The following is a 71,230-nucleotide window of genomic DNA, read 5'->3' as shown; positions in this document are numbered from 1 at the left end:
GTAAATGAAACCATTTTATTTGGACAGAGAATAATACTATGAACATTTTGCAATTTGAATCACTAAATTTGGAGTTCATATGCAAAAGTTATGAAATAAACAAGTTTGGGAATTCAAAATATGAAATTAGGTCTAATTCTGTGAATATTTAAAAGTACAGGGTTAAATCTGCAAGATTACAGGGGTCTGCGCGCGAAAACCAGGGACGGCGGGTTGATTCTAAACAAACCGAGGGTCTCTGTCGGCGTTTCGAGACAGGGGGGTCCCTAAGCCGACGAGTGAGTGTGCTGCGTGCCCCAGCCCAGATGGGTCGAGCGCGTGGGCGAGCGCGAAGGGGGGAGAGGCGAGGTGGCCGGAGTCGAGCGTGAGAGAGGTGGAAGTCCTGCGGCCTTCATGTTCGTCCCGCGCCCAGGTCAGGTGCGCTTGCAGTAGGGGGGTTACAAGCGTCCACGCGGGTGAGGGAAGCGAGCGGCCCCAAGAGAGCGCCTGTCCCGTCCTCGGTCCCGCGCGGCCAACCTTCTCTAAGAAGGCCCTGGTCCTCCCTTTTATAGTCGTAAGGAGAGGATCCAGGTGTACAATGGGGGGTGTAGCAGAGTGCTACATGTCTAGCGGAGGGAGAGCTAGCGCCCTAGGTACATGCCAATGTGGCAGCCGGAGAGATCTGGGCACCCTGCTGGCGTGATGTCGTGGCTGTCGGAGGTGCGGCGGAGCCTGGCGGAGGGACAGCTGTTGGAGCGGTCGAGTCCCTGCTGACGTCGTCCTGCTTCCGTAAGAGAGCTAGGGGCCGCCGTCGTCATAGAGTTTGTGGAGCGCCATCATTGCCCCTCCGGCGGAGCTGGCCGGATGGGACGCCGGTCTTGTTCTCCGTGACCCGAGTCGATTCGGGGTAGGATGATGATGGCGCTTCCTGTTGACGTGGCGGTCTGTGCCCTAGGCAGGGCGACGTGGGGGTTCCTCCGAAGCCGAGGTTGAGTCTGTCTTCCGTTGCCGTGGCTGAGCCCGAGCCATGGGGTCGGGCGAGGCGGAAGTCGTTCGGCCGAGGCCAGGGCGGAGTCCGAGCCCTGGGGTCGGGCGAAGCGGAGTTTCGTCGTCTTCCGGGTGTTAGCCCGAGTCCGAGCCCTGGGGTCGGGCGGAGCGGAGTTCGCCGTCTTCCGGGTCTTAGCCCGAGTCCGAGCCCTGGGGTCGGGCGGAGCGGAGTTCGCCGTCTTCCGGGTCTTAGCCCGAGTCCGAGCCCTGGGGTCGGGCGGAGCGGAGTTCGCCGTCTTCCGGGTCTTAGCTCGAGTCCGAGCCCTGGGGTCGGGCGGAGCGGAGTTCGCCGTCTTCCGGGTCTTAGCCCGAGTCCGAGCCCTGGGGTCGGGCGGAACGGAGTTCGCCGTCTTCCGGGTCTTAGCCCGAGTCCGAGCCCTGGGGTCGGGCGGAGCAGAGTTCGCCGTCTTCCGGGTCTTAGCCCGAGTCCGAGCCCTGGGGTCGGGCGGAGCGGAGTTCGCCGTGGCGCCTTTGGCAAGGCCTGACTGCCTGTTAGACTCACTCTGTCGAGTGGCACTGCAGTCGGAGTGGCGCAGGCGGCGCTGTCCTTCTGTCAGACTGGCCAGTGGAGCGGTGGAGTGACGGCGGTCACTTCGGCTCTGCCGGGGGCGCGTGTCAGGATAAAGGTGTCAGGCCACCTTTGCGTTAAATGCCCCTGCAATTTGGTCAGTCGGTGTGGCGATTTAGTCAAGGTTGCTTCTGAGCGAAGCCAAGGCCTCGGGCGAGCCGGTGATGTGTCCGCCATAAAAAGGGGGCCTCGGGCGAGACGGAAGTCTCTCGAGGTCGGCTGCCCTTGGCCGAGGCTAGGCTCGGGTGAAGCGTGATCGAGTCACTCGTGTGGACTGATCCCTGACTTAATCGTACCCATCAGGCCTTTGCAGCTTTATGCTGATGGGGGTTACCAGCTGAGAATTAGGCGTCTTGAGGGTACCCCTAATTATGGTCCCCGACAGTAGCCCCCGAGCCTCGAAGGGAGTGTTAGCACTCGCTTAGAGGCTTTTGTCGCACTTTTTTGCAAGGGGACCAGCCTTTCTCGGTTGCATTTCGTTCCAGTGGGTGCGCGCGAGCGCACCCGCCGGGTGTAGCCCCCGAGGCCTCGGAGGAGTGGTTACACTCCTTCGAGGTCTTAATACCTCGCGTAACGCTTCGGCTGGTCTGGTCGTTCCCTCATGCGAACTGGCCGTAGCCCGGGTGCACGGTCGGGGCCCAAGCTCTCGGGCTGGTATGTTGACGCTGTCAACGATTTGGCCGGAGCCGGTTTTTGCGAGAGCAGCCCCCGAGCCTCTGCACAGGGCGAGAGGACGATCAGGGACAGACTCGACTTTTTACATACGCCCCTACGTCGCCTTTCCGCAAGGAGGAGGGGGGGAGTGCGCCATGTTACCCTCGATGGGCACCGAACATGGTGTCTCCGGTGAGCTGCAAGCGGGTAATCCGAGTGGACGTCCGTGCCCCGTTCGTTGGGGGTCGGCTAGGGGCCCAGAGGCACGCCCAAAAGTACCTGCGGGTGATTTGCCGGACCCGGTCCCCTGGCGACGGGGTCCGAGGGCTCGATGCCTCCCTCCGATGGGATTCCGTTACAAGATCGTTCCCGCTGGTCTCGGAAATGTCCTAGGGTACCTCGGGAGCGCAGCCCGAGCCTCGGTTATGTATCGAACGTACCCCTGGTCATCCCTCGCTCGGTGTCTGAGGCGACTGTGAACCCTTCGGGGGCCAGCCTTCGAACCCCTGATCAGTAATGGGCGCGGAGCCCGAGTAGCCTGAGGCGGCCATGGAACCCTTCGGGGGGCTGGCCTTCGAACCCCTGACCAGTAGTGGGTGTCGGGCCCACGCGATCTGAGGCGACTGTTGAACCCTTCGGAGGGCCAGCCTTCGAACCCCTGATCAGTAGTGGGGGGCTCGGAGCCCGGTTCCTTCGCGGAGAAGGATCCCTTTCGGGGTATCCCCCTTTCCCGGTCCCTGTTGCAAGAGATAGAGATAGAGGAAAACGGAAAAGGATACGAAATCGAATGACGTGGCGTACCTTTTCTGACGCGGTTATTACGGCGAAGGTGAAGCGTCGCGCGCTCCTCCTGCCAGAGGCGCCGCGTGTCCCGCCGCGGAGTTAATGCGACGGGGCGAGTGGTTGGCGGGGCGGCCGTTACGCGTGCGCGAGCCGTTTCGAGGAACGGTTGTGCCGCTTCGCGCTTTTCGAATCCTGCGTCCGGTTCAGGCGGCGTGCTGGAAACGGTTTCGCCCTGGCCTTCATATACTTGAGAGGGGGTCCGGTGACGGTTCTTCGCTCTGCTCCCTTCTTTTCCCTTTAGGTTTTCGCAACCCGGGAAACTTTAGTCGGAGGAGAGAGAAACCGCCCTCCCTGCCCCCCGCGCCGCCATCTTCTCCATCTTGGTGATGGCGGATCGAGTGACCATAATCCCCCCGCGCGATCCGTGGCCCTTCTCCACGGTGACGGCGAGTGATCTGGAGGAGCTGGTCGGCGAAGGTTTGCTCCGCCCCCTCACCGACAAGCAGCGGCCAGAGTGGATTCCTCCCGTGGGCGGAGCCGCTCCGTCCCCACCGCCGGGGTATGTCGTGAGCTTCGTCTCCTTCCATGAGCGGGGATTTGGTGTGCCGACGGGCCGCTTTATGCGGGCCATCCTATTCCACTACGGGGTGGAGTTGCACAACCTCTCCCCCAACTCCATCTCGCAGGCCGCTATTTTTGTAGCATTATGCGAAGGGTACTTGGGGATCGCTCCTCATTGGGATTTGTGGACTTACTTCTTTCTCGCCGAGCCTTTCGCCTTGTCGACGGGGGAGAGGAGGATCCGTGCAGCGGTGCGGGCCGGCGGCTGCATTCTCTTGTTGAGGCAGTCGCGGGCGTTGCAGTACATTCCTGCCATTCTTGCGTCTTCGAACAAGGGGTGGCAGCGCCGGTGGTTCTACCTCCGGAATGACGGTGAGTTGCTCCCACCGTTTTCCCAGCGAGTAGTTACGGCTGCCACCGACACCTGGCGCCACGGGACCCCGCACGAAAGGCAGAAAAATCTCGAGCCCCTTCTCCAGGCCCTGAAGGAGTTGCGGGAGGGGGGACTTACCGCTGCGGGAGTGATCGCCGCTATCCACCGTCGGAGGGTGCTCCCATTGGCGGAGCGGCGGCTGCCGCTCTGGGAGATGACCCCGGAAGCCGACTGGGAGGGCTCACGAATGTCCCCTGATCCTCTCCCCTTCAACGCCCTCCAATGGCGGGTGTCGGCCGCGATGGGGAAGCCGGACCCCCACGCATATTCCCAGCTTCGGATGCGCCCCGACCAGGGGTGCGTGACTTTGGTGAGCGTTTGCTCCTTCCTTCTTCGTATATCTGGTCGCTCCGGGTCCTTATGATCGGGTTCCTTTCTCCCCTCCTTTTAGGATGTGGGGTGTCACAAACCCTCCCTGCCACGGGTCCCGGAGGACGCGGTGGACCGTGCAGCGCGGCGGGTCGCCGCGGAGGAGAAGAAGAAAAAGAAGGACGCGGAGAAGGCCCGGGCCCGCGAGCGGAGGCGGGCTCGGGACGCCTTGGAGAAGCGCCGCCGCCAGCAGGAGAGGGACGGACTCCCGAGGGAGCCGTCGCCGGAGACGCCCGACGATGATGACGACGATGATGATGATAATGATGACGACATGGCCGCCCGTCTCGGCCTCAGCCTCGGCCTGGGGTGTGGCCAGGAGCCGTCGAGCCAGCCCCCGAGCGAGCCGACTCCGTCAGCCCCCGAAGTCGGGGCGTCGGGCTCCCGACCCGAGGCTCGGGGGCGAACCGAGAGGTCACCTGACCCCTCTGCCGGAGGAGCTGAAGTAGTTCCAGAGGTCCAGGCCAAGGCGTCTGTTCCCCAGGGGCCGCCGCTTGTGTTGGTGGCGCATGGGGTGACCCTCAGGTCGTCGCGGCCGTGCCCGGGGAATCTGCCTCCCAGGCGCCCCAAGCGCCGGCGAAGCGGACCTCGGCGGCCGTTTCGAGAGCCGGGATCCAAGAAGGCTCTCCCCAGGCGCGGTGGATCATGGCCCGGAGTGGGTGAGCACCTCGGAACGTCTTCGTCTTGGCCTCCCATTCGTATGTCTCGGTCGTGATCCCCTTTTTTTTATCCAGCAAGCGAAGTCATGGCCAGACCGACCTGGCACCCCGGAAGGCCCTCAAGACGGCGCCGAACTGTGTGGCCAGCGCCATTCAGCCGACCCTTTCGCGGGGTACTCCGACATCGGGGGCTCGAGCGTCGCCAATCTCGGAGGAGCGGGCTCCCGAGGCCGGCTCTTCAGCCGAGGCGGCGATCGTGGTTGAGGAGGCGGCTGACGCCCACGCGGCTCTGAGTTCGCCTGTCGTGCCGGTCATGCCGGCGCCTGCCACCGCCGAGGTTGCCACCGTCCCTGTCGAAGGGTGTCCAGTTGCCGCCAGCGCCGGGATGGCTGATGCGTCGGCGCCCAAGACCTCAGAAGAGGTGGGCGCGGTCGCGCAATCCGTCCAGCCGGGTGACAGCCTCATCGCCGTGCGGCGGAGCCCCGAGGCCCAGCGCCCGTTGCTCCGATTCCGGACCCGCGAGGCCTCGGACCCCGTCTTCGTTCTCGATGATGAGCAGGAGGACCAGTCCTGGGGTGAGCTCCGCGAGTGCGCAGAGGCAACGGTGGGGTCGCTCCGGTCGTCGCTGGAGGTTTTCTGCAGAGACGTCCCCAAAATCCTCCAGGTAGCGGTTTCGGGCATACCTTTTTTCCTTCTGTGAGATACTCGTTGTGACGCCTTGTTTCCTTTCCCCAGGATCTGACGGACCGGAGCGCCGCCAAGTCGTCGTTCATCCGTCGTGAGGTTGATGTCTGGGGCTCGCTGCGATCCCTGAGGTCTTCGCTCGCCGGGGCCACCACGCGCCTTTCTCAGCAGGATGCCAAGGTGGCGGACCTCCAGCTGCTCTGCGCCGACCTGAGAGCCGAGGCGGCAGCAGCGCGTGCGGAGGCGCAACAGCAGCGATCGGAGCTCGTCCAGGTCGTCGAGGAACGGAACCGACTTCAGGGCCGGGCTGCCGAGGCCAAAAGCCGAGCCGAGACCCTCGCGGCTGACTTAGCCGCGACCCAGGTCGCGGCCTCGGAGCACCGTGCCCGAGCCGGAAGTACGTCTTGGTCCTCCCTAGTTCTTTTTCTTGTCCGTTTCCCTTGCTTGTGCTTGAGGTATTTCTCCTGGCTACTTGCAGAGCTTGAGTCCACCCTTGACGAGTCCGCCAAGGCGCTTGCTGAGGCGCTTGCCGGAGCCGCCGAGCAGAGGGAGGCGGACCTCGCGGCCATGTCCGAGGCCGTCTCGGACTTTTATCGTGTCCTCGGCTCCGGCGACGTCCCTTCAGGAAGCTCCCCTCAGAGCCGCCTTCGAGCCTTAGGTGGTCACGCCCGCGGCAGAGTCCGCGAAGCGCTACACCACGGCGTCAGGCGGGCCTTCGCCGTGCTCGCTTCTCACTACGTTGTGGACCTGGAGCGGGTTAGTGAGGGGTACTGTCTTCCTGACGAAGACGATGCTGCTCTGGCGGAGGTGCAGCGGCTTGACGCGGTCGCCGCGGGTCCGAGCGCGGTGCTGGCGACCACCTTTGAGGCGGAGGTCCTTCCTCCTGCGATGCCACCGGAGGCCGAGATGGACCCCACCGATGGCGGGGGTGGAGCTGAAGGCGCGGCTCCTTCCCAAGGCGGCGCCTGATTCTCGTTTGAACAGTTTCTTGTTGAATGTGCGTCTCACCACGGTCGCTGAGGCCTGAACACTTTTGTCTTTCTTGCATGGAGTCGTACTCTCCTTTCTTTCCATCTGCATGTTCGTCCTAGCTCGTTAATAATAGGGTGGCTTCTCGAGTTGGGCCATTCTTCGTGGCAGGTGATGAGTGAGGTATCCCTAACCCGGAGGTACGGGAGTTCCTCGGCTCAATCGGCCTTGCCATTTTCATGTACCCGCGTTCGCTCCTCGAGACCCGGCTTCTGACATAGCCGGGAGAACGCAAGAGGCCCCTTTTTTGATTTAAAAAGATCTTGACGCAGAGGGGTTCCCCCTTTTTAGCCCCCGAGGGAGGGTCGGGCTCCGCCAAGGCGAGGCCGACTCTTCCTTGATGATCGAGGCGCAGAGGCTGCCTGACGGATCGGGCCCCGGCCCGAATATCCAGCGAGTGTTTGGCGACATCCCTCGGTATGGCGGGCATGTCCGAGGGACTCCACGCAAAGACGTCGGCGTTTGCGCGGAGAAAGTCGACGAGCACTGCTTCCTATTTGGGGTCGAGCCCAGAACCGATCCGGACCTGCTTGGTGGTGTCGCCACTGGGGTCGAGAGGGACGGCCTTGACCATCTCCGCTGGCTCGAAGTTGCCGGCATGGCGCTTCACGTCTGGCACCTCCTTGGAGAGGTTCTCCAGGTCGGCGATGAGGGCGTCGGACTCGGCGAGGGCCTCGGCGTACTCCACGCACTCCATGTCGCATTCGAACGCGTGTTTGTACGTGGGGCCGACGGTGATGACCCCGTTGGGGCCCGGCATCTTGAGCTTCAGGTAGGTGTAGTTGGGGACGGCCATGAACTTCGCGTAGCATGGCCTCCCTAGCACGGCGTGGTAGGTTCCTCGGAACCCGACCACTTCGAATGTCAGGGTCTCCCTTCGGAAGTTGGAGGGTGTCCCGAAGCAGACGGGGAGGTCGAGTCGCCCGAGGGGCTGGACGCGCTTCCCAGGGGTGATCCCGTGGAAGGGCGCAGCGCCTGCTCGGACGGAGGACAGATCGACGCGCAGGAGCTTGAGGGTCTCGGCGTAGATGATGTTGAGGCAGCTGCCCCCATCCATCAGGACCTTGGTGAGCCTGACATCGCCGACAACGGGGTCGACGACGAGCGGGTATTTCCCCGGGCTCGGCACATGGTCGGGGTGGTCGGCCTGGTCGAAAGTGATGGGCTTGTCGGACCAGTCTAGGTAGACTGGCGCTGCCACCTTCACCGAGCAGACCTCCCGGCGCTCTTGCTTGCGGTGCCGAGCCGAGGTATTCGCCGCATGCCCTCCATAGATCATGAAGCAGTCGCGGACCTCGGGGAACTCTCCTGCTAGGTGATCTTCGTTCTTGTCGTCGTCGCGGGCCCTGCCACCCTCGGCGGGTGGCCCGGCCCTGTGGAAGTGACGCCGAAGCATAACGCACTCCTCGAGGGTGTGCTTGACGGGCCCCTGATGGTAGGGGCACGGCTCCTTGAGCATCTTGTCGAAGAGGTTTGCACCTCCGGGGGGCTTCCGAGGGTTCTTGTACTCGGCGGCGGCGACAAGGTCCGAGTTAGCGGCGTCGCGTTTCGATTGCGACTTCTTCTTGCCTTTCTTCTTGGCGCCGCGTGGAGCAGACGCCTCGGGAGCTTCTTCCGATGGGCGGCCCTGGGGCTGCTTGTCCTTTCGGAAGATAGCCTCGACCGCCTCCTGGCCAGAGGCGAACTTGGTGGCGATGTCCATCAGCTCGCTCGCCCTGGTGGGGGTTTTGCGACCCAGCTTGCTCACCAGGTCGCGGCAAGTGGTGCCGGCGAGGAACGCGCCGATGACATCCGAGTCGGTGATGTTGGGAAGCTCGGTGCGCTGCTTCGAGAATCGCCGGATGTAGTCCCGGAGCGACTCCCCCGGCTGTTGCCGGCAGCTTCGAAGGTCCCAGGAATTCCCGGGGCGCACGTATGTGCCCTGGAAATTGCCAGCGAAGGCTTGGACCAAATCGTCCCAGTTGGAGATCTGCCCCGGAGGCAGGTGCTCCAACCAGGCGCGTGCAGTGTCGGAGAGGAACAGGGGGAGGTTACGGATGATGAGGTTGTCATCGTCCGTTCCACCCAGTTGGCAGGCAAGGCGGTAGTCCGCGAGCCACAGTTCCGGTCTCGTTTCCCCCGAGTACTTCGTGATAGTAGTCGGGGGTCGGAACCGGGTCGGGAATGGCGCCCGTCGGATGGCCCGACTGAAGGCCTGCGGACCGGGTGGTTCGGGCGAGGGACTCCGATCCTCCCCGCTGTCGTAGCGCCCTCCACGCCTGGGGTGGTAGCCTCGGCGCACCCTTTCGTCGAGGTGAGCCCGACGGTCGCGTCGATGGTGCTCGTTGCCGAGGTGGCCCGGGGCCGCAGGCGCGGTGTTGCGCGTGCGCCCGGTGTAGACCGAGGCTTCCCGCATGAATCGGGAAGTCGCGGCATGAGGTTCCGAGGGATATCCTTGCCTTCGGGAGGCAGTGCTCTCGGCCCGCCGGGCCGCAGCGCCTTCCAGGAGATTCTTGAGTTCTCCCTGGATTCGCCGACCCTCGGTGGTTGACGGCTCCGGCATCGCGCGGATGAGCATTGCTGCGGTTGCCAGGTTCTGACCAACCCCGCTGGATGTGGGCGGCGGCCTGATCCTGACATCATTGGCGACGCGGTGCGGGAGACCTTGAGGCATGTGACGTATTTCTCCGGCCAGGGGTTGGCCCACCCATGCCTGTCTGACGTCCCGACGGATCGGCTCAAGCGCTCCTGTTCCCTCGTTGAGCCTGGCCGCCGCCCCGCGGACTTGCTCGAGTTGTGGGTCGTAACCCCCCGCCGGAGCGGGGACCACAGCTAGCTCCCGTGGGATGTCGGCGCGAGGCACCGACCTAGGGAGATCACCGTCCTCCGGCATGCCAAGATGGTTGCCTTCGGAGGGATCCCCTAGCTCGATGTGGAAACATTCGCGGCTTGGGCCGCAGCTCTCGTCGCCAAGGCTGCGGCTTCCATCGGAACAGTCGGATAGGCAGTAGTCACATGCGGTCATGAAGTCCCGCACGACACTGGGGTTGCCAAGTCCGGAGAAATCCCAACCGATGCTGGGATCGTCATCTTCCTCGGACCCAGAGGGCCCGTAGGTCGAGACGTCCGCCAGTCGGTCCCAAGGCGACCGCATACGGAACCTCAGTGGGGTTGCACTCGCCTCAATGAGAGCGCCCGCCAAAACGAGGTCGTTTGGCGGGTTGAGGCCGAGTCGAAATGACGCAAGATGGGAGTTAGTCGGTACCTTTTGGTCGACGAGGAGCGACGTAGTCACATCGGGGACTGGTTGCACCGTCATCTCTGGTTCGAGGGCGACGTCCTGCAGGCTTTCCGCGAGCGCGCCGGCGTCGTCTTCTTGCTCGGGGTCAGCGTGCCGCGGGGGGACGGCGCTTGCCTCCGTCTTGAACGCGAGGTCGACGTCCGGCGTGCCTTCCGTCGAGGCGTCGGGGGCGTCGATTCGCTCGACGGCCGACGAAGCGCGGCCTCCCACCTGGCCTTGACGGCCCCGTCTCCTCCTCCGTTGGCAGGGGAGAGAACGGAGCGAGCCCGAATGTTGCCCTTCCACCACGCGGGGAAGGCGTCGTCGATTCCGCCGCCGGCGGGCGGGTTGTCGGCCGCCATTGTCGTAGTCGCGCGGCGGTGGAAGAAGTATCATGTCGTAGCTGCCGTCGAAGGACATGAACTCAAGAGTCCCGAAACGAAGCACCGTCCCGGGCCGGAGAGGTTGCTGGAGACTGCCCATCTGGAGCTTGACGGGGAGCTGTTCGTCAGCACGCAGCGTGCCCCTACCTGGCGCGCCAACTGTCGGCATTTCGAGACAGGGGGGTCCCTAAGCCGACGAGTGAGTGTGCTGCGTGCCCCAGCCCAGATGGGTCGAGCGCGTGGGCGAGCGCGAAGGGGGGAGAGGCGAGGTGGCCGGAGTCGAGCGTGAGAGAGGTGGAAGTCCTGCGGCCTTCGTGTTCGTCCCGCGCCCAGGTCAGGTGCGCTTGCAGTAGGGGGGTTACAAGCGTCCACGCGGGTGAGGGAAGCGAGCGGCCCCAAGAGAGCGCCTGTCCCGTCCTCGGTCCCGCGCGGCCAACCTTCTCTAAGAAGGCCCTGGTCCTCCCTTTTATAGTCGTAAGGAGAGGATCCAGGTGTACAATGGGGGGTGTAGCAGAGTGCTACGTGTCTAGCGGAGGGAGAGCTAGCGCCCTAGGTACATGCCAATGTGGCAGCCGGAGAGATCTGGGCACCCTGCTGGCGTGATGTCGTGGCTGTCGGAGGTGCGGCGGAGCCTGGCGGAGGGACAGCTGTTGGAGCGGTCGAGTCCCTGCTGACGTCGTCCTGCTTCCGTAAGAGAGCTGGGGGCCGCCGTCGTCATAGAGTTTGTGGAGCGCCATCATTGCCCCTCCGGCGGAGCTGGCCGGATGGGACGCCGGTCTTGTTCTCCGTGACCCGAGTCGATTCGGGGTAGGATGATGATGGCGCTTCCTGTTGACGTGGCGGTCTGTGCCCTAGGCAGGGCGACGTGGGGGTTCCTCCGAAGCCGAGGTTGAGTCTGTCTTCCGTTGCCGTGGCCGAGCCCGAGCCATGGGGTCGGGCGAGGCGGAAGTCGTTCGGCCGAGGCCAGGGCGGAGTCCGAGCCCTGGGGTCGGGCGAAGCGGAGTTTCGTCGTCTTCCGGGTGTTAGCCCGAGTCCGAGCCCTGGGGTCGGGCGGAGCGGAGTTCGCCGTCTTCCGGGTCTTAGCCCGAGTCCGAGCCCTGGGGTCGGGCGGAGCGGAGTTCGCCGTCTTCCGGGTCTTAGCCCGAGTCCGAGCCCTGGGGTCGGGCGGAGCGGAGTTCGCCGTCTTCCGGGTCTTAGCCCGAGTCCGAGCCCTGGGGTCGGGCGGAGCGGAGTTCGCCGTCTTCCGGGTCTTAGCCCGAGTCCGAGCCCTGGGGTCGGGCGGAACGGAGTTCGCCGTCTTCCGGGTCTTAGCCCGAGTTCGAGCCCTGGGGTCGGGCGGAGCAGAGTTCGCCGTCTTCCGGGTCTTAGCCCGAGTCCGAGCCCTGGGGTCGGGCGGAGCGGAGTTCGCCGTCTTCCGGGTCTTAGCCCGAGTCCGAGCCCTGGGGTCGGGCGGAGCGGAGTTCACCGTCTTCCGGGTCTTAGCCCGAGTCCGAGCCCTGGGGTCGGGCGGAGCGGAGTTCGCCGTCTTCCGGGTCTTAGCCCGAGTCCGAGCCCTGGGGTCGGGCGGAACGGAGTTCGCCGTCTTCCGGGTCTTAGCCCGAGTCCGAGCCCTGGGGTCGGGCGGAGCAGAGTTCGCCGTCTTCCGGGTCTTAGCCCGAGTCCGAGCCCTGGGGTCGGGCGGAGCGGAGTTCGCCGTGGCGCCTTTGGCAAGGCCTGACTGCCTGTCAGACTCACTCTGTCGAGTGGCACTGCAGTCGGAGTGGCGCAGGCGGCACTGTCCTTCTGTCAGACTGGCCAGTGGAGCGGTGGAGTGACGGCGGTCACTTCGGCTCTGCCGGGGGCGCGTGTCAGGATAAAGGTGTCAGGCCACCTTTGCGTTAAATGCCCCTGCAATTTGGTCAGTCGGTGTGGCGATTTAGTCAAGGTTGCTTCTGAGCGAAGCCAAGGCCTCGGGCGAGCCGGTGATGTGTCCGCCATAAAAAGGGGGCCTCGGGCGAGACGGAAGTCTCTCGAGGTCGGCTGCCCTTGGCCGAGGCTAGGCTCAGGTGAAGCGTGATCGAGTCACTCGTGTGGACTGATCCCTGACTTAATCGTACCCATCAGGCCTTTGCAGCTTTATGCTGATGGGGGTTACCAGCTGAGAATTAGGCGTCTTGAGGGTACCCCTAATTATGGTCCCCGACAGTCTCTTTAATAAAACTACCGCGCGAAGGGGTATCAGATAAATCTAACCGTCAGATCTAAAACCAACGGCTGAGATTAGATCTGCAGCCGAGGGCACGCGCGTGGGCGGGCGAGCACTGACAAGCGGGCCAGGGGCGTCAGCGGTAGAGGGGGAGAGCGCACTGACCGAGCGGTCCCAGCACCAGGGGACTTGGGCGCTGACAGGCGAGCCAGGGCGTCAGGCGCGCGTGCGCGAAGCGGTATCCTGCGATCTTGGTCGTGCGATGAAGATCGGGCGGAGGGGATCAGACCGGGGAGGGGCGAACGACTGCGGTCGGCGCTGCTCCTCTCCGCAGTGGTGAGGTCGCTGGAGTTGGGGCAGGCGTGATCTAGGGTGGCTCCGGGGTCGCTGGAGTTGGGCAGAGAGGGAGAGAGCGCCACGACGAACTCAATGGCGGGGAGGAGGCCACGAATCCGAGGGCAGAGAGCGGAGAACGGCGGAGAGAAGGTCTCGGGCGGGCCGGGGTAACTCCGGTGAGAAATCTCGGCCGCCAGAGGGGGCAATCGGCCGTGATAGGGCATGGGCTAGTTCCAGTGGAGGTGGGGGAACACCTTGGGCCAAAGCCCAGGCACTGGACGAGGTCGGGATGGCCGAACACCGTGCGGGCGCGGCGAGCAGGCGCAACCGCACGCCGGCGGCTAAAAGCAGACGCGAATAAGGTAAAACAAGCATGGGGGCAGGAGTCTCACCTCGGGGCGGAGCTCGGGGAGGCCTGGCGCGGTCTCTGGCGAGCTAGATGGCTGGGAACGTGGGCGCGGTTCTCCAGCGGCTGCTGGCGGCGTGGGCAGAGCGCGAGATAGGGCGAAGCCATGCGAAATGAGGCGGGGGCCGAGCGCGGGGCAATGGCGGGGCTCTAAGAAGGGAGCTGGGCGCATGGGCGGGCGTCGTGGCCGAGAAATCCAGTGACGTGCGCGAGTGCGCACTCGCCGGTCCACGGCGAGGGCGGGGGGGACTGACAGGGAGGGTCCACGGCGCAGAGAGAGAAAAGGAGACGCGCGGGGCAACGACTCAGCAACTGGCGAACCGGGCCCGCGAGACAGAGAGAGAGGAGGGGCGTGCGGGTGATGAAACCGGCACCGACAGGTCGGCCCCACTAGGCAGTGAGCGAGAGAGAGGGCTGCCACTGACAGGCGAGGTCCGCTTGTCAGGCGGCGCGGGCGTGCGGGCGCGCGGCCTGGCTGGGCCGAGTTGGGCCGACTGGGCTGCATTTCCTTTTTATTTTTCTCTGGATTTTCTATATCCTTTTTTATTTGTTTTCTATAGGATTTTCAATTCCAAATTCAAATTAGGTTTCAAATTCAAATAAATTCAAACATGTGCAACACTTCAAAGAATATTTTAAGCTCAACATGATGCAACATGTCATGACTCATAAATGTTTTGGCCAAAAATAAAAATTAAATCCCTCTAACCTTAAGCTATCTCTACTTAAAAAGGGAAAAGGGAGAGAGAATCTATAGAGAGATAAGACCTAGAGTGAGAGAGAGAAGAGTAACACATGAATTTGGGTGATGATTAGAAAGAAATTTTATACCCCCAAATTCAGCGTATTACAGGAGAGAGGAGAGGAGAGCTGTGGCTAGCTGAGGAGAGGAGAGAGGAGGGTGGTGTGCGTCCAGGCTGGCCAGTGGCCACCTAGAAAATGCTAAAGGCCCAAGAAAGGGTAGAACGTCCTCAGAATGTGTAAAACGCTATTAGGACACTTAAACGACGTTTAAACGCTCGAAACAGACGTTCTACGCCCTAAACCTAAAACACTTGGATGTTCCAACTTTTAATCACGTTTTCTCGCTTAAACGACGTTTAAACAATGTTTTTGTTTTAATAACAATGAATTCATCCCACATCCACCTTCATTCTTGTGTGTTGGTTGTATGGTTGAATCAATGGGTATTGAAAGCATCTAGGCCCCTAGTTGGTTTCAGTGATTAATGACAATGTATGATTATTGTGACTAACGTATTTTTGTAGATTATACAGTAAGTTAAGTCACACTGTAGGAACTTGCGCTTCAACAGAAGAAAACCCCCTGAAAGATGAACATCAACAAAATGTCTAAGGATGTGGCAAAAAGGTCATGGTGTACTAGTTTTAAGTGTTGAAGGAGTTGTTGGACACTTAGTTTAGTAATAGGACCTTTATTTTTATGTAGTTGTACTATAAAGAGGGGTTGTGGACATGTAACTTGACCTAGGCATGTCTAAAGTGCGGTGAGGTGGTTCACTTATACACAAAACTAGTGCTAGGTAACTCTTGAGAGCCCTAAAAATTTGGAGAGAAAATCCAAATCAAAAAACCTTATAAAAGTAGCCTCTAGGTGCACCGGACCATGGTCCAGTGCACATCAGACCTTGCACCCAATAGGTGTTTTGTTGACCATCCAGCAAAGGGCAACGGACCCTGGTCTGGTTGTCAATGAACCACTTTACCAAAGATTATGTCGAAGTTTGTCATGTAGCCGTTGGAGCACCGGACCTTGGAGCATCGGACCGGTTCGGTGCACATGGACCACCTGCAGTAATGGCTAGTTCAGTCAAACTAGCCGTTGGAGCTGTTAGAAAGCGGTCTGGTGCACCTATGACTGGTCTGTACAATAACAACTATATTTTGGTAGTTGGGTATTTATATCCCCTCTACCAACCATATTGAATGTCTTTCTCCCCAACCATTTGCCATTCATTTTGTAGAGCTTGCAAGACCCCTTTGCATAGTGGTGATTAGCAAATCATAATCTCGCAATTAGAGCCTCATTAGTGCAAGAGAGAGACACATAGAGCAGACATCACTCGCATTAGGCTTATCATGGTCAAGTGAAAGTATAGAGCTTGTTACTCTTGGTGATCGACATCACCTAGACGGATTGTTGGCTATTGTAGCGCGGTGATCACCTTGAAGACTTTGTTGGTGACCCGACTCGACGTTGTACGTGGTTGTGAGAGATTTACTACGCCGGAGAAGCAAAGAATCATCTCATAGTGAGTACTTAGTCTTTGCGAGGACTAAGGGTAGACTTGTTCAAACACCGGATCGGGTCGTGGACCGTTTAGCACGGCTCGTACCCGACTCGTGCTTAGTGTCAGGTCGAGTCGGGTTGGCCCGTACATCCCCGTTGGACGTGTTGGGTCGGGTTTTTTTGGGTTGGGTTGAGTTTTTTGGCTCTAGGTCAGGTTTTTTCGGGTTGGGTCAGATTTTGGATCAAAGATCATGGCCCGTACCCGACTCGTGAATTGTTGCGAGTCAAAAACTATAGCCCATCCTCACTCGTTGTGTTAGTCGGGTCGGGTTTTTTTGGGCGGGTTGGGCCAGGTTGGTCGGGTTGTGTGGCCCATGATCAGGTCTAACTAAGGGGAAGTTATACCCTTACACGGGTGCTCCAACAAGGACTAGTGGAGAGTGTCGACTTTTTGATACCTCGGGAAAAATTGGATGAGTCATCTAAACCCTTTGCTCTACATTCTGCATTTCATTTGAGACATTTACTTTCGAGCACTTACATTCCTAGCTATGGCATGATTGATTAGGATTGTTAGAGTACATAGCTTCATTTGATCTAGCTAGTTTGTTGGGTGAAGTTGGGTTTGTGATTAGGGTTTAATCTTTTGCAGGAATTTTTAGAAAAACCTAATTCGCCCCCTTGGGCATCGTGATCCTTTCAGGTATGATTGCACCTGGTACATTTTCATAATAATTAAAGTGTATAGCTTTCTTGATTACTGTGATTGGTTATGGTTTGTTAAAGTGGAATCATCCTATATTATGTTTTAGTTTAGCAAGTTGTGGTTGGAGGCAAGTTGCACTTTTAGCACCTATAATCACTAAAATCATGTCTTACCTAGATTATAAAATTATGATAATGAAGAGCTTAAATTATAATAATTAGCCCAACCTTTTATACATAATGTCACAATGTCTCACATTTTTTTGCTATAACATTGTTGTTACTATTATAATTTCAATCGAACATACTTTTCCATGGCCATATAGTTTCATAATTAGAAGCAACATAATAATATAAGAAAAATGAATTATCAAGGACTCAAGGAAAATGTACCAAATCAAAAGTATGCCTTATAAACTAGCAATAAGCGTGTCTCACAATATGGTTCTAAATAGTTTGCTATATAATTGCTATAATTTTTCATAGATATACGAAGTGATCGTGACATTTAAAAGAAAGATAAATTAGACAACTTAAAACTCTACTTCTAAAACTAAGCCTCTAATTTTCATCTTAGTCAAACATATGCAACAAATAATTTATCTAAAAATACACCAGTATTTTGCTAAGTGTGTTATTTATCTCTTTTGCAAAAGAGTTAGGCTGATTCCAACCATTCCCCCACTTATCTCCCCTATTCGTAATTTCTATTCATTTTTAAATATCTCCCCCTCTTTCATTCCTCCCTTATTTCACATCCTCTCCAACCATTCCATATTCAGCTTCCCATGTACACTTCAAATTGAGCTATTTGACTTTTATATATCAATTTTGAAGTTTAAAAAACTGTACAATATTCGTAGTACTGTAATAAACATTGTTATTAGTTAATTACACTTAAAATAGATGATTTTTTGCAATTAGATTCACTGATTAGTGAATGGAGAGATTAGAGGCCCCCTCTTCAAAGGGGGATTTATTCTCTCACTTAGAATAGAGGGAGAGAGAGGGGGTATTGGAGCGATATCCAAACCAAACACATCCTTAGTCCTTGCGTGGACCAATAGAGAGCAATATCCTTTGCACATATGCTCAAAAAAGACAGTGCTCCTTATTTTAGTTAGATGATTTCTTATGTCGCTTGTTGCCTACCTCTATTACACATCGTTGTCGACTGTAAAAGTAATTTATTTATTAGATACTAAAATATGGTGCCATCGGGCATGGCTCGATCTCTTCGAACTCATGTGCCTAGAGCTTCTCACACTGATGGAGGTGAGGACGTGACAAAGATCGGGTGACAGAGACGATGCTGGAGGGAGCCATCTGTGTTGAGGACACAGAAGGCATCGCAAACCAGGCGGTCAAAGGGCTCAGGTCAGCTTCAAGTGGGCGTTCATGAAGTTGTGGAAAGTGGAAGGGTTGTGAGCCCTACGCGGTGATGTCCTACAGTTGTGTCTGCTCGGTGTTCTCATCGCTGAGGACCTTAGATGTGACCGTCTATTTGCATGTCAGGGTTCACGATTTCGATCGAAATTTGGTGAAATTCGATTGTCATGGTTTATAGAATAGGGGGACAATAAGATTTGTGTTCGGTAGGGGTGTTAGCGCCGACTCACTCTGAATGGTGAGCTATGGGGGTACGAGGGTGGATCTGAGGCGAGTCAGTTATACTGGTTTAGGCTAGATCCCTAGTCCAGTGCAGTGTTGATCGTGGTATTGTTCGAAACGTGTTACAGCTGAGTGCTTGTGTGAAGTCGTAGAAATACGGGATGATGTTTGGATGGGGGTTGTCTTGCCCTTTTATAGTCGAAGGGTAGCGTTACAATGAGGACTAGTTGAAAGGAAAATGTATCCTTGGACCATTTCTATATTGTTTTGGTGATTAAATGCTCAACGCATTATGTTTAGACTAACATCATCTTACATGAACAATGAGCATAGGTACATAAAGCAAATTGAGCTTGAAAGAGGACATAACACAAATCTATATGGTATCAAGTGAAAAAGGTAAGCTCTAGACACTTAGTCAATTATTTTGGGTGCTAATCATATTTGTCTAAGTGCTAGGGACTTTATGAAGTCAAGCCAAAAGGAGAAAAAGAGATTTTAAATGGAAAAGAGAAAGTTGGAATTCTTTGCGTTGCACCGGACGGTCCGGTGCCACCCACTGGACAGTCCCGTGCATGGTCCGACCAAGGGGCTGTTGTAACACCCTAGTGTTACTTAGGGTTTGCCCCAGTGCCCCAACTTGTGACTATTATCATATGTGACTTCAATTGAGCAAGAGACATCATACTTAAAAAACTAAAACTTAAGTTAAGTCTCCATCATCTCATAAACCACACTCTAAGCATATCATACACCTCAGGGGAGAAAAACACCTAAAACCCTAACACCTTCCAAATGGGCCATTTAAGCACATAAAGGGAATTTGAGAAAAGACTTGGGAAACTTGCAACATTTTGATATGAACCAATTAACAAAGTCTTAGTGCACTAAGTAACCTACAAAATGTAGTAAGGAAGATTGGTCATTTGAATTTTCCAAAATCCCCAAATCAGCCCATGAACTAATGCCCTATGGGAAAATTCAGAAATCTGAATTTAGCCTCTTTCCAAAGATCTTCTGCGTTCTCTGTTTTTCAAAACTTGAATCAAATAAGTCCAAATATAAAAGTAGCGCCAAACTACCTTGAACACGCCCTGGAAAAATTTGGGAGCAAAACTCGACAGTTTGACATGATCTTGGCAGGGATTTGCCTCAGAACTCGGCCTTGTGACACTGCCACATTGATGAGGCGACAACTCTCTGCCCTTGACCCGAAATCGCTCGGCTCCACACGCAAATGACAGAGCGTAGTCAGGAGAACAAATCTTACGCAGCGATCTTGCCCAAATTCGCAAAGATCTGCGCCCTATCGGCGTTAGAACTCGGGCAGAAACAATGGCGCCACGTGTTCGATTGCGGCTGACACGTTCGGTTCACGACAGTTCACGCACCCACGCCAAGTCGTGCACGCCCGCGCGCCCATGCCGGTCTATGCCCGCCCGTGCACCGCGCCGCGTCTATAAGAGCAGGCAAGCCTCGGTCGTACTCCCTCCGCACCTCACTTAACATCTCAAGCCTAGCACTTTGCCCCGACGAGCTCTGCGCCACCCGCCAAGCCACCCGAGCGCTCGGCCGCCGTGGCCAGTCCACTCCCGGCCATCCCCACTCAATCTCGTGCCTCGGTTAGCTTCCCAGAGCCCCGTAGAGCTCCTCGAAGTAAGAAATCAGGCCCTACTGAACCGGAGAAGCCGTTCCACCCTCGCCGGAGTTGTAATCCCCGCCGGTGCACGTGGCCACGACTAACCGGTAAGCCATTTTCCAATTCCTCGCGCCTACGTCTTCCCTAGCATCCAGTGAAGCTCACTGACCAAATTGATTGACCCCTACCACCCTGGATAGGCCGGAGTCCTCGCCCGCCTGCGCGCGCGGACCGACCTACTCCGACCATCCCTGGAGACGATCCGCACATCGGCGTGACCGTCAAGACCTCCCCTACACCCTCGACCACCTCACCGGAGCAATCTCGCCGCCGGTAAGCCCCTTCGCCCTTTCCTCCGCCGCGGTTACTGTTTATTTGGGGGAAGGATCGCAGGTTGGATTTAGCAAAACCCGAGGGGGTTTTCTGCGTAGTCATAGACTCATATGAATAGTAACCCGAGGATCCGTCTGCAATGAAACTTAGAAACTTTCGCCAGGGACCCCGATGCAAAACCTTTTTCCTTTAACCATTTCTGTTTGTTCTTTTTAAATAGGCAGAGAAATTAGGAAATTCATATCTTGAGAAATATTTAACCAAACTTAGTCAAACCAATTTTACTGGATTCAGAATATTATGAACTATCGAATAAAAATGCTGAACCACATGGTTTTTGTATTGATTTTTAGAGTTTAGAATAAAATAAGGAAACTGCCCAAACCTTATTGAAATAAGGAAAAATAGTTATGCTTCTGTACTGAACTTAAGAAAATTTGTAGAGATCCAAACCCAACTTAGGCTCTGTTTAAAAATGTTAAGCACCCTAGTATACCAGATTAGCATAGAGTTATCTATTAAACACTACATCTGCCCAAAACTTAGGAAATTAGGAAAGGAAATAAAAATTAATGAACAAAGGATGTATATATTTTTCCTAGCCCACTTAAGTAATGAAGAACCTAGGAAAAATACAGAGGACCCTAGTCCAGAACAAATTCAAGGTTAATTATTTATTAGGCACTAATAAATTCAGAAAAGCCACCATTAAAAATATAAGTATCATTTCAATAAGGGTGAGAAAAATTTAGTAAACTCCTAACTACTAGAACACCCTTACAAAAATAATAAACACCCCAGCCCATCATCATAAGTGGGTTGAACAATTAAAACTTGATTTTTAGCCATGTTCCAATTAAATCATAAGAAAGCCAAAAAGTGTGCAACAATGGGCAAATAAATTTTTACCAGATTATTAATGAAGTAGACCACCACAGAAAAATGCAAAACCTATTCAAAACTACAAAATAACACCCATTGCCACTACTTATGAAAAAGACCATTTAATTCAATAAATTCCTACCACCCTTTCCCTTAAGCAAAAAGTTACCAAATTCTAAAATGATTGCTCTTGCACAAAGAAAAAGATAGGAAAATTTTGAAATATGTTGTTTGATATTTTTTAAGTATAGTGGTAGTAGAAAGCTCCCCTTTGGCTAGAAACTTTAGAAAATCATAGTAAAACAACTAATAAGTATTAGTGGCTGAAAATTTGTACAAAGTCATATTATTACACCTAAATGCCAGCAAAAATAAGTCTTAGAGAATAACCCACTGTTAAAAGGAAGTTGTAGTTCAAAACACCCCCTCTGCCCTGATATTTGATAATTTTGTGCAGAGAGAACCCCTCACTCTTTAAGCCCCAAATTTTGAGATAGAGAGTTATACACCATTGAGAAGCCACTGTAATTTTACAGAAGTTTTGGAAATTTGTAAAACTATCTTGTAGTTCAAACCCATCTTAAAGGCATAAAAGAAATGGAAAAGAAAAGATGGATTAGAAAGATTAATAAGTATCTCCCCATTAATTGCAGCTAAGAATCTTGTTAAAAATATCACTAAGACATAAAAACGAAAATCAGTGGAACACTAAAAACAATTTGACCCTTCAGTAATCAAACTTGACCCTAACTTACTAAGTATACCCCAGAAATCTCTAATAGTAAGACTTAGCTCTATTTCCTTTTAATTAATCTTTCACCATACAATTTTAGTTACTAAATTGCATATCATGCCATGCATATATCTTACTCATTGCATTCATTAGATTGCAACCTCGCTGACGGAGAGTACGTGCTCATCCCTGAGCAAGGAGCTGTCTACGAGGAAGATCAGGAGCCAGCTCCCGAGCCTGCCATCGAGGATCTCCCCGCAGCCCCAGCAATTGAAGGCAAGCCCTGGTTTTATGCATAACCAATTTATATATATGCTACTTTACTACACTTAATGTTTGTAGGCTTGTGATGTGCACTTAAGTGTAGGAGTTGCTTGAAACCCTTAGTTGCATGAATTCAGGATTCCTTTTTGAGATGGATACTAGTATGCTAGGTCAGGAATTGATTGTATTCATCTTGATAACGGATCTATGATGGTCTATGGACTTGGACCCAGGGTGGATGCCTTGTCCATGAGACGGGAAAAGGAATTAAGGATTAATGTGCGGATACTTGAGTCAAGCGTTTGAACATACTAAACACATGTCGGGAAATATGGTAACCGGTAAACCTAGTACCTGAGTGAAGCCGGGCGCAGACTTTTCTCCTCACTTGTCCTGAGACTGGGTCTCCCATGCTAGCTATGGTGGGTACAAGTGCGGTCACTGCACGGCGGCAGCCGGGGTTAGTGGAGCATTGTATGCCAAGGCGGTGAGCCCTGGCCGCGAATGGGGAATCGATGGGGACGGTTGACGTGTGTGGGGACGGAGTGCCCCTACATGTCGTGTGTTTAGGTTTATCTTGCAAGGTTAAAACTCGATTCGAATCGTCTGCTTCTCGCAGCTAATGAGACTGCTTGACCCCTTGTACTACATTGAGTAAGAAGCGAAATGAGGTTTACATCAGATAACATGTTGATTGTATTAAATGATTGTTACCATGTATGCTTAGAAGGAGCCAACTTAGCTAAAAGTAATGATTCTAGAATTGGAAAAGCTAAAATTGATCTTAGACTCAGCTAGTGCTTTTGGCAAACCAAACCCATCAGCCAAACAGCTGCATGGTCTAGAGGTAGAGGAGTAGATTCCTCACACCGGATAAGTCTAGCTGAGTATTAGTATACTTAGCCTTGCTTGTGGCATAATTTTTGCAGGTACGCTTTAGGATATGGTTGATGGTGTGACTTGGCCTACCACCCTACCACCGGGTTGGACAGTCGAGTGGGATGCTGCTCCAGCAGGAGAGGAGCAGGAGGAGTAGTGGGCTAGGCCTTGCCCTATTCCTCGCTTTCGATGATATCGATTATCCGCTGTAGTTATCTTATGAACTTATTTCAGTTGACTTGAAAAACTCCGATTTATGTAATAACTCCAGTACTTTAATTTGAGTTTTCCTATTTTATTGCATTTCTTCTGTGACTCACCTTCGAGTGAGCTTGTGGTATTTGGTCCTAGATAAGTGGCTTTATCAGACTAGATCTAAGGGACTGACGGGTTATTCCGATTTAAGTGTGTTGCGACCTTTAAGGCGTGACTTGGGCACTTAAGCTAGAATAATTCGGTTGGTTCTGCCACAGCTGGTATCGGAGCAAATACCGCCACAGAGAAAGCAATAAACCATGAATACCAACTTTCAAAAATCTAAAACTCGCTTAGAAACCAGTATTTGAACCGTCAGGACTAGAACGCTAGACCTAGGATGAAAGGCCTTAGGAGTAGTGGGAGGAATAGGTGGCTAATTAAGTAGGCCCTATGGGCCAGTCTTAGGATTTAAAGGATGCCCTAAAAAGCACCCTTCCGATTCGGAGAGGAGATGTTATGTTCAGCATGCATGCATTATAAAAACTAAAAGGATTAGAAATTAAAGAAGTAAAAATGTGATCTAACCCGCTTCTTTTCAAACCACCCAGGCTCTTTTTCCTTTCTTCCACCATAATCTTTACATTTGATACTCTTCCAGAGATGACTTCACCCACCCCCGCCAATGGAGGAGACACTCGTTTCAGTTCTGATTTCCTTTCTCACGATGGTTTTCCTTCCATCTTATGGGAAGTGCTCAACTCCACCGGTTACCCTACGCCCCCTTTGTACACGATGCAGCTGTATGAGGAGCATCGGGTGCCACGTTGCCGAGTCTGGCTGACTCTGGAGGCACATCCCCTTCAGCCGGGTTGGCGTTCCCTTGACTCCGAGACGGTTGAATTTAGGACGGACGACACCACCGAAGCGGCAGCTATGAAGACCCAGACAACTTTCTGTGGCTACCATCCCCTGGAGATGGTGATGCACCCACTGGGATTCTTCCCCGCTGAGAAGAAGGATGACCCCATGTGGTGCAACCGAGTGAGCCATGTGAAGCACGTGTGGGCTATGTATCCCGACTTGGTTGGGAGGAAAACTGTTCAGTGCATGAGCGCACTGTACCGCCTTAGGCCCTGTAGAGTGACGCTATGGCACATCTTGCTAACCTCGCTCAAACCACCAAGCTCACCCTTGACAGCCGAGAAGACTTCGTGGTCGACTTGTCCTCAGAGTTGGTGGAGAAGGACCTACAGGTGGAACGATTGAGCCAGCGCATCACCACCTTGGAGCAGCAGGTGGAGATCCGGGACAACACCATCGATGTCTTGGAAAACTAGCTCCATGATGTGTAGCAAATGCTCGAGGAAGCTAATGACCACCTGGACATGCACCACCTGGAGATGGAGGCCAATGGGGCCGGAAGTGAGGGAGAAGAGGCTCCCGAGGAGTTAGGACCAGCCCCTGGTAGTAATGCGACTGCCTCCGAGATGCCCCCTTCACCCGTATCCAGTGTCGCTTCCACTACTCAGGGTTGATGAGTCATTTGATGCTTTAGGAGGATAGGAACCCACGCGAGCTTAGTTAACGATATATTTTGGACTAGGCTTACGGGTACTTTCCCCTAATTGATGTAACCCATGAGCACTTTTGGGATCAGTGAAATGTTTGTAACCATGTTATCCTAGTTCGAACTTAATGTTATGTTTATGACAATTTCTTACCGTATGAGATAAAGCATATTGTTCGAAATTGTGAATTGGGATAACAATGGCGACAATCTCTGTTTTCATATGGCAGCTAGGCAGCGTTGCGGGCATAACGAGCAAGTTCCCCACCACCTCCTCCAGCTCCCACGGTGCAGGAGCTGATGGCTCAGCAAAACGAAATTTTGTGATAGCTCTTGTAGCACCAGCCCCACCCTCAGCAGCACGGTGGAGGCCAGCCATAGCGACCTCCAGCCGCGGCGACCTACCAGGAGTTCCTGAGTACGTAGCCGCCGTTGTTCACCAAGGCAGAGGATCCATTGGACGCTGACATGTGGTTACGCATCGTGGAATCCAAGTTTCCCCCCTCACGGGAGAGTGCCCTGATGACACCAAGGCTCACTTCGCCGCACAGCAGCTTCACGGACCTGCTCGGACTTGGTGGGATCATTTCCGCGCCATGCTACCTGCTGGTCATGAAGTTTCTTGGGAGGAATTCAAGACTACCTTCAGAGGACACCACATCCTAGCTGGAATTCTTGACCGCAAGCTGAACGAATTTCTAGCACTCAACCAAGGAACCCGCACGGTATTGCAGTATGCTCAGGCCTTCAACGACCTGTGCCAGTATGCAGGGTATCGTGCTGATTCTGATGAGAAGAAGAGAGACCATTTCCGCAGGGGTCTCAACACCAAGCTGCGCGAGCGTCTCAACACTATTTGGGCTAATAGCTTCAATGAGTTGGTCAACCTGGCCATCTCACAGGAGGATTGTATTGTAGCTCACCGGGCAGAGAAGAAGAGGAAGGCACCAATGTCAGCACCCTCCGCTCAAACCCAGAGGTTCAGGATTGTTTCCCACAATCAGAGCAGAGGAGTTCAGCAGCAGGCAGGTAGATGGGTGATCAAGCCACCTCAGCAGCAGCAGCCAGCACCCAATCGTTTTCCAGCTCCCGCTCCAAGGAACAATCAACCTCCGCAGCAGCAGCAGTTCCGCCAGGGAATGGGAACAAGTGCTTCACTTGTGGCAATGTGGGCCACTATGCTAAGAATTGCCCAAGAAATCAGGAGAGGCAGATGCCAGCACCGAATCAAGATAGGGGAAGAAAGCAGAAGGTGCAAGTCAGGCAAGGGAAGCTCAACTTCACTACTTTGGAGGAGTTACCTAAGGGAGCCCCCATCATGACTAGTATCTTTTCAGTTTTTAATCAACCTGCATTAATTCTGTTTGATTCTGGCGCATCTCATAGCTTCATTAGCCAGAAGTTCACTGCTAAATGTCAACTGCCTTTCTATCATGCAAAAGAGTCCTTCATGATAGCAACGCCTGGGGGTAAAATTGCAACCAATCAATTAAACTGAAATGTGCCTATCTCAATGGGAAGTAGAATCTTCAAAACCACACTCCTGATTTTAGGATTAGAGGGTATGGATATCATTCTCGGAGCCGACTAGATGACTCAACACCGAGTGGTGTTGGATGTAGCTGCCAGAGCTCTGGAAATCCGTTCTCCTACCTTCGAAGACCTTGTGTTGTATCTACCTAGCCAAGATTCTACTTGATCATGTGCTTTTGCTATGACAGAGTTGCCCTTGAAGAAGATTTCAGTGGCCTATGAGTATGCATATGTTTTTCCTAATAAATTATCAGGAATGCCACCAGACCGGGATATTGAATTCGCCATCGAGTTGTAACCGGGAACATCACCTATTTCCAAGAGGCCTTACCGAATGCCACCCGCTGAGTTGGCAAAATTGCAGAAGCAATTGCAAGAATTGTTAGACAAGGGTTTCATCTGCCCAAGTATTTCGCCTTGGGGATGTCCAACCTTGTTTGTGAAGAAGAAAGATGAAAGCTTGAGGCGGTGCATAGATTACCGCCCACTTAATGCGGTAACTATCAAGAACAAGTATCCTTTGCCTCGTATTGATGTTCTTTTTGATCAGTTGGTCGGAGTCAAAGTGTTTTCCAAGATAGACCTTCGCTCTGGCTATCATCAGATCAAGATACGAGCAAGTGATATTCCGAAGACTGCCTTCTTAATCAGATATGGGTTGTATGAATATTTGGTGATGTCATTTGGGCTGACTAATGCGCCAGCATACTTCATGTATCTGATGAATTCTGTCTTCATGCCTGAACTGGACAAATTCGTGGTGGTTTTCATGGATGATATATTGGTGTACTCAAAGAACGAAGAAGAGCATGCCGGTCATTTGCATGTAGTGCTTCAACGTCTGTGATAGCATCGTCTTTATGCCAAATTGTCAAAATGTGATTTTTGGCTAAAGGAAATCAAATTCTTGGGTCACACTATCTCTTAGACGGGCATAGCTGTTGAACCTGATAAGGTGCAAGAGGTGATGAACTGGAAGCCGCCGACGACTGTTCGTCAGATTTGAAGTTTTCTGGGATTGGCTAGCTATTACCGAAGATTCATTCCGGATTTCTCTCGAATTGTGAAGCCCATAACTGAATTATTGAAGAAAGGAGCTAAGTTTGTTTAGGGTCAGAAGTGTGAAGATGCCTTCCACACTTTGAGGCAACATCTGACCACAACACCGGTGTTAGCGCTGTTAGAAATATGCCCTAGAGATAATCATAGAGATGAGCATATTTCTTTGTATCCATGATATATATATTGCTTAATTGAATATCCATGGAAGGCACCTTGTATTGATTAGCAATTATGTGAATTGTTTGTGAGATTCTTTACTTATATGGTTATTCTAAATGATGTCCCTAGTCAGAGTCGATGACTAGCACATGTATTAGTTGATGACTACATTTCACAAGTCATGAACATGGAGATGTTAAACTAATAATGTGGGTGCATGTATGACATGAGGCTGGACCGACCCAACGTGAGATATTGTAATATAGTTCTCTTCTTGCAACATGAATATTGTATCCTTAGACCTGAGATTGTCGCATGTTCTCAAGATGTGAATTGACTTACTTAGGGACTATCAAACGCTATCCCGTAACTGGTTAGTTATAAAGGTAGTTTTGGGTTTGTCAGGAAGCATGCTGTGAGGCATGGTCAGTCAAGATGGAATTTGTCCCTCTCTTTGTGAGAGAGATATCTCTGGGCCCCTCGAGTGATTGGATCAAGAAATGCATGGCCGTGCTAGGGTTAAGAGTTAACCATTGAAAGGATTCCAATTCACAGTATCGAGAAAGAGAGGTCAGCTTAGAGCCAGACCAAATATCGTGAGACAAAGGGAACAGCATGTACGTAATGTCGCAATGGTTCGTCTGATATGATCTTTACGTACACATAGGAGTTGACATGTCTTGCTAGAGGCCGCTGTCAATTATTGGGCCAAGTAAGAGTACTCGGGCTATGTCTATTTGTACGTGAGCCTATAGGGTCACACACTTAAGGGGAAGGAAGCCTAATTCGGATTAGATCCGAAATTAGACTGGGCTTTAGGGTTAATGATGGGCCTCGGCGTCAGAAGCCCACCATAACGCCTATATAATGAGGGGCGGGGGCGCGGTTAAGGGATAACCTAATTCGCCACCTGCGAACTAATAGCCGCCGCCCACCTCTCGCCCTCGCCAAGCCGCCGTCGCGAACCTAGCAGTTCGGTACGCGGCGCTTCCTCCCTGTACGTGTGGATACCTCGGAGGTGCTGCATCTGGAGCACTTGGACGAACCGTGCGAGGACGTGAAGGACGCCGGCGACTGCACGGCACTGCTCGACGCGTTCGTCTACATCGAGACGTCTTCCGCTGCTTTGCGCGTCTAGTGGTAATTCCGTGACCTATAACCGCAGTAGTTCTTGGTATTATGGGGATGAAAATTTTGTTTTGCGCTAGTGTAGCCTCCCCGTAATCCTACAGTGGTATCAAAGCAGGTTCTGCGTAGTTTTAGGTCTAGATCTAGGTTCATGAGATGGATCTACATGATGCACGGTTTGATTAGATCAATTGGTTATAAAGGGTTGAAGTAGATTACATCAGATATGACTGGAGAGATCAGTTCATCCTTCTCTGTTATGTGCGCGACTTGCCCCTACCGGCTGGAATCACCATCGGGGCTAACTGCGTACACAACTAGTAGATTGATGTAACAGATCAACGTCATGAGTGTAATCTTCTTCGGGTCGAAAGTCTCGGATTTGGGTTGATTTGATCAACCGCATGAGATTTCCAGTGGAATTTCCATACATACGATGCATGGAATCTTGTGAGAAACGTGTTTTGTCTAACCTGTTTTTGCAGGACATCTTGTGATCGGTATGGCTATTGTGTATATGATGCATGTTAATAAATTATTCATGACCTGCGTGTCGTGACCAGGGCAATACGGCTGGAGCCACATGTATTGTCCAAATTTAATGTAATGACCTGCGTGTCAACATGTGATGATCCAAAGCGTATATGTAATTTGTTTACCAGCATACGTTAGATAGGTCTTGAAGGACTCATCACCTGGAGGATGGCATACCTATATCATGGAGATGGAGATCATCGTGATGGACAGATTATTGGAGATGGGGATCACCATGTGACAGCAAGCCATACCGAATCACAACTGTTGTGTGAATGCCATTCTTATTGTTCTACTTGTTTATATTGCATATATTTCCTTGCGTGCGATGTTATAAGTAGGACGATCCCTCATAAATGTTTAAGCCTTAATGCCTCTCCAAACCTTGCACTATCATAAGCCTTGTACAATTGGTGGTGGGTCTATGAAATTAGGGTGCCACCAGTTTTCCTTGACTAGATAGGTTTGTATCGGATACGAACTGCAAAAAGGGTTGGTTAACTTAAACAAAGTCAGCTTAATGGTTAAGGACTTTGAGGCATAAGGTTGGGAGCCGAGACATAGAGATGTCACCCAACAACAGAAGTCATATATATGATATGATTAGCAAGGAGTTGCTTACCGATCTGCCTTGTCTTCTAGCGGTGATGCTAAAGCTCACTAGTAGACTTGTTAGTTGTGGGTTCTGAATCACTAAGTATCAATAGAGGGATATTGATTTTAGTGGGAGTAGACTATTAAATGTTTAATATGATTTACTCTGTCATGGATATTTTTGTCTTAGTATTTTGCATTATTTTGTTGTAGATAAATGGCACCTAGCACACCAACATTTACTTTGCGATCGATTCTTGAAAAGGATAAGTTAAATGGAACAAACTATACGGATTGGATCCGTAACCTGAGAATTGTTCTCAGGGCTGAAAAAAAGGAAGACGTTCTAGACACCCCACTACCAGAGGATCCTGGTGAAAATGCAACTGCTGCAGCTAAAACCGCTTACAAGAAAGCAATGGATACTAATCTTGAAGTGAGTTGCCTAATGCTTGCTTGCATGGAGCCTGAGCTGCAGATGCAGTTTGAGACAAACCATGAGGTGTACGATATGATCGTGGCGCTCAAGGATATGTTCCAGACTCAGGCTAGGACAGAAAGGTTCAATGTGTCCAAAGCCTTTCTGGAATGCAAGCTAGCAGAAGGCGCAGCAGTTGGGCCACACGTAATCAAAATGGTTGGTTACAGTCAGAGGTTGGAGAAGCTAGGCTTCCCAATAAGCCAAGAGTTGGCCACTGACTTCATTTTGGCATCTCTTCCGCCCAGCTATGGAAACTTCATCACGAACTACCATATGCATGGGGCGGAGAGGGGCCTCAATGAACTATGTGGCATGCTGAAAACAGCAGAGGGGGACATAAAGAAAAGCGCTGGCAGCAGCGGCCATGTGATGGCGGTCCAAAACAAACCCAACTTTAAGAAGAAGGGTAAATCTCAAAAGAAGAAGGGCAAGGCAAAGGATACAGTATCCAAGCCAAATCAAAAGCCCAAGGCTGGACCAGCTGCAGATGCAGAGTGCTTTTATTGCAAAGAACTTGGTCACTGGAAAAGGAATTGCAAGCAGTACTTGGCCTCTATTAAGGATCGCGGCGGTAAGGGTACAGCCGCAGCAGGTACACTTGCTATTCACATTACAGAAATTTTTCTTGCTGATTCTTATATTAATTCTTGGGTATTTGATACCGGATCGGTTGCCCATATTTGCAATTCGATGCAGGGAATGATAAGAAGTAGAAGCGTGAAAAGAGGAGAAGTTGATTTCCGGGTAGGCAATAATGCAAGAGTTGCTGCGTTGACCGTCGGGACGATGCAACTCCACCTCCCATCAGGATTTATTTTGGAGTTAAATAATTGTTATCTAGTTCCTAGTATGAGTCGAAACATTATGTCTCCTTCATGTTTGATGAAGGATGGTTATTCATTTGCGAGTGAAAACAATGGTTGTGTGATCTCTAAGAATGGCATGTTTGTGGCTTTTGCATCCATTATGAATGGGTTATTCATTTTAAATCTTGATGATGCACCTATCTGTAATATTAGTGCTAAAAGGCCTCGGCCTAATGATTTAAGTCCTACCTACATGTGGCACTGTCGTTTGGGTCATATAAGTGACAATCGCATGAAGAAGCTTCATTCTGATGGGCTTTTAACTTCGTTTGATTTTGAATCATACGAGACATGTGAAGCTTGCTTACTTGGTAAGATGACCAAGGCGCCCTTCACGGGTTTACCGGAGAGGACGTTAGATTTATTGGAACTCATACATACTGATGTGTGCGGACCAATGAGTACGACAGCTAGGGGAGGATTCCAATACTTCATAACCTTCACTGATGATTTTAGTAGATATGGGTATGTCTACTTAATGAAACACAAGTCTGAATCCTTAGAAAAGTTCAAAGAGTTTCAGAATGAAGTAGAAAATCAGCGTGGCAAGAAAATTAAAGCACTGCGATCAGATCGTGGTGGTGAATATTTGAGTCATGAGTTTAGCAATCATCTAAAGAGTTGTGGAATTGTTCCACAGCTTACGCCGCCTGGAACGCCTCAGAGGAATGGCGTGTCTGAGCGACGTAATCGGACTTTATTGGATATGGTTCGATCAATGATGAGCCAGTCGGACCTACCTTTGTCGTTTTGGGGATACGCTCTAGAACAACAGCTTTCACACTAAATAGGGTACCGTCTAAGTCCGTAGTTAAGACACCATATGAGATGTGGACTGGGAAGACTCCCAGTTTGTCTTTTCTAAAGATTTGGGGTTGTGAGGTTTACGTCAAGCGACTACAGTCGGATAAACTCACTCCAAAATCGGACAAGTGCATGTTCGTGGGATATCCAAAGGAAACTTTAGGATATTACTTTTACCACCGGTCAGAGGGTAAAGTGTTTGTCGCCCGGAACGGTGTGTTCTTAGAGAAAGAGTTTCTCAAAAGAGAGAAAAGTAAACAAAAGGTGTATCTAGAAGAAGTTCAGGATGAGCCAGTGGGACAAGATTCAACAAGTGATGCTAATGTAGCAGAACAAGTTGAGACGTCTATGGCAAGAGAATCACCACCACAACCACGAAGGTCAGCAAGGCTTCGCGAGGCACGAGGAGAAGTGCTATTGTTGGGCAATGGGGAAGTGTTGTTGTTAGACAATGACGAACCTGCAACATATTCAGAAGCGATGATGGACCCAGATTCCGAGAAATGGCATGTCGCCATGAGATCCGAGATAGATTCCATGGGAGAAAATCAAGTTTGGAACTTGGTTGACCCGCCTGATGGTGTTAGACCTATAGAATGCAAATGGATCTATAATAAGAAGAAAGACATGGATGGAAATGTTCACATCTATAAGGCTCGACTTGTTGCAAAGGGTTTTCGACAAGTTCAAGGAGTTGACTATGACGAGACATTCTCGCCAGTAGCGATGCTTAAATCTATTCGGATCATTTTAGCTATTGCCGCATATTTCGATTATGAGATTTGGCAGATGGATGTCAAAACAGCTTTCCTTAATGGAAACCTAGATGAGGACGTGTATATGATACAGCCCGAGGGTTTTGTCGATCCGATCAATGCTGGAAAGATATGCAAACTTCAGAAATCCATTTATGGGTTGAAGCAAGCATCTCGGAGTTGGAACATTCGTTTTGATGAAGTGATCAAAGGGCTTGGTTTTCATCAGAATGAAGAAGAAGCTTGTGTTTACAAGAAGGAAAGTGGGAGCGCTGTTGTATTTCTGATCTTGTATGTGGATGACATATTATTGATTGGGAATGACATTCCTATGCTGGAGTCCGTCAAGGCTTCACTGAAAAAGAGTTTTTCTATGAAGGACTTAAGGGAAGAAGCATATATTTTGGGCATAAGGATCTATAGAGATAGGTCGAAGAGGCTTATAGGATTAAGTCAAGATACGTACATTGACAAGGTTTTGAAACGATTCAACATGGAACAGTCCAAGAAAGGTTTCATACCTATGTCACATGGTAAACACCTTAGCCAGATGCAATGTCCTGCAACGGCTAATGAGCGAGAGCGCATGAGTAAGGTACCATACGCCTCAGCGATTGGATCAATCATGTATGCCATGATAAGTACACGCCCAGATGTTTCATACGCTATAAGTGCTACGAGTAGATACCAGGCTGATCCAGGTGAGGATCACTGGACAGCGGTAAAAGGCATTCTTAAGTACTTAAGAAGGACTAAAGATATGTTCCTGGTATATGGGGGTAAGGAGGAGCTCGTTGTAACTGGTTACACCAATGCTAGCTTCCAAACTGACCCAAACGAGTTAAAATCGCAATCAGGTTTTGTGTTCACAATAAATGGTGGTGCTGTTAGTTGGAAGAGTTCCAAACAGGAGACTGTGACTGATTCTACAACAGAAGCCGAGTACATTGCAGCTTCTGAATCTGCGAAGGAACGTGTTTGGATAAGAAAGTTCCTCATCGAGCTTGGTGTGTTTCCTAATGCATCTAGCCCATTGAACCTCTACTGTGACAACAATGGGGCTATTGCGCAAGCTAAGGAGCCAAGGAACCACCAGAAAAACAAACACGTACTGCGGAAGTTTCACCTCATACGGGAATTCATTAGGCGGGGTGAGATAAAGATATGCAAAATACATACGGATTTGAATGTTGCTGATCCTTTGACAAAACCTCTTCCACAACCTAAGCATGAGGCACACGTGAGATCTATGGGTATTAGATATCTTCTAGATTAACTATAGTGCAAGTGGGAGACTGTTAGAAATATGCCCTAGAGATAATCATAGAGATGAGCATATTTCTTTGTATCCATGATATATATATTGCTTAATTGAATATCCATGGAAGGCACCTTGTATTGATTAGCAATTATGTGAATTGTTTGTGAGATTCTTTACTTATATGGTTATTCTAAATGATGTCCCTAGTCAGAGTCGATGACTAGCACATGTATTAGTTGATGACTACATTTCACAAGTCATGAACATGGAGATGTTAAACTAATAATGTGGGTGCATGTATGACATGAGGCTGGACCGACCCAACGTGAGATATTGTAATATAGTTCTCTTCTTGCAACATGAATACTGTATCCTTAGACCTGAGATTGTCGCATGTTCTCAAGATGTGAATTGACTTACTTAGGGACTATCAAACGCTATCCCGTAACTGGTTAGTTATAAAGGTAGTTTTGGGTTTGTCAGGAAGCATGCTGTGAGGCATGGTCAGTCAAGATGGAATTTGTCCCTCTCTTTGTGAGAGAGATATCTCTGGGCCCCTCGAGTGATTGGATCAAGAAATGCATGGCCGTGCTAGGGTTAAGAGTTAACCATTGAAAGGATTCCAATTCACAGTATCGAGAAAGAGAGGTCAGCTTAGAGCCAGACCAAATATCGTGAGACAAAGGGAACAGCATGTACGTAATGTCGCAATGGTTCGTCTGATATGATCTTTACGTACACATAGGAGTTGACATGTCTTGCTAGAGGCCGCTGTCAATTATTGGGCCAAGTAAGAGTACTCGGGCTATGTCTATTTGTACGTGAGCCTATAGGGTCACACACTTAAGGGGAAGGAAGCCTAATTCGGATTAGATCCGAAATTAGACTGGGCTTTAGGGTTAATGATGGGCCTCGGCGTCAGAAGCCCACCATAACGCCTATATAATGAGGGGCGGGGGCGCGGTTAAGGGATAACCTAATTCGCCACATGCGAACTAACAGCCGCCGCCCACCTCTCGCCCTCGCCAAGCCGCCGTCGCGAACCTAGCAGTTCGGTACGCGGCGCTTCCTCCCTGTACGTGTGGATACCTCGGAGGTGCTGCATCTGGAGCACTTGGACGAACCGTGCGAGGACGTGAAGGACGCCGGCGACTGCACGGCACTGCTCGACGTGTTCGTCTACATCGAGACGTCTTCCGCTGCTCTGCGCGTCTAGTGGTAATTCCGTGACCTATAACCGCAGTAGTTCTTGGTATTATGGGGATGAAAATTTTGTTTTGCGCTAGTGTAGCCTCCCCGTAATCCTACAAGCGCAACCTGACAGTGGCAAGCCATTTGATGTGTACTGTGATGCCTCTGGCACTGGACTGGGTTGTGTTTTGATGCAAGACAACTGAGTCATTGCTTACACATCAAGAGCACTCAGGCCTCATGAGCAACATTATCCCAATCATGACTTGGAGTTAGCAGTCGTGGTTCATGCATTGAAGATGTGGAGACACTATTTGACGGGAACCCACTGCAACATCTTCATAGATCATAAGAGCCTTAAGTATATCTTTACTCAGGCTGATCTCAACATGAGGCAGAGAAGATGGCTAGAGCTTCTCAAGGACTATGACCTAGAGGTACACTATCACCCAGGGAAAGCCAATGTGGTAGCTGATGCCTTGAGTCGGAAATCGCAATGCAACTGTGTTATGATGGATTCTCGCATCAACACCCTGTGTGATGAGTTGAACAAAATGAAAATTGAAGTGATTCCTTCTGGTGCTTTGTCTCACATTTCCGTTGAGCCAACTTTGCAAGACCAGATAATCATGGCCCAACTCAGTGACAAGGGAGTGCAAATCATTAAGGAGAACCTCCACCAGAAGACAGAGAAGTATAAGTGTTTCTGCCAAGATGGGAAGGGTATATTGTGGTTTGGAAGCACATTGGTGGTTCCTAAAAATAAGGATCTCAAGAAGATCTTGGATGAAGCTCATCTCTCCAAATTCTCCATGCATCCAGGAAGCACCAAAATGTACCATGATCTAAAGCCCTTGTATTGGTGGACCAGAATGAAGAGGGAGATAGCCCAATATGTATCAGAATGTGACACATGTCAGAGGATAAAGGCAAGCCACTTGAAATCAACTGGTGCTTTGCAACCCCTATCAATACCTTCATGGAAATGGGATGACATCAGCATGGATTTTATTGTGGGTCTGCCCAACACCTCTCGTCATCATGATTCAATTTGGGTCATTGTGGACCGACTAACAAAAGTGGCACATTTTCTTCCAGTGCACACCACTGATAAGGCTCAAAAGGATGCAGAGCTGTACATTGACTGAATCGTGTGTTTGCATGGATTACCCCGGACTATTGTCTCTGACCGAGGAGCCCAATTTGTTGCCAGATTTTGGGAACAACTGCAAGAGTCTTTGGGAACCAAGCTAACAAGAAGTTCAGCTTACCACCCGCAGACTGATGGTCAGACCGAAAGGGTAAATCAAATTCTTGAAGATATGCTAAGGGCTTGTGCGATCGATTGTGGCAAGAACTGGGATAAGTACCTCTCCTTGGCAGAGTTTGCTTATAACAATAGTTACCAATCCAGCCTAAATATGGCACCTTTCGAAGCCCTATATGGAAGAAGGTGTCGAACACCCCTCAATTGGTCTCAACCTGGAGAAAGAGAAATTTTTGGACCTGATTTAGTGACTGAAGCCAAAAGGAAGGTCAAGCTAATCAGGAAGAATCTAGAAGCTGCTCAGGCCAGGCAGAAGAGTTACCATGATAAGAGGAGAAAACCTCTCCAGTTCGAAGTGGGAGATTTTGTATATTTGAAGGTATCACCCACCAAAGGAGTGCAGAGGTTTGGGATCAAAGGCAAGCTAGCCCCTCGTTACATTGGACCTTATGAGATCATAGAAGCATGTGGACCCGTGGCATACAAATTGAAGTTAACTCCAAAAATGTCTGTCATTCACAATGTATTCCATGTATCCCAACTAAAGAAGTGTGTTCGATTGCCGACCCAGATCATAGCAGAACCAGAATTGGAGATAGAGCCAGATCTATCGTACCAAGAGTACCCTTCCAAGGTTCTGGATTACAAAGAAAGATCAACTCGGGCTAAATCGATCAAGATGTATAAGATCCAATGGAGTAATCACTCAGAAGAAGAGGCTACTTGGGAGACTGAGGAATTTCTACGTTCGAACTTCCCCGATTGTCTACCTAAGGGAATTGGTACGTAACCATGCCCAGCCCCTCCCCCTGCCCTTTGAATCTAATTATAAGAATAATGATCTTAACATAAAAGGAGTTAATTGTAAGACTAAAACTAAGAGGACTTCCTTCTGAAGTTGCAAAGAAGATGACATTCGAAGAGCAGTTTACTAAAAAGAACCTTGATAAACAAACCACCGAAATTCGAGCAAGCCTTAACCTTCGCTTCCCCCCAGAGGACTCCGACCCGAATCTCGGGACGAGATTCCTTAAGGGGGGAAGGCTGTAACACCCCAATGTTACTTAGGGTTTGCCCCAGTGCCCCAACTTGTGACCATTTTCATATGTGACTTCAATTGAGCAAGAGACATCATACTTAAGAAACTAAAACTTAAGTTAAGTCTCTTTCATCTCATAAACCACACTCTAAGCATATCATAAACCTCATGGGAGAAAAACACCTAAAACCCTAACACCTTCCAAATGGGCCATTTAAGCACATAAAGGGAATTTGAGAAAAGACTTGGGAAACATGCAAAATTTTGATATGAACCAATTAATAAAGTCTTAGTGTACTAAATAACCTACAAAATGTAGTAAGGAAGATTGGTCATTTGAATTTTCCAAAATCCCCAAATCAGCCCATGAACTATTGCCCTATGGGAAAATTCAGAAATTCAGAAATCTGAATTTCAGCCCCTTTCCAAAGATCTTCTGCGTTCTCTATATTTCAAAACTTGAATCAAATAAGTCCAAATATAAAAGTAGCGCCAAACTACCTTTAAGACGCCCTGGAAAAATTTGGGAGCAAAACTCGACAGTTTGACATGATCTTGGCAGGGATTTGCCTCGGAACTCGGCCTTGTGACACTTCCACATTGGCGAGGCAATAACTCTCTGCCCTTGACCAGAAATCGCTCGGCTCCACACACAAACGACAGAGTGTAGTCGGGAGAACAAATCTTATGCAGCGATCTTGCCCAAATTCGCAAAGATCTGCGCCCTATCGGCGTTAGAACTCAGGCAGAAACAATGGCGCCACGTGTTCGATCGCGGCTGACACGTTCGGTTCACGCCAATTCACGCACCCGCGCCCAGCCGTGCACGCCCGTGCGCCCACGCCGGTCTACGCCCGCCCATGCACCGCGCCGCGTCTATAAGAGCAGGCAAGCCTCGGTCGTACTCCCTCCGCACCTCACTTAACCTCTCAAGCCCAGCACTTTGCCCCGACGAGCTCTGCGCCGCCCGCCAAGCCACCCGAGCGCTCGGCCGCCGTGGCCAGTCCACTCCCGGCCATCCCCACTCAATCTCGTGCCTCGGTTAGCTTCCCCAGAGCCCCGTAGAGCTCCTTGAAGCAAGAAATCGGTCGCTACTTCACCGGAGAAGCCGTTCCACCCTCGACGGAGTTGTAATCCCCGCCGGCGCATGTGGCCACGACTAACCGGTAAGCCATTTTCCAATTCCTCGCGCCTACGTCTTCCCTAGCATCCAGTGAAGCTCACTGACCAAATTGATTGACCCCTACCACCCTGGATAGGCCGGAGTCCTCGCCGCCGACGAGCTCGCCCGCCTGCGCGCGCGGACCGACCTACTCCGACCATCCCCGGAGACGATCCGCACATCGGCATGACCGTCAAGACCTCCCCTACACCCTCGACCACCTCACCAGAGACGATCCGCACATCGGCAATCTCGCCACCGGTAAGCCCCTCCGCCCTTTCCTCCACCGCGGTTACTGTTTATTTGGGGGAAGGATCACGGGTTGGATTTAGCAGAACCCTAGGGGGTTTTCTGCGTAGTCATAGACTCATATGAATAGTAACCCAAGGACCCGTCTGCAATGAAACTTAGAAACTTTCGCCAGGGACCCCGATGCAAAACCTTTTTCCTTTAACCATTTCTGTTTATTCTTTTTACATAGGCAGAGAACTTAGGAAATTCATATCTTGAGAAATATTTAACCAAACTTAGTTAAACCAATTTTACTGGATTCAGAATATTATGAACTATCAAATAAAAATGTTGAACCCCATGGTTTCTGTATTGATTTCTAGAGTTTAGAATTAAATATGGAAACTGCCCAAACCTTATTGAAATAAGGAAAAATAGTTATGCTTCTGTACTGAACTTAAGAAAATTTGTAGAGGTCCAAACCCAACTTAGGCACTGTTTAAAAATGTTAAGCACCCTAGTATACCAGATTAGCACAGAGTTATCTATTAAACACTACATCTGCCCAAAACTTAGGAAATTAGGAAAGGAAATAAAAACTAATGAACAAAGAATGTATATATTTTTCCTAGCCCACTTAAGTAATGAAGAACCTAGGAAAAATACAGAGGACCCTAGTCCAGAACAAATTCAAGGTTAATTATTTATTAGGCACTAATAAATCCAGAAAAGCCACCATTAAAAATATAAGTATCATTTCAATAAGGGTGAGAAAAATTTAGTAAACTTCTAACTACTAGAACACCCCTACAAAAATAATAAACACCCCAGCCCATTATCATAAGTGGGTTGAACAATTAAAACTTGATTTTTAGCCATGTTCCAATTAAATCATAAGAAAACCAAAAAGTGTACAACAATGGGCAAATAAATTTTTACCAAATTATTAATGAAGTAGACCACCAGAGAAAAATGCAAAACATATTCAAAACTACAAAATAACACCCATTGCCCCTACTTATGAAAAAGGCCATTTAATTCAAGAAATTCCTACCACCCTTTCCCATAAGCAAAAAGTTACCAAATTATAGAATGATTGCTCTTGCACAAAGAAAAAGATAGAAAAATTTAGAAATCTGTTGTTTGATATATTTTAAGTATAGTGGTAGCAGAAAGCACCCCTTTGGCTAGAAACTTTAGAAAATCATAGTAAAATAACTAATAAGTATTAGTGGCTGAAAATTTGTACAAAGTCATATAATTACACCTAAATGCCAGCAAAAATAAGTCTTTGAGAATAACCCACCCCCTCTGCCCTGATATTTGATAATTTTGTGCAGAGAAAACCCCTCACTCTTTAAGACCCAAATTTTGAGACAGAGCGTTATACACCAGTGAAAAGCCACTGTAATTTTTATAGAATTTTTGGAAATTTGTAAAACCATCTTGTAGTTCAAACCCACCTTAAAGGCATAAAAGAAATGAAAAAGAAAAGATGGATTAGAAAGATTAATAAGTATCACCCCAATAATTGCAGCTAAGAATCTTGTTAAAAATATCACTAAGACATAAAAAGGAAAATCAGTGGAACACTAAAAACAATCTGACCCTTCAGTAATCAAACTTGACACTAATTTACTAAGTATACCCCAGAAATTTGTAATAGCAAGACTTAGCTCTATTTCCTTTTAATTAATCTTTCACCATACAATTTTAGTTACTAAATTGCATATAATGCCATGCATATATCTTACTCATTGCATTTATTAGATTGCAACCTCGCTGACGGAGAGTACGTGCTCATCACTGAGCAAGGAGCTGTCCACGAGGAAGATCAGGAGCCAGCTCCCGAGCCTGCCATCGAGGATCTCCCCGCAGCCCCAGCAATTGAAGGCAAGCCCTGGTTTTATGCATAACCAATTTATATATATGCTACTTTACTACACTTAATGTTTGTAGGCTTGTGATGTGCACTTAAGTGTAGGAGTTGCTTGAAAACCTTAGTTGCATGAATTCAGGATTCCTTTTTGAGATGGATACTAGTATGCTAGGTCGAGTAGCTGCTTTGCTAATTAGGATCTCGGTAGAAGTCGAGTGATTTTTCTAGCACTCACACGAGGTCAGGAATTGATTGTATTCATCTTGATAACGGATCTATGATGGTCTATGGACTTGGACCCAGGGTGGATGGCTTGTCCATGAGACGGGAATAGGAATTAAGGATTAATGTGTGGATACCTGAGTCAAGCGTTTGAACATACTAAACACATGTCGGAAAATATGGTAACCGGTAAACCTAGTACCTGAGTGAAGCCGGGCGTGGACTTTTCTCCTCACTTGTCCTGAGACTGGGTCTCCCATGCTAGTTATGGTGGGTACAAGTGCGGTCACTGCACGGCGGCAGCCGGGGTCAGTGGAGCATTATATGCCAAGGCGGTGAGCCCTGGCCGCGAACGGGGAATCGATGGGGATGGTTGACGTGTGTGGGGACGGAGTGCCCCTACATGTCGTGTGTTTAGGTTTACCTTGCAAGGTTAAACTTCGATTCGAATCGTCTGCTTCTCGCAGCTAATGAGACTGCTTGACCCCTTGTACTACATTGAGTAAGAAGCGAAATGAGGTTTACATGAGATAACAAGTTGATTGTATTAAATGATTGTTACCATGTATGCTTAGATGGAGCCAACTTAGCTAAAAGTAATGATTCTAGAACTGGAAAAGCTAAAATTGATCTTAGACTCAGCTAGTGCTTTTGCCAAACCAAACCCCTCAGCCAAACAGTTGCATGGTCTAGAGGTAGAGGAGTAGATTCCTCACACCAGGTAAGTCTAGCTGAGTATTAGTATACTCAGCCTTGCTTGTGGCATAATTTTTGCAGGTACGCTTCAGAATATGGTTGATGGTGTGACTTGGCCTACCACCCTGCCATCGGGTTGGACGGTCGAGTGGGATGCTGCTCCAGCAGGAGAGGACCAGGAGGAGTAGTGGGCTAGGCCTTGCCCTATTCCTCGCTTTCGACGATATCGATTATCCACTGCAGTTTATCTTATGAACTTATTTCAGTTGACTTGAAAAACTCTGATTTATGTAATAACTCAAGTACTTTAATTTGAATTTTCCTATTTTATTGCATTTCTTCTGTGACTCACCTTTGAGTGAGCTTGTGGTATTTGATCCTGGATAAGTGGCTTTATCAGACTAGATCTGAGGGACTGACGAGTTATTCCAATTTAATTGTGTTGCGGCCTTTAAGGCGTGACTTGGGCACTTAAGCTGGAATAATTCGAGCGGTTCTGCCATAGCTGTTCTCTAAAAAATCAGCCAGTGTCGTCTATAAATCATCGGACAGTCCATGCAGAGCACCGGACATTCTGGTGTGCTAGCCAGCCAACAGCTAGTGGACACGTTGGCCTGGGACCAACGATCACTTGGAGTACCGGACAGTCCGCTGCCACCCACCGGACAGCCCGATGCCCCTAGAATAGGGAACCAACCAATCAGAGGATTTGGAATCATTGCACTATGCAGTGTCCGGTGTGCACCGGACAGTCCGGTGCACCCGCGGACAGAAGGCAACTAGGGCCTTCTAAATGGAGTTCCAACGGCTCCTAGGTCCCTTGGGGCTATAAAAGGACCCCTAGGCGCATGGAGCATAAAACCAAGCATCCTTTGAACATCCTACAACATCAAGACATTGCAACCATGTTATTGCTTTGCTAGATGGATATTTGAGCACGTGTTTTGAGCTGTAACTCTGTTGCGTCGTCTCTTGTGCTCTTGTCTTGACTTGTGTGCGTGTGTGACGGCGATTTTCTCTTATGTGTGTTTCTTCTTCCCCTTACTCCTGTGTTTGATTAGGATCAATTGTGTAAGGTGTGAGATACTCCAACTTGTGGATATTCCTCACAAAGGGAAAAACTTGATATAAGGAAGAAAACTGTGGTACTCAAGTTTGATCTTTGGATCACTTGAGAGGGGTTGAGTGCAACCCTTGATCGAAGGACGTCACCACAACGTGGAGTAGGCATTGGCCGAACCACGGGATAAAATCACCGTGTCACTTGTGCATTTCTTTATTGTGATTTTCTTCCATAGAGTTCTCATATATTCACTTGTGTTATTGTTACTAAGTTTAATACATATCTTGAAGGAACAATCAAGTGAAGAGTTCTCTTCTTCTCTCTACCTCTATTCATCTCAGCTTGGTTTTGGTTCTACTAACATTTATTATAAACTAAGCTTGTCTTGTTTAGAGTTGATTATTGCAGGATCACCTATTCACCCCATCTCTAGGTGCTCTCAATAGTATTCTACTGGGGTGGAGTTTGGCCTCCCGCTTCTGGGCCTCGTAGCCCCTGTGGACTTGTATGAGCAATCCAGAAAACCGACATGCCTTCATTGTAGACCAAATGATAAGCTATGATTTTGTTTGAGGGCAGAAGGACCAAGTTCAATAAATATCAGTTCAATGCTCTATCCAAATGAATTTTTACCAGTGTATATCGCTAATGCTTCAGTACTTTAATTCATCGGCTAAACTAAAAAACATTGTGTTTGCCATTGCTTCACTCTCTCATTCTCTTAAAAAAGAACCCATTATTCCAGAACTTAGATGTTCAAAATGATTTATCTTCATAGCTTGTAAGCCAGCCATGTCATTAAACTTGTACTATCTGGAGTGTTTATCACAACAATAATGTTTTTGAAGTTGTTTCTTCATTCCTATGCATGAATTAATGTAATATTTATGTATAATCTTGTTCAGAATTGATTCAAGTTTGTTGTAAACAAGATATCTAAGCAGCGGTTACACAGAACCTAGATATGGATACAGTTAAGGTGAGCATGACAGTCTCAAGTGCATGCTCCTAGACATATAATAGTATAGTGACATTACATTTTGTTCTGTGATGCTAGTGGGTTGGATTGGATCATTGATCAACATACAACCACTTGTTACCTTCTTTCTTCTATATAAAATTGTTCAACCATTTTTTCATGAATCTGAATTTAGTTTTGGTACAAAAACAGGCATAAATTCTGTCTTTCCACAAGTTGCAGATGAACCTGCTCCCAAGAAGGTTGCCTCTAAGAAGCCAGGGAGCTCCAATAACAGAGGTAATTTATTGAATAATTGTCTTGTCATCAAGATTGAGTACAAGTTGATAATTAAAACCAGAAACATGATCTGCACTATCGATGCATGGCAAAAGCGCGATGCTCCTCTCTACGGCCCTAAGGTTAGTACTTTCCTCCCCTTTATTACCTGCTTCCCCATCCTGCATTTCAATCTACAAAATCACAACTGCTTCTTGCTCATCGATCTTCTAAATCACCAGTCCATCTTAGATTTGCTGAGTCACCCAGTTATTTCTTATATAAATACACCAGGACACCATAGCATCCCTCGTGTTAACCTGCTACATCACTGTTGCATCTAGCGTATCAATCTAATTATGTCAACACTGATGATTGTTTCAGTTTGGTACTCCAGTGTATATTTGGTGGAGCGCCACTCAGCCTAACTTAGGTCAGTACACTCTACACTATCCATTGGAAGTTGATGTCCTGTTTAGAGTTTTTAGGTGAAGCCCGCGTCTTTCAGATAGATCAAAAGACAACAATTCAGATTACAGTTTGGATGCTCTATTTTGCGAGTGACGTTATACACTACGATTGAAACACTTGTTCATTACGTAGCTTCCTTTGTGGCGATTGGATGAACCCTCTGTGTTCATTTCAATGTGGCTTTCCTTAGATTCGTTGTGTTTGCTTTTACTTTGTTACAAATAGTTGTGGTAATTAATCAGTGACAGGTTGTCATATTTATTTTTTCACCAAATTAATGAATGAGATGAACAATATTAATCAATGACAGGTTGTGCCCCTCTGATTATCTTGTGCATAAAACCCTTGGGACTATTATTGCTTAATCTTTGTCCTCCCTGGATAAAGTAAACAAGGCGATATGCATGATTGAATAAAATCTAACGAAACAATTTTCTAGGCTAGTGTATTGCTGCATTGAGAGCAGTAGATAACATGCTTTTCAAGATATCACATGTTTTATTCTGCTATGTGTAATTGCTTCATGTTCTACTAGAAAATGAACATAACATGAAGCAGATATTCCGGTTTATTTCCTTTTTGGAGTGGAATTACTAGTTCACCTTCTAATTTTGTTTTATGCTTGGAGCGGAATTACCAGTTTGCCTTCAAGTTACTACTATTTATGTTGTGTTGTCTTCTCTATTTTCACTTTCTTCATGCCCTCTATCCTAGCGTGCTCCATTTTCTATCGTACCAAAATGACTGTATGATATTATATCCCATGCAACGATCCAACAACTTTATGATAAATGACCTTGCTCATTTTTTAAATCTGCATTTTGGAATTGTCTATTCCATCTTTATCAAAAACAGGAGCATCAATACTTGAATGTGTCGTAATGTGGGATCCCCATGAAGTTGAATATCTACAGTAGTTCTAGGAGGTGGTACATTCCTTAGAACCTGTTTTGGTGAAGAATACCCAGTAATTTTCCAAATCTCTCTTCATGCCTTAGAAATATTATGCCTAAATCTTCAGTGTAAAATTGTTTCATTTGATAATGTTTCAGATATATTCAAATTTTGGAACGTTTGTTGGAACTTGAGAGATGCTTTATCTTTCGAGTGCCATGGATTGATGACAGAGGTGAAGCACATGTCAATATAGTTCTCTGTTCCAGTTCAGTCATGTGTCAGATCCATGCAGGGGTGGTCTTCGGTTTCACCCACCCATGAGCTTTAGTGTGGCAAAGTGTCTGGCCTTTGAACATGTAATATTGTACTTGCCCAAACTTCCCTTTCATTCTAGAACACATAAGATATTTGTTTTTTCCTTGTTTACAAGACATTGTCATAGCCACTCTACGTGAACTATGAAGGTGCATTTGTGATGCTGATAAATTGCAGCCTTTGCTTAGCCACGGGTGTGATTTTCTTAATGGATGTTTTTTATGTTTGCATTGATTTATGTATAGGAACTTGTCTGTTATAATTTTGGTAATTGGACATGTAAATTTTGTAAAATATGTCATGTGAACATCTGTATGGTTGAATGAGTTTGCTCAAAAAAATAGGGCTACAAATTTTGATAATATGAAATGGTATTCATAGAAATTACAAATTACAAATTTTGTCGAGCACTAGAATAGGACATCATAAATTATGACAACCAAATTCGTCATTGAAAAGTGCCATATCATATTAGTAAATGTCATAACCATTTGCCACATCACCAATACGCATGATTTTATGACAAAATCTGGTCCACATGGCAAGGATTTAGTTGATTATTAGTGACGTTTTTCTTTGGAGTAATGACAATATGAAAATGTCATAAAAACTATGACAAAGTAGAATTGTCACAATTTTAATGACATAAAAACTTCAATTCGTCATAGAACATGTTTAGCCACGTCACATAGATGACGAACCAAAAAACGTCACACAAGCGTCATAGATTTTAATCTCTGACATATATTCACTTATCAATGACAAAAGGTGAATGTCATAGAAGGTAAGGTGTGTTGTAGTGGGAGTCGTCTGTCAAGGCATGTGCCGCCATACGCCTGGTATGGCGTCATGTCATGTTCGCCTTCCTGCAGCTACTCCGATTTAGACGTGGCGGTGCTTGGCAGGTTCTGTTGAGTCAGCTCAAGGAGTGGTTTAGGGGTGTCTTCAATACAACTTCATCTTCTGTCATCTCCCTAGCGCCATCTTTCATCATGCGTAGACGCACGCATGGTATGGCATATTGCCCTGTCCCCTTCAATGTATGGGTCACTGTAGAGACCCCGATGTTGAGGTTTCTACGACCGATGCTGAGGTTTCTACGACCGAGGTTGTCTGGTCCCACTAGTCAGTAGGGATACGTGTCCGGCATCGTGCCTGACAGAGACCCATCGACACTGCTTCCATAGTTCGAGCATGGCTTGGTGATGTCCCATCGTGTCAATGTGGCTTGATAGTACCAGGTCGACTCTTTCTGGGAGTCGGTTGTCATCTTGCTGGGTTGCTCGGATGACTGGTTGGTCGGTAGTCTTACCTCGCTGGGTTGCTCGGTGGGCAAGTTGGTTGGCAGCATCGCCTCGCTGTGTTGCTCGGCGACCAGGTTGGTCGGTAGTCTCGCTTCGTTAGGTGGCTCAGCGGGCGGGTTGGTCGGCAACCTCGCCTCACTAGGTTGCTCGGCAGACAGTTGTTCGATGGGCCAATCAACTTGGTGGGCTATCCCCATGTGGCCTTTTGGGCCTTCCCACCGAACTTCTTGGTAGGCGGACCATTTTTGGGAGGTCTTGGGGCCTTCTTTGGGTACCCTGTTCCCAGGTACCCAACAGCAGCCCCTGGGCCTTTGTGCAACTCCTTGGAGTTGCGTAGAGGCTTTTCTTGTGTCGTTCCACTTTCGGTGTGCGCGCAAGCGCATCCATTATATGCAGCCCCCGAGCCCCCAGTAATTTGTGTGGATTGCTCAGGGGTTTATAAAGTATAAGGGGCAGACCCTTTCCTGTGATGGTTCGTCACGCACCGGGCATGAACCCATATTTGTGGCTCCGTGCACGTGAGCGCATGTGCTAGATGTAGTCCTTCAGCCCCGAGTGATCTGCGTGGATTGCTTGGAGGTTGGTGCAATAAGGGGCAGACCCTTTCCTGCGGTGGCATGTCATGCACCATGAGCGAGTCCATGGTGGTTGGAGCGTGGCGTGTCCTCTAGCATTCGTTTCTCCAATTGGCGGCTCGATTCCTTTTGTGCACGCATCTCCCCTCGAGAGGATTTCTTCAGAATCCTTATGAAGGGAGGGCGCCCCTCCTTCGGCCTAGTCGGCGCGTGGTGGGGGCGCCATCGAGTTGTGAACAGGTTATCCAAGTGAGATCTAACCGCCCTTGGGCGTAGTTTTGGTGAGTGGTCCCATTGGGGGGCTTGGCCCGTTAGGGGCATCTCATCAAGTCCTTCCTTATTCGATCCCGTATTGGCCCTTTGGTTGGTCTCGTGTGTCATCTACATATTGAATAATCACAATCCTGCCCACACCTGCACGAACTCCTCACGTTCCACGGTTGCCTGAAGTTATTTTACATTCCACGGTTGCCTGAAGTTATTTTATTCATTCTGAACTGTTCTTTATATGGGATATATAATGATTGCTGTAAATGCTATTGGGCCGACGCCGGTGGCTTGACTTATTTTATTCATTCTCCGGCTTGACTTATTTTATTCATTATGAACTGTTCTTTATATGGGATATATAATGATTGCTGTAAATTTTATTGGGCCGACGCCGGTGGCTTGACGCGCGTAGTGAACACTGGTGATTATAGTATACTAGTCGGTTGCCCGTGCGTTGCGACGGCTTACAACAATACCCACGTAAACTATCCACCAAAAAAATTCAAGATTTTTTATTGATTGTCTCCGCTCTCCGTATAATAGTTTTTGATTTGGCTAACTGATGTTATTGTTTACTCCATGCAATATGTCATGGTATAACACGGCCAATGAAGTGAGCAATTAGAAAAGAGTTCATAACGACTGACTGAATGAACAGAGATTATAAAATGACATAATTCCACCATACAGAGACTAAATAAGAGAAATTTTGTGAGCTCAAGTTTCTAAAATAAGTCACATGCACTCAAACTTATAAAAATATGGATCAAAATATGGAGTGATTGCTAAAGTCAGGCATCAATAAAAACTGGATGCGCTTCATATAAATTATGCTACTTCGTAGCAATTACTAACGTTTAAAACCAACAAATAACCTTTCATTTTACTGTTAGTGTGACAAATCATTGTTACTCCATCCAATTCAGCAACCTCAAACACCATGGAGTCCATTGTGCCAATGTGGTCTCAAAAACGACCTAATGTTCGCAAGAGCCAAGAACGTCGTGACATGCTTGGACCGTAGCCTCGGCCCGTAGTGCTGGCCCGACCCGACACGATTATATTTTTTTATTTTAGAAAAAACATATATACATATATATAATTTATATTCAATATTAAAAACATTTGAGCATGATGTTATACTGATTAGACAGCTTCACGAGTGTCTCCTGCTCTTGTTCCATCTTAATCAAATAGGCCGACGGGCTAACGAACTGGCCCGGCACAGTCAGCAAGCCGACCGGTATGACATGTATAGGTCAGAGTTGTGGCCCGCGGGCGTTTGACCCATGCTGGGCCGTCGTTTGACCAGAACATATTAATTTGAAATAGTTATGAGAAGTTATTTATAAAAAAATGACGCGGGATGATCGTTGAAACTAGTGCTTTAAGTATAAAATATAGAATAGAGAATTATCGGGATGATCGTTGAAACTGGTGCTTTAAGTATAAAATATAGAATAGAGAATTATCGCATACCACATACTCGTAAGCCCCTATTCTGATTTCTCCTTTTTATGAATTATTTTCTTAAAATTCTGAATTCTACCACCGATCATCTTTAGTTTTTTCCCTTGATGCACTTATCATAATTTGATTTCTCTTTGTTGCTATTACCTTTTTATTCCAAATCCATCGAGCATCATCATTTTTTTTCCTTTGGTGCATATCCTAATTTAATTTCTCTTTATTGCGATTACCTTTTTATTCCAAATCCATCGAGCATCACCCGTCGAGACCACCGTTCCGATTTCTCCTTACCCATTTCCCCTATATCCGTTTCCCCTATATTTAGATAAAAAATGTGGAAATGAAAATAGGAACGGGTCTTTCAATTCAACTCTAGAATATTTGCACAAATAAATATTTTGAATAAAATACTTCTCTAATAAATTAAATATTTTTCATTTTCCCTATATTTAGATAAAAATTGTGAAAATGAAAATAGGAACGGGTCTTTCAATTCAACTCTAGAATACTTGCACAAATAAATATTTTGAATAAAATACTTCTCTAATAAATTAAATATTTTTTAAAAGTAAAAAGGTGTTTAGGAGTGAAGTTTTTTTACAGTTCAAATACTACATTATAGTATGAATAGAATAATATTATATATAGAATGATGTAGTTGTTTTAAGGTATCTAAATTGAGATCTGGTCCTCAAGTTTCTAAAATTGTAGAATAATTTTAAACTGTGATATTGAGTATACTGTAGTATTTAAGAGGTTTTCAAAAACTTTGGAGCCTAAACCTCTAAATTAAAGTTTGATTCAGATGATTGTCGAACTAATCAGCAAATCGTGACCTGACATCATGAATAGTTTATGCTACAATCCAGTTTAAATAATTATACACCTTCAAACTGTACACATAAAATGAATATGACAAGTTGTACACACTACTTGATATGTCTCTCAAGATGTCTACGTATACACCAATATGCCTTCAAGCTGTAGACATACAGCAGCACCAGTGTAATAACCCCCGATGAGCACGTACGTGACAAGAAAAATCGAGAGAACGCCGACACGAGAAAGCGAGAACATGCACCGTCCACACCAGTGTAACTCCCGATGAGCATGTATGTGACAAGAAAAATCGAGAGAACGCGACATGGCTCCCATCGATCGTAGCGGCCGGCGGGCCGTGTTGGCACGTTGCTGACTTACATTAGGATAAATTAGACATTAGGATTACATAGCACGTATCTTTATCGATCTCGAAACAATTTCACATATTTAACAGCCATGGAAAAAATATAAAAATTGTATTACACATTATTACGTACAGGCAAATACTTGGTGTGAGCTAGCACAAGCTGGGATAAACCAAGCAAAAGGTCGTTAATAGTGTAACTTGGATGCAAACTTGTCATAGTTATTGATATAAAATAAACTGTTGTCGCTCTTAAATTTTTCGATAAGAGTATACGAACATCAGGACATGTATATAATACTGCATGCACGTGTTTATTGTCAAGATGTCATGACCATCATCAAAGCGTGGCGGCCGGATGCATGGGTGGACGTCGACGACACAGCTCATGAGTACTCGAACGACAGACGACGACGTATAGGAACGATGGCCGTGCATGCTAGCTGCGGCGTCCACACAGCTCGGCGCGCGTACGCGTACATGTGGTGCATTATTGCATGTAGTGTAGACGTATAGTAGTACATATTTAGCGACCGGCCACGACGTCGATCCTTATTAATTTAATTAAAGGCCGATATAGCTAGCTTGCTAGATCCTAGAGCCTAGCTAGCTAGCACTCCCTGATGCACTTGCACTGGCGCATGATGCCGTCGCAGTTGCCGCCGCCGTAGCCCTCCTGCAAGCACACCTGCGCGCAGTTGTGGTCGGACATGCAGACCCCCTTGAAGCCCGCGCTCCGGCGCCGGCACACGCGCGCCTCCGCCAACGGCGCCGCCTCCTCTGCATGCATTGCAGGCACGCGTAGTACGCATGATGATGTGTGCGTGTGTATATATATGTTAGTGGTGTAGCTATAGTGATAGTGACGTACGCGCAACGACGATGAGGAGCAGCAGGAGGACGGCCACCTGCGGCGTCGCCACCTTCCTGATCGTCCACATATTCCGGCCGGCTCTGCTGCTTGTGCTTGGTCGACTACTGATGTGGGATGAGCGTCAGATCGTATGCTGGATGACCCTGCCTGCTTGTTGGCTCGCAGATATAGGCGCGGCCGGGCGCGCGGCCGGCGGTGGACCGTGGACGGCGCGCGCATGCAAGAGCGGCGACGCGTGGCGAGCTGCGGCGGCCGCGCATGCGCACGTGGCTGCCCGCACGGGCTGCATGCGCGCCAGGTCAGCTAGGGGCAGCACGCTGAGCCGAGTGCGTGCCGTACGTAGCGTCGCCAGCAGCTGATTCTAACTTTCTGTTCTAAACTTTCTAGGTGCATGGTACCGATCCACCCACCCACCCCTCCTCGCCTGTCTGCCACGCACGGGATCGGAGGAGGTTGTCCTTGACGTCGTCTCGAGTCGACGACGAGCTCGCAGCACCGGCCGCTAGCTGGCCTCACGCGGTGCGGTGGCAGCAGGTGGCAGGGAGCGAGCCGCCACGTGCCGCGCTGCCACGTGAGTATAAGTACCCTGCTCTGCTATATAGAGCTCGCAACTCGCTGGCCATAGATCCATTGATTGATCGGACGGACGCGCGTCTCCGGTCCCGTCCGTAATAACACTGATCCGATCCACGCCGGCCGGCGATGGAGCTCATCAAGTCCAGGGCGACCGTGTGCGCGCTCCTCCTGGCGCTGCTCCTGCTCTCACGTAATAAAAAAAGCATACTGATTTATTCGTTGATTTAATTCACGTATTATTCTTAATTTCTGCTGCCTCATGGACTCTTCCTCCTTCCGCTATCCACGCACAGACTACGACGGCGGGACGACGACGACGATGGTGGCGGAGGCCCGGGTGTGCATGGGCAAGAGCCAGCACCACTCGTTCCCCTGCATCTCCGACCGCCTCTGCAGCAACGAGTGCGTCAAGGAGGACGGCGGGTGGACCGCCGGCTACTGCCACCTCCGCTACTGCAGGTGCCAGAAGGCGTGCTAAGCAAAGCTCTTGAAACACCCTTGGCTTGCCAGAACTGAACTGTGGTAGTACTAAGTAACACCCTTGGCTAGCTGTGCACAACCTACGTACCGTGCATGCATGTAATGTGGTGTCATGTAACGTGACAGCAATAAATATTAATAACAATAATAACACGGCATGTAGCCTTTGCATGCTTCTAGCAGCAGACTGTGCGATCCCACCGGTCAGCGACCGTTTCCGATTTCCATCCACCGCAAGAGTTAGTATTAAGCTCAATCAACCTCTTGCCAGGCTGACGACGTCATATATACAAACCGGGACCCACCGACCCATCCTCTCGAGAGGCGACATTTGGTTGTATACCATGTTATCTCATGTGATCAACTACTAACAGTTATTTCCAACGGACACATTATTAAAAATCACTTATATTCTTGTATATAAACTATAGTTCCTGCAATACAGTGAACAGTTCTGCCATTTGTATCTTTCTCTACTCTTTGCCACTGAGTATCCAGCACCATCAGAGTCTCCCTAGTAGCCAAGAAACGCCAGCCGGCATCAGCGCTGGGATGAAACGCCAGATCCTTCCTTCCAGCCACCGGCCAGATCGACGCAGCTATATAGAGGTCCCTCCCATCGTCCGTCGTCACGGTCTCCGCTGCCACCGTCGCCGTCGATCAGTGCCTGAAGTGCCGGACGCCGGTGAAGACGAGGGCCACCCCGTACTTGTTGCAGCACTCCACGGCGTCCTGGTCCCGGATGCTGCCGCCGGGCTCTGCGATCACCGCCACGCCGCGCTGGCACGCCTCCTCCACCGCGTCGTTCCAAGCTGCATCATTCCAGTCCAGTTCAGCAACACGCTAATAAATAACAGACGCTGCATTTTTACTATTCTTCGTTGCATCCAGAATCAGATTCACACAGCCAGCAACTACGGGCGTGCTTCCACGTACAGTTCACGAGAAAGTTAGGGGCATCTGACAGAGCTCCTTTCATTCTCTGAAATAGAACTACTGCTGACGAAAAAAATCTGAACTATTTCATGGTGGGAGTTAAGTAAATTTAGTCTCTACTTTGTATTAGGAAGTGGGAGCAAAAAAACCTGCTTCCCATCACTCTCAACCTACTCCACACCCTTTAACCCCTCATAAATCACTTTGCAGCCTATTTGCCAAACGGTTTTCGTCAACTAGATTCACTTCCGATAAAGAATCACTTAGAATTACTCTATCAAAAAATCTATTTCGGGTCTAGAGAATCATGGAGCTCTGCTCCATCAAACAAGCCCTAAGAATCGACTAAGATCAATGAATGCTTTGACTCAAATCTCTAAGCAAGCACTGAAACTTCCAGGTTCCCCTTTTTTTCCCTCTTACCGAACGGGAAGAAGGCGTCGCTGGCCAAAGCAGCTCCCTTGGCCTCCTCCCCTGCCTTCCTGAAAGCGATCCTCAGGCTCTCCAGCCGGTTCGGCTGGCCACTGCCCATGCCCAGCATGCAACTGTTCTGCAGGGAGACCAGGCCAGCCGTACATTCCATCAGGACACACAGAGAGAGGATCGATAAACCAAACTGTATAACTGACAAATCATCAAGAGGTAACACGTGCTGACCGACCTTGGCGATCACAATGGCGTTGCTCTTCACGTGCTTGACGCAGAGGCACGCGAACTTGGCGTCCGAGAGCTCACGGGCGTCGGGAGCCCTCTCGGACACGTTCGTGAAGGCCACGTCCTCCGGGGTCACGTCGTCGGGCTCCTGGGCCAGCCAGCCGCCGCCGACCTGCCGCAGCGACAGCAGCGTGCCCTTCCCGCTCCTCCTCCGCTTCGCCTCCAGTATCCTCAGCGTCTTCGACTTCCCTTTCAGCACCTCCAGGCCCTCCGCCGTGTACCCAGGCGCCACCACGATCTCGTAGAACATCCTCGTCTCGCCGTCCGTCGGCCTCCTGAACTCCCGGATCTCCCTCGCGAGATCCTGCACACGCAGCACGCCAGTGTGTCAGCAACAACGTGTTACCTAATACTTATAGTGGACCGCGCAGGTTGCAAGATCTGCAGCTCGTGTTGTGTAGGAAGGGAACATGGCGCCTGGTCGGCGCGGATACCTCGTCGACCGTCGTGTTGAAGGCGACTATGCCTCCGAACGCGCTCACGGGGTCTGCCCTCACAGCCAACCTGTACGCTTCCAGGATGTCGTGCCGAGACGCTACGCCACACGGATTTGTGTGCTTAACCACGACGCAAGTCGGGCTCTCAAACTCCGAGACGCAGTTCCACGCAGCGTCCGCGTCCAGATAGTTGTTGTAGGACATTTCCTGTAAGACGACGTACGTAAAATTGCAAAGCCCTGAAAATAAAAAGCACTGCACTGGTTTCACAAAGCTTGGGAATATCTGGAAATTAAATGACTTGTATGTACCCAACAAAAGGAATAATGGAAGTTACAGAAAGCATGGAAGCAAAACATATATAGACCATGCTGGTTCCTTTAGGCCCAGTTTGATTACGCTCTAGATTATATAATCCAGCTTAAATAAGTTAAGAGGTAAACAAACAACAGATATTGTTAGGTAGATTATATAATCTAGATATCTAGATTATGATAATCCATAAATAGATCAATAGATACTTATATAATCCATAAGCTGGATTAATCCTGCAGGGCCTTAGTCAGGCCTTAGTCACCGGACTAAACTCTGTTTGGTTTCAGTGACTAAGGGCCCGTTCGTTTCCCTCTGCTAAATTTTTGCACCTATCACATCAAATGTTTAGATGTTAGTTAGAAGTATTAAATATAATTTAATCCCAAAACTAATTATATAGATAAAAATTAAACGACAAGACAAATCTATTAAACCTAATTAGTCCATTCTTCGCTAATTCGCTAATGTGATGCTAAGTAAACATTTGCTAATCATGGATTAATTAGGATTAAAAATTTTGTATTATTATTTAGTCTTAATCTATATATTTGTTTTTATAATTAGACTATATTTAATACTCATATTTACCATTCAAACATACGATATGACACTACTAAACTTTAGTCCTTACAACCAAACACTCCCTAAAAGGAGCATTAATTACTATACATAAAGACTTCATTACCCTTATTTAGGACCTGTTTGTTTCAGCTTATAGATTATATAATCTGGATTATAATCTAAATTATATAATCCAAATTATAATCTAGGTAAATTATAATCTTTTGGTAGTCTAGATTATACAAATGTAGATTATTCACAAAGACAACAGTACCCTTGTTTGTTTATTTGAGGTGAGGAAAGAAGGATGGCATATATTGTAATTTTTATTTACATAACCATAGATAGTGGGTCTTTTGCCAAAAATAATCTTAAATAAGTTACTCTTGAGGATGACATATCATAATCTAGGCTTTAGATTATATAATCTGAACATATAATCTAGGTGTTTGTTTATTTGCTGGATTATTTGCGCTAGATTATATAATCTGGAGAGATTATAATCCGAAACAAACAGGACCTTAATACACTTCTGTTTGTTGAGAGGGCAGACACAGTAAAAATGTCACTTTTAGTCACCCCTTGGTGACTAACTTTACTTTTAGTCACCTAACTAAAGGCAGTTTATGAAAACTGAGGTGATTCCAAACACCATTAACCAGTTTTTTTATATAAACCAGTTTCTAGAAATTGGAGATAGAAACTAGATTCTTAAGAATTAGGTTGTTTCCAAACAGCCCATAGATACTCATCAAATGTGTTAAGATGATTTTGTGGGCCGTTTTAGTCAAGTAATAACTAGAAAGGAAACCTGACTGTCTTACCTTTCCATGGTGCTGAATTGCTGTTGCAATACCGCCAGCATTTACTAGAGAAAGACTCCTGTCACCATAAAAGGCAGCCTTTTGATGAGGATTCTCACCATAGCGAAGTGTAGACTTCATTGTGAGGGGCACAGTAAAGCTGGGAGGAAATGAATCTGCTGCATGAGACGAAACATCTATGAAAATTGGCTGATAAAACTATTAGACAAGCATCACATTTACCAGAAAAATGACAACACCTTTATTAGATTGCTTCCACAACCACTCCGAGATAGCAGAATCATAGGAAGCAACATGTTGGAATGCTTTCCATGCAAGTGTCCTGCGGAAATCAGGGTCATCTTGTTTCCCTTCTAGATATTCCAGTAGAGCAGGATAGTCTTTATGATCAACAACGACAAGAACGTCCTTATGATTCTGTCAGCCATAAGAAACAGATCACAAATTAAGCAAACTGCAAGCCTACAGATATTCTTATCAAAATGTATTACTGCTACATAAATTTTGCATGCATAAATTAGTGAAAATTCAACAAGAACGTATGAGTACGCATGATTCGTTGTAAAATGAAATCAACTTTGCATGAATATAGCCTCTAGTGCAATCCTTCATTTTTTTAACTGCCGGCAGGAGTGCTGCCCAGCATATATTAATAGAGAACCAGAGTGAGTTTAAACATGGAATAGAAGCCCAAAAAGGACTTCATAAGTATTAACTTATTTCAAATCACTAATAGTCCAATACAGCTACCTTGGCAGCAGCTCGGATCAATGTAGGCCCACCAATATCAATATTTTCAATGCCATCCTCAAAAGATATTGCACCTGAGGTGACCTTATCATAGAATGGATACAAATTCACTACAACCACATCAAATGTCCCTGTGAACAAAAGGAAGGCCCTAGTCAACTTACATAACACACTACAATGATTGTCACCTCATCACACGACACTTGACATGTCATTACAATATTCAATAGAAAATTGCACAACGAACTAAAGAACTCACCAATGCCATGCTCTTTCAGTGCTTTCAGATGGTGCTCCTGGTCTCTTCGCGCAAGAATACCACCATGTATACTGGGGTGCAATGTTTTTACTCTTCCATCAAGCTGAAACAACACAAAAAATAAGTTAGTGGATATGAAAATATGGAATTTATGCTGTTACTTAAAGCTCTCAACATGATAGTCAACCCAACAATGTTTCTGCTTTTAACAATCAGTGAAAGGGAAAAAGGTTAGACTCAAATGGAACAAGAGCATCTAGTAAGCATGGAATTACAAAGTTAAATGCAGTGCTCTGACCAGTTAATTCAGACAAACCGTTTAGAGAATTGAGGCGGCACATAACAGAAGAATTTTGGAATGGTATAGGATTCTTAATGTACTTTTGAAAAATACAAAAAGAGTAAAGAGTTACAACTATTACATGTTATAAGAACCATTTACAAGTAATGCATGTAGCAAAATTCCAAACTAACTTTGTTCAGACATCACTAAACTGACTGTGATAACTGATAACAATGTTTGTAGTAAATATATATATTTTAAAAATGCTGCGAGATTAGCATGAATTGGGTTTTACCATTTCAGGAAACTGTGTAATTTCTTCAACTTTTGTAACATTAACACCAGATGCTTCCAAACTTGATGCCGTGCCACCAGTGGAAATAATAGAAAACCTACAGGAGCAAAAAACTTCACATGAATATAATAAAAAAATATCAACATAAAGACAATTCTGAATCCATGGTTAATCTTATGTAAACCCATACTTTGCTAAATGGTTTACCAAATGCAATATCCATATATAAAATGTTAACCAGTGAAAAACCATGCACATGGAGAGAGAAACTGTCATAAGGAGGGGAAGCCTAACTTTGTGAAAGGGTTCAGATAAGTTAGGGCTTACTTTGCAATAATTTATCATGATGAATGAATGATTATATAATGACACAACAATAAATAAAACACAGAATATGGGCAATCCACAAATCTAACATTAGCTCAAAAACATTGAAACGTTGTGAATTGTACAATTCAAAGTAACGACGCATTAAATGACCAGAAGATAAAAGGGTTACCCCAAACGCTGAAGACCATTTCCAAGATTAGCCAGGTCTGTTTTATCTGACAATGATATCAGTGCTTGCTTCACTCCTGTAGCTGGATAAATTTATACTTAGTCCATTGTTTTTCCAGAATTCATTATTAATCCACAATACAAAATTTCTCTGTTGATCTATGAACAAGGTAAGTGGGAGAGAGTACATAGAAGTTTATGGTAAGTATGTAATGAGTCTGAATTTGTTTCTTCAAAATGTGAACACTAGAATCCTTGGTAAGATAAAATTTACAAAAAGCACCAAATGAATCATATCTAACAAACTTCTGGATGGAAAACTCAAGCAACAAGAACAAAAAGATATGATGAACATAAAGTGATTGGTTATCATGTTCAGCATAGAGTGATGTATATTCAGGTTTGCATGTGTTTGAACTTCAGACTGCACCACCAAGGAGCCACTTAATCCTGAATGACTAATGGTGCCGCCGCATAAACATTGAGACCTTGGAGCAGCAAAACCACTATATCACACTATGGCATCTGGCATTCTGATTGTCTCCAACACATAACTTCTATACAAACAGAACAGAACTTTGATTGTGCTCTTAATTAAGGAAGAAAATCACACAAAGATTGTGTCATCACTAAGGCCCTGTTTGGCATCCCTAGATAATCTACCCCCAAGGAAGCTTGTTGAGATTGGACAAGGATAGACCCGGTGCTGGTGGCTCCCACATGAGTGGAGCCTGGGGGCAATAACCGAGCCAAGTCTTACACCTGCATTTTTTGCAAGGAGGCTACGTTGAAGCCAGGACCTTCGGCGCAGTAGAAAGACTTCCCACCACTACGTCAGGCATGTCTTCCTTGTTGAGATTATATGATGTAAATTTATAATGTGTCCTGTTGGCACGGCCTAGATTACCAGCTGAATTTTTAAAGTAGCAGGTACAACTTCCTAACAAGCTGAACTGATAACTGCTAGAACCATAATATCGAATTGTTTCCGAATGCTTGCACATTAAGGATTGGGAAGGATTGAAGTGATCCCAAACATATACCCCTTAGGCCACAAACATATAGCCCTAAGGGTTGATCAAATTAAGCTCATGCCCATTCGCCACTCGGTCATTCATAGAGAAATAAGCTGATCGCACACTGTGCTTCATCAAGTGCAGTAACAATCAAGCAGTGCCAAACCAAGAAGCGCCCACCTCGGAGCCTCGAATCGGTCACCGTGGACGCTCCGGTATCCGCAGTAGCCATGGTGCGCCCTGCTGGACGCTCAGCCGCCGAAGTTAGCAGTGGGGCGCGGCGGCTCTGTAAGAAACCAAGCTCGGACAGCTCACCAATCAATAAGTAGAAAGAAAGAAGCTCAAAAATAGCAGACGGGGAGAGAGAGAGTACGGGGCGGTGGGGAACTCGGAAGAGGAACTGGCGCCGCCGGTGCAGGGACGCGTGTGGGCCGGTGGCGAGCTTGGCGGCGGCGGGAGAGGAGAAGAGATAAAGCGGCATCCTCGCAATTTATTGGCACCTTCCCGTCCCTTTTCTGGCACAGAGAAAGGGGTAGGAGACTTTTGAGGGCTAAAGCGAGGAACTTTCAGATGGACCGAAAGTGGCTGGGCTCCGCAGGGCCCAAATGAAGTGCACTGGTTGTGGTTGAGTGGCCCTGTCATTTTCGTCTCCGCTCAATACAGTTTTTTTTTTTTTTTGGGTAGGAGCTCAAGGCAGAAATTCGGTGCAGATCGTAAATTGTTTTACTGGAATTCTTTTAAATCATGTATTCCAATTTTTTAAATCATGCATTCAATAGGAGGTAAATGATTTAGAGGGTGTTTGGTTTCCGGAGACTAATTTTTAGTTCCTCTATTTTATTATATTTTAGTCTTAGTCCCTAAATTGCTAAATATAAAAAACTAAAATAGATGTTTAGTTTCTGTATTTGAAAATTTAGAGACTTAAATGAAATAAAATGTAGGATCTAAAAATTAGTCCCTAGAAACCAAACACTCTCTTACTTAGATTGTCTTCAACAACTTTCTTAACTCATCTTCTATTTCAAACTCTTCACTACATCTTGGTCTTAGTTTGGTCTGCCTTCTTGCTCTTGGTCAGGCATTTGGTCAACCTCTTGGTTATCTCCTTGATACTCTCCTCCCTTAGAAAATGGCTTGACCTCAAGCTGGAGGCTGGAGCCCTTGGAAATTGTTAACGCAGAGCATGTTGATCTTCCCACATAGATAATTCTGGTGGTGATGGAGACCACTAGATCAACACTTACGGGAGCATTGAGTCGCTGTAGGTGTGAATACAGCAAGCCAATATCTTCTAAGGGACATTTAAGCTGTCAGAAAGAGAGGACAGTATAAGACATTCTTTAGTTGAAAGGAGCTTTCTTTAGTTGAAAACATGAAACTTGGGGTGGGTTTTTGTTTTTTGAGCTTGCTAGCAATTGTAGTGTATAAGCCACCAAACCAATCCTCGCGATGATCGTGTATGGTCCTAACTCCTAAGTATCTGAAAGATAGCTTCTTTGGTGACCTTGCCACCAAAGAGGACTGAAGACCAAACGTATTGTTGCATCTTGAGATATGATTGATCTCCAACTAAGAAAATGTGATCCTTGCGGTGTTTGTCAGCCAGATGCATAGTAGATCGATCCTACAACCAATGACTAAGGTCTTCAATCTCTGAGTTCTTAATGCCAGTGCCCAACTATCTAGGTTCATGGCCATATAAGACAACAAATAGTGCCTTTTGTTCAGGGAAGTATGGAATGAAGTGTTGTACCAAAATTTAGCCAAGAAGAACCACTGCGACCATTTTGTTGGCGCCGATCCTGGCGCCAATCACTGCGTTGAGAACCGGCGGCGGTGCTCTCTGTGGAGGCGCGGACGGTCCGCGGTCAGGGGTCGGATGGTCCGCGACCTGGCGCGGGGCTTGGGTTCCTACCTGACGAGTTGGACGGTCCGCGCATGCAAAAGGGCGGCGGAGTTCGCCGACAACGCCGGATCTCGCTCCCGGGAGGGACCCCGTCGGGGAGGAGAGGTCCCATGCCTTATCTAGGGTCGGTAGGCCACCCTAGACACCTCTAATTGACGTAGAGCCAAAGAGAAGTGGAGAATTTGGGATGTAGAAGGGCTAAACTAAGGCTACACTAGAACTACTCCTAATGCATAAGGTAAAAACGAGATGTAATTGGTTATTGATTCGATTGTTGTTGATTCAATCGGCCGTAGCCCTCCATATATATATAGGGGAGGTCTGGACCCGTTACACGCGATCTCCCGAGCTAATTCCGCGGATCTAGCTAACCAATCCCGCAAGAAACTCGGAACCCTAACTGATCATGTGCGTGTGCGGACCATCCGCCAGTGCGGACCGTCTGACCTCGGGGCCGGACCGTCCGCCCGGTCAATTTGGTGCCCAACATATGCCCCATGCCTTTTGACGGAGCTGAGCGAACCAAAAGGAACTAACTCGATGTGATCACATTGGTTTTCTTAAGCATCTTGCCACATACTAGGATGGTACTGCTTGAGGAAACACCCGTTTAATGCCTTGGGCAAGTCTTTGCCTTGTAGTGTTTGCAACAAGTAGGCGTTACCGCACATCACCTGCATGACCTTGTAAGGGCCTTTCCAGCTTAGCGACAACTTCCCAAACTTCCGGTCTTTGCTCCTTAGAGGCAAGGCGGTCTTCCATACCAGGTCTCCTACCTGGAATGATTTAGCCTTGACCTTCTTGTTGTAAGCTTTGGCGATCATGATCTTGTTCTTTTCTATTTCTCCTAAGGCTGTCACTCTCTTGTCGGTCACTTCATCAATATTGTCCATCATTGAATTATAATAATCACTCATAGTTGGATCATTTTGCTTAGTGAACCTAACAGCATTTAAACTTATCTCCACAGGCAACACTGCTTCCTGCCCATAGACAAGCTCAAACGGAGATACTTTAGTAGCACGGTGTTTAGATATTCTATAAGCCCATAAAGCTCTAGACAAAATCTTATGCCAATGTTTAGGATGATTAGATATATTCTTTTTTATCAGGCTAATCAATGTTCTATTACTAGACTCGACATGTCCATTAGCCTGAGCATAATATGGAGATGAATTGAGCAATTTAATTTTATATAATTCAGCAAACTCACGTACCTCCTTTGACATAAAAGAAGGTCCCTGGTATGTAGTCAAAGTCTTGAGAATGTCGAATCTATGAATAATATGCTCAGTTATGAACTCAATTACCTCCCTATGTGTCATGTTCTTCAGAGAACGGCTTCAGTCCATTTGGTAAAGTAGTCAGTGGAAACTAACATGAACCAATAGAAGCCAGATGAAAGGGAAATGGCCTTAAACCATTTCTTATATTGATTTTGGTGCTTGATGACCATCACAACCATTCGGACTAACTAGTTTGCCTAGTATTTGATTCGCAGGTTCATAAGACCAACAGTTTAGTTTCTAAGTCACATTCAGCTTAGTTTCAACCAAATAGGGGTAAAACATGGAATAGATGAACTACCAATAGTTCTACTCTTTGGATAAGTTCTAAATACCCCAAGGAATCTATTCAACACAGCTTGTGGACTAATATGTTTGCTAGTGTTTATGTTTATAGTTCACAGGATGCAAAGAGGATTGGACTAAGGCAATGAGGACGCAACACCTCAAAAGAAGATATAAAAAGAAGCAGAGAAGTACAAGACTCAAGAACAAAAGAAGCCCAAAAGAATCAGCAAAGATATCCAAGAAAAGGGTAGTCAGCAGCGCCTGGTGGCGCACTAGACATTGAACAGTAGATATCTGGTGTGCACCAGACTATCTGGTGGGACATCGGGCAGTCTGCGCAGAGAGGCCCACAACGGTCGCTCTCGGGTTGTGGCATCGGACTGTCCGGTGTGCACCGGATAGTCTGGCAACGATCGGATCCAACGATCGACTGCCGCAGACCTCAACGGTCGACTGACGTGGCTAGGGCACCGGACAGCGAACAATGCATGTAAGAAAGTGTGCCCCTGACAGTCTGGGTAACGGTCGGATCGAACGGTCGACTGCTATAGACCCCAATGGTCGGCTGACGTGGCAGGCACCAGACAGTGAACAATGCCATGTCCGGTGCGCCCGACGATAGAAAGTTGTTGCTTTCTGTCCAACGGCTAGAACTGGGGTTGGGGCCTATAAATACAACCACAACCGGCCATTTCAAGGTGTGGGAGCCCAAGCAACATATCAAGGCATATAGTAGACATATCCAAGCCATCCCAACCACCTCCATTCATTGATCTATCTCATACACAAGAGTTGGGTATTCCATACACATCAAAGCCTCACAAGTGCCACAAAAGAGAGATCAAGCAAGAAAGAGCTACTCGTGTGAGTTTAGCGATAGTGCCTATGAGAATCATTGAGAGAAAGTGTGTTCTACCTCTTGTGATCATTTGAGCGTGGAGTTTTGACTCCCATTCATTGTAAAGCTAGCAAGAGCCCCTTATCTTTGTGGTTGGCCTTGCAGAGACTTCGGACTTTTGTTGACAAAGAAGAAGGAACACTCGCGGGTCTTGGTGACCGTTGGAGAGAGGGAAAGGGGTTGAAAAAGACCCGTCCTTAGTGGACTCCTCAACGGGGATTAGGTTCTTGGTTAACCGAACCTCGGTAAAACAAATCACCCGTGTCACTTGTTTTTATTGCTTGTGATTTGTTTGTCTTCTCCCTCTCTAAGTTCTCTTGCACTATTCTTTGTTGATATTGCTTCGGGTTAAATTCTCATATATAGAAGCAACGCCTTGCAAGAAAGAACTTGCAACTTCCCTCTTCTTATATAAGCCCTCTTGCTTCATTCTCCATAAACATTTTAGTTGAGTTGCCTTTTGTTAATTCCACATTCTTTGAAAGTAATACTCTTTGCAAGCAAAAGACTTAGTTTTATACCCCGATAATTGTTCATCCTGTTCAAACCGCTAATCGAGGCATTAAGTCCAGGTTTAAAATTATAATTTTCAGGTTTCGCCTATTCACCCCTCCCCCCCCCCTCTAGGTGACTTTCAATTGGTATCAGAACTAGGCACTTCATATTGAGTCTAACAACTCGAAGTGATGGCTCGGAGAAAATCCCAAAAGAACAAGAAGACACCATCGAAGGAGAACAATGAGGTAACTCTTGAGATATTACTTTCCGATTGTTCTAACTATGCTTCATGGTCTACTAGTGTGATAAATGCTTTTAGGACCATAGACCCACAATTAGAACAAATTTTAGACAAGAGTATTATACCTTCTAGTTATGATAAGAAAAATGCTTCCGAGGAAGATCTAAGATGTTTACGCTAAAATTATCTTGCTTTTGACATCTTAGGTAATTCTCTTAGCAAAGAAGATTATCATGCCTTCATAATTAGATATGATGAACCTATTCATGATGTGCATGATATTTGGACTAGAATTTAAAATAGATTTGATGAGTCCAAACATGTTAGTTCATATGATGCTTCTACTTCCTTTAGTCCTTGTGAAACTAACCCTTTAAAGGAAGAATAAGAAAATGAATGTTGGAGACCAAACGATGAATCCACCTCTCCAAAAGGTTTATCTTCCCATCTCGATTCCCACATATGTTGTGTGGCTAATAAAAATGATAGCAGAAGCACAAATGAGGATGATGAAAGAAGCTTCATGCAACTCTACGCACATCTAAGCCTAGAAGATAAGGCGGTCATGCTCAAACTTTTAAAAAGAGTGAGAGAGCAAAGCGAAGCTCTTCACAAGCTAGAAGATGTCCCCATCACAAAAATCCAAAGCTTGGAGGAGTTGACTAAAGAACATGAGGAGCTAAAGTGCTCTCATGTTGATTTGGTACAAAGGTATAAAACTATTTCAATTGAGCAAGACAACTCCTTATTATGTACCGCTCAATTAGTAAATAGGAATACCTTGCTTAACAACCAAGTAGAAAGGCTAAAAATTGAAAATCTAGCTTTTTAAGAAAAACATGATATGTTTCTATGTTCTCATAAAAATCTTATGAATGATCATATCATGTTAAATATTGCTCATGAGGTTGTGATAGAAAACTTAAAATCTCAACAACCTCACTCATGCACATGTGTTCAAATTGAAACTATATTGCCATGTGCTAATGCTTGTTGCTCGCCAGCAAGAAAATCCCTCTTTGAGCTTGAATTTCCAGGAATAAATAATGTTGTATATCAAGAGCTCAAAGAAGAAAATGAGAGGCTAAGAACGAGCTTGACACAACTGAAAGGGAAGTACATTGCTCAACCTTTTCATGATAACTATGATGACATGGTGAAGAAGCTTGAGACGGGAACAACCGTGGCATTCACAAAATCACTCGAGGAAAAAGTCAAGGACTTGAGGAATGTCAAGAGGAGGGAACAAAAAAGAAAGTTAATACCTCTACCAAAAGCCTCAACCATGCGTCCATACAAGGTAACATCCAAGGTAATGATCAAGCCACACTTCACACTAAGAAAAATAAGAAGTGTAGTGAATGTTTTGAAAAGGGGTACTTGATTAGGTCATGTCCCTATGTTAAAGAAAATGGCTTGGTTATTAACTAGGATGATAAAAAAATGTTTTAGATGCTCTAAGAAGGGACATATGGTTAAGTCATGTCCCTATGTAAAACAAAAAGGCATATTTTTAGAAAATAATATATTTACTAACCATGTAGCAAGCAAGAAATAAGGAAAGAAGAAATCCTCAAAACATGAAGATCGCCTTTGTTACATATGCCGAAGGAAGGGACATCTATGCAAGGATTGTCCCATTAGTAACTATTCCACTCCTAGCTTGCCAATTGATTCATATGTAACTAGGCAACCCAAAATCGCAACTTGTGCTAAAAAGGTAATGAGTTTACCAAGTGTTAGCACAAAGGACATTTGAGTTCCTATATTTTTGTTGACTAACCTTGATGGACCCATCAAGAGATGGGGACCAAAATATGCTTGACAAGCTTTGCAAGGGAAAGGAGATGATATGAAGCTTTGGAGGTGCTTGAGCGGGTTAATTCAATTCTTATTAACTCAAGCTATCAATCTTACAATGTTTTATATCTCTAAGATTGACACAAAGTTATTTTAAATTATTATATCTAAAACTCATATCATCTCGAGCAAGATATTGATGTTGTAGGGAATAAAGTATTATCCTGTGTAGAAAATCAAAGCCTACAACATGGAGTAAAGCTAAAGGATGGTAACACTTATGTCTTTAAGTGCAAGTATCTTCAATTATCATTTCTCTTGTGTCTTGTGTAGTCACATAGAAAAGGAAGTACTTAAGAATATTGTTAAATTATGTCACCATTCTTTAGAGAAAGTTTTTCTCATATGGTAGATTGCATATTTATCATTTCTATATTATGGCAATCTACATGCTTTAAATAGTTATAAGTACCTCATGGCATGTTTTACATTAATTATCCTATTGTTGCCATGTTCTCTATAGAGAGAAATATTCCAAGTTCTTAAAAGAATGAAGTGGCATATAAGGAATTCAAATCCTTAGGACACTTATAAAAGGGAAGTTCTCTCTATGACTAGAATCATGAGACTAATGCTTTTTTCTAAGTGACTTAAGTAGTCTCACATCAAGAGAATGAGTTTCTCTATGGAATGCGCAATCTAACATAAAAAGAAAATCAATCCAATGATATGTTATGTATTTCTTCTTGCTTAAATTGAATATGATTCTTCTACATTAATCGATATCCATGTTATGAGTTAGATTTGTCGCCATGAATTTGAGAAATTAACTATGCTTGTTTTATGAGTTAAAACTATGCATAACATCATTTATGGGATAATCTAGTTCATGTTATGAAGTTTCCATGTTTTAGTAATCTACCTGTCATTCCTACCCAAAAAGGTTTACTAAATAGGAAACTAGAGCTTGTGTTGCTAATAACATCTCTCTTGGGCATATTTATGAAAATCTACAAGAGAGTGAGTGCATGTTCAATTTATTAAAAGACACAAGCCTCAAGGTTGCTCTTCACCTAAAGGAAGAAAGGTAAAAGCAAAGGTATGGGAACTCATCTCCTTATCAATATCCAATCAATGATAGTTCCCATCAATTGGTATTTCTTCTAAACCGTCATAATCTACCAAATGTGGAGATTAGATTGCTTATTTGCCTTAAATCTGCTAAAAGTGCATATAATCTTGCTTTCACATGTGCACTAGTTCATTATAATCTAATTCATGCCTTTGCTATATCTGTTCTCATATTGATATGCTTCTAAGTTATGTTAATCAATTCTATGTGAAGAAACATCAATATGAAGAAGTAAATTTCCTATGATTTGATTATAAATGTTAAAAGATGCATATTCCTCTTTTCTGACGCTATGCACTAATATTAAGGATTTTACTTCATGTCTGTGTGACTTGTGGATGATGATTTGTTTGTATCTCTTATCTCAAGAAATCATCATTTGTCATATACTCCCTTGTGTTGCTAATATCTCTTTTTTGAGTATTTTCAATAGGTTTTAAAGGAAAAAGAGACAACTATAAAGGGAGGGCACTCAAATGAAAAAGAAGACGTCAAGAACAACAACACCTACTTAGACAGTAAGATCTTCAAATTAATCAATGGTGTGGTTGTAAGTATTCTAAACCTTTTTCATTTTGAGAATACCAGGCATAAGCAGATTATTGCAAATTTTATATGCCTTGATCAAGATGTACAATGCATTCCCCTAAAGGAGAGTGCATCTAACCAAGTTAGTTAAATACTTAATGCACATCTTTAGGGGGAGCCCATTTCTATATCTTGATTATGTTGTGACTAACACTTTCTCTTAGTAATATTATGTAGTCTCAAGTATGAGAATAAGTTTCTCATGAAGTATGCTACTACAAATCAATCCAATTTGGTAAAGAAGTATCACTTTTATCAAGGATTGCAACCTTCAATATTAAAGTAGCATAATTACTGGATTCTCCTGTTATAAGCTTATGTGATAAACTAGTGCATATGTTGTTCATTTGATCACATATGTTATATTTTTTGGTCACTGAATAGCTTCAATTGATACTCATGTTACTTAGTGCTTCATGTACTATCAATTGATGTCTCTCTTATATATGCGCTAAGTCAAAAGGAGAGTTTAGGATAAATTTATGCAACTTGTGATCTACTTGATATGTGATAATAATGGTTTGTTTAAAGAAAAGGATCACTAGTTGTAAAATTCTCTCTTGTGCAAAATAATTCTATATATTGTCTTAAGCATAGGACTTAAGTAATCAAGACTAAGGACAAAGCAAAATGAAGAGAGCATCTCTATGTGAAGGTACAAAAGGGTAAACTACTTCCTATCATTTACACATGTACCTAGATTTCTCTCTTGTGCATATAATGAAGATCACTAGTTGTAAAATCCTCTCTTGTGCAAAATAATTCTATATATTGCATGTCTTTAGTTACAGTAGGAATTATAGGCATGTCTATGCATAAACCCTCCTTCATACCTAGTCTAACCTTTCGAGATATCAATTCTGCTATGTTGCAATTTTTGTTAAGTCTGGGAGAAGTAATATTTTTGTCAAAGAGCTTAAAGCGTAACCTTATAACGAGGATAAGCTACCTTTGTTCCAAAGGTGGAGGTTCCTTAATCTTCTTTGAACCCTTAAGGGTAAATGCATCAAATGTTTATAACATGTTTTCTTAAGTGCATAGTCTATCATGAGCATCATGTTTATATTATGACATATCCCACTTCACAATTCCTATGCTATAGATATGTTCTCTTTGACCTCATTATGTGCATTTGGCATTTAAGGCCTAAATATGTATTCCTCTCTATGCACATACTTAGGGAGAGCAATCTATATTGTAGAACTATGATAAAGCTTAATTGACATATCTTTTGATCTAATATATCTCTTTCAATTAGTACTTGCTCTTAATTCATATTTTTGCTTATACCAAGGTTCAATGTGTAGAACTTGCATCCTTGGACCTCACATGTCCTAAAGTGCATTGATCTACAAGTATTCATCACTTATATGCACGAGTTTAGGAGGAGCAATTCTCTACACATTAAATCCTTGAGACTAACCATTCTTCAAGAATATGTTATGCTTAATTTCAATTGAAAGGGAAATGAAGTTTTGAGCAAAGGGAGCGCTTCCACTTCATATTTGTTCGGTATCAAACACCCTTGCTAAAACTCATGTACTTCAATTCCATATCTATATTGAAAAGGCCTCAAAATTTCTTCATTTTTGGCGCTTAATGCTAAAGGGGGAGAAAGTATTAGGCCAAAGCAAAAGGACCGCACCACCACCCTATTTTCTGAAAATGTTTTATCTTCCAAATTGGTATTGGCATTATTGCGTTTGCAAAAACCCTCTTGACAGCTAAGAGAAGAAAAACTATTTTATACCAAACAGGAGAATTTCTTCGGGGGGGGGGGGGGGAGTTTTTTAAATGGCTAAAGGAAAAGCATTTGAAAAAGGGGGAGAATCTTTAAATCTTAGAAATGCTCTTAAAATTTCATTCTTGTTCCTTAGGCCATATGCAAATAGCTTTGAAAATATTTTATCAGAAGTTTGCAAAAACCATTACATGTGGTGCAAATGTGGTGCAAAATTACAATCATGTCAATATCACTCATATTCACTTAGAACTGCTTTCATTTCAGTAGCTTATGAACACTTGACCAATTGCAAACTAGTTACAATTTCATACTTCATATTTGCTTTGGTTTGTGTTGGCATCAATCACCAAAAAGGGGAAGATTGAAAGGGAAATGGCCTTAAACCATTTCTTATATTGATTTTGGTGCTTGATGACCATCACAACCATTCGGACTAACTAGTTTGCCTAGTCTTTGATTCACAGGTTCATAAGATCAATAATTTAGTTTCTAAGTCACAATCAGCTCAGTTTCAACCAAATAGGGGTAAAACATGGAATAGATGAACTACCAATAGTTCTACTCTTTGGGTAAGCTCTACATACCCCGACGAATCTATTCAACACAGCTTGTGGACTAATATGTTTGCTAGTGTTTATGTTTATAGTTCACATGATGCAAAGAGGATTGGACTAAGGCAATGAGGATGCAATACCTCAAAAGAAGACATAAGAAGAAGTAGAGAAGTCCAAGACTCAAGAACAAAAGAAGCCCAAAAGAATCAGCAAAGAAATCCAAGAAAAGGGCAGTTAGCAGCGCCTAGTGGCGCACCGGACATAGAATAGTAGTTGTCCGGTGCGCACCCAACTGTCTGGTGGGACACCGGGCAGTCTTCGCAGAGAGGCCCACAACGGGCGCTCTTGGGCTGTGGCACCGGACAGTCTGGCAACAGTCAGATCCAACAGTCGACTGCCACAGACCTCAACGGTCGGCTGATGTGGCTAGGACTCCGGACTGTCTAATGCGCCATGGACAGTCTGGATAACGGTAGGATCCAATGGTCGACTGCTACAGACCTCAACGGTCGATTGACGTGGCAGGCACCGGACAGTGAACAATGCCCTGTCCGATGTGCACCGGACTGTCCGGTGCGCCCGTCGATAGAAAGCTGCTGCTTTCTGTCCAACGACTAGAAAAGGGGTTGGGGCCTATAAATACCACCCCAACCAGGCATTTCAAGGTGTGGGAGCCCAAGCAACATATCAAGGAATATAGTAGACATATCCAAGCCATCCCAACCACCTCCATTCATTGATCTATCTCCTACACAAGAGTTGGGTATTCCATACACATCAAAGCCTCACAAGTGCCATAAAAGAGAGACCAAGCAAGAAAGAGCTACTCGTGTGTGTTTAGCGATAGTGTCTTGTGAGAATCATTGAGAGAAAGTGTGTGCTACCTCTTGTGATCATTTGAGCATGGAGTTTTGACTCCCATTCATTGTAAAGCTAGCAAGAGCCCCTTATCTTTGTGGTTGGCCTTGTAGAGACTTCGGACTTTTATTGACAAAGAAGAAGGAACACTCGCCGGTCTTGGTGACCGTTGGAGAGAGGGAAAGGGTTGAAAAAGATCTGTCCTTAGTGGACTCCTCAAAGGGGATTAGGTTCTTGGTGAACTGAACCTCGGTAAAACAAGTCACTCGTGTCACTTGTGTTTATTGCTTGTGATTTGTTTGTCTTCTCCCTCTATAAGTTCTTTTGCACAATTTTTTGTTAATTCCGCATTCTTTGAAAGCAATACCCTTTGCAAGCAAAGGACTTAGTTTTATACTCTGATAATTGTTCATCTTGTTCTAACCGCTAATCGAGGGATCAAGTCCGGGTTTAAAGTTATAATTTTCAGGTTTCACCTATTCACCCCCTCTAGACGACTTTCAATTGGTATCAGAGCTAGGCATTTCATATTGAGTCTAACAACTCGATGTGATGGCTCGGAGAAAAT

General features: G+C 46.7%; 3 protein-coding genes across 6 annotated transcripts; 1 reads left to right on the top strand and 2 right to left on the bottom strand.

Annotated features, from left to right (window-relative positions):
* Positions 1-50,374: 50,374 nt before the first annotated feature.
* LOC100280744 (uncharacterized) lies at positions 50,375-51,159 on the bottom strand. Its single transcript, NM_001329491.1, has 2 exons — positions 50,920-51,159; positions 50,375-50,828 (listed from the first exon to the last, which is right to left on the bottom strand). The coding sequence occupies exons 1-2, from the start codon at positions 51,139-51,141 to the stop codon at positions 50,655-50,657; spliced, it is 396 nt and encodes a 131-aa protein (NP_001316420.1). The 5' UTR covers positions 51,142-51,159; the 3' UTR covers positions 50,375-50,654.
* Positions 51,160-51,285: 126 nt separating this feature from the next.
* LOC100280572 (flower-specific gamma-thionin) lies at positions 51,286-52,163 on the top strand. The gene is made up of 2 exons (NM_001153491.2): positions 51,286-51,688; positions 51,792-52,163. The coding sequence occupies exons 1-2, from the start codon at positions 51,625-51,627 to the stop codon at positions 51,974-51,976; spliced, it is 249 nt and encodes an 82-aa protein (NP_001146963.1). The 5' UTR covers positions 51,286-51,624; the 3' UTR covers positions 51,977-52,163.
* A 3-nt stretch (positions 52,164-52,166) lies between these two features.
* On the bottom strand, positions 52,167-59,388 carry LOC103641146 (bifunctional purine biosynthesis protein PurH). 4 transcript variants are annotated; one of them, XM_020545575.3, is made up of 12 exons: positions 59,240-59,388; positions 59,047-59,152; positions 57,852-57,927; positions 57,353-57,449; positions 56,775-56,877; positions 56,516-56,646; positions 56,005-56,182; positions 55,766-55,920; positions 54,063-54,272; positions 53,576-53,932; positions 53,338-53,464; positions 52,167-52,790 (listed from the first exon to the last, which is right to left on the bottom strand). In XM_020545575.3, the coding sequence occupies exons 1-12, from the start codon at positions 59,345-59,347 to the stop codon at positions 52,639-52,641; spliced, it is 1,800 nt and encodes a 599-aa protein (XP_020401164.1). In that variant the 5' UTR covers positions 59,348-59,388; the 3' UTR covers positions 52,167-52,638. The 4 variants fall into 4 exon arrangements, with proteins under 4 accessions (XP_020401164.1, XP_008662737.1, XP_008662739.1 ...); XM_008664515.4 differs by having other exon boundaries at positions 55,766-55,923; positions 57,852-57,933; positions 59,240-59,386; XM_008664517.4 differs by having other exon boundaries at positions 55,766-55,923; positions 59,240-59,386.
* Positions 59,389-71,230: the final 11,842 nt, after the last annotated feature.

Source organism: Zea mays, chromosome 10 (assembly GCF_902167145.1).
Source record: "Zea mays cultivar B73 chromosome 10, Zm-B73-REFERENCE-NAM-5.0, whole genome shotgun sequence".
In the NCBI taxonomy this organism is placed as follows: domain Eukaryota; kingdom Viridiplantae; phylum Streptophyta; class Magnoliopsida; order Poales; family Poaceae; genus Zea; species Zea mays.
The sequence above is the reverse complement of the archived record's forward strand: the minus strand, read 5'-3'. Positions and strand labels throughout refer to the sequence as shown.

Bases quoted from the DNA above. Each gene is read 5' to 3' on its own strand.
- LOC100280744 (NM_001329491.1), bottom strand. From the start codon at position 51,141: ATGCGCGCGCCGTCCACGGTCCACCGCCGGCCGCGCGCCCGGCCGCGC. The intron at 50,829-50,919 runs GTACGTCACTAT...CAATGCATGCAG, and splicing joins GCTCCTCATCGTCGTTGCGC to AGGAGGCGGCGCCGTTGGCG.
- LOC103641146 (XM_008664515.4), bottom strand. From the start codon at position 59,347: ATGCCGCTTTATCTCTTCTCCTCTCCCGCCGCCGCCAAGCTCGCCACC. The intron at 59,153-59,239 runs GTACTCTCTCTC...GGTTTCTTACAG, and splicing joins TCCGAGTTCCCCACCGCCCC to AGCCGCCGCGCCCCACTGCT. The intron at 57,450-57,851 runs GTAACCCTTTTA...TTGCTCCTGTAG, and splicing joins AATGGTCTTCAGCGTTTGGG to GTTTTCTATTATTTCCACTG.
- LOC100280572 (NM_001153491.2), top strand. From the start codon at position 51,625: ATGGAGCTCATCAAGTCCAGGGCGACCGTGTGCGCGCTCCTCCTGGCG. The intron at 51,689-51,791 runs GTAATAAAAAAA...ATCCACGCACAG, and splicing joins GGCGCTGCTCCTGCTCTCAC to ACTACGACGGCGGGACGACG.